Genomic DNA, 71,355 nt, shown 5'->3' on the forward strand with positions numbered 1-71,355 from the left:
GCCACATTTACCTGTTTCCCCCTTTTATTTGGCTATCGCCTGATGAGTCCTAGCCTAGTAATGGACGAAACCGGTAGCGATTCGGGGGCCGTCGCTCGTGCTCCGTTTATTCTGGTCGGGACATGCAGGTAATCCCACCCGGAGTGCGATGGCCAACATTATTGAATTGCAAATTTTATTTGTTCACGTGGTGAACGCCTCTCACTCTGTGCCTCTCTCTCTCTCTCTCTCTCTCTCTCTCTCTCTCTCTCTCTCTGTGTTGACTGTCAAATTGTATATATGTCTCTTGTTAACCCCCTTTCCTCCAACAGCTCCCAGATGACGCTCATGCGTCTCTGCTTTTTAACCCTTCTTCCAGTTTTCCTCCTTATGATGACCTCTACTCTACGGACAGCCGAGATTTGGTATAGTTATTTTCTCTTTCAGGCAGGCCCCTTCTTAGCTTTTCAGATTAGGTTAGCTACTCGGCCAGGTATGACACGCACTCACTCACACACACACACACGCACACGCACACACACACACACACACACCGCTAGTCTCCCTATCTTGACTTTAGTCTCCGCTGCTGCTTGGTAGTCCATTTTGTGGGTATCATCCCTCTTGTCTTGTTTCCTTTTTCTTTTCTCCTCCCCCACCCCACCCCTCTCTCATCCCCCTTCTTCTCTGTAGTATGTCCCGCCCCACCCGTCACAACGGGAATGATTCCCAAACGCTTCGCCACAGATTCTGGACGAGCCTCCCCAGACCCCAGTTCCCCCCTCCCCGTCTGCGCACCCCTGTGCCTGTCACCCCATCACACCCCTGTGCTTCTCCTCCGTGGCTGCTGGCACTCAATAACTCCATCCCACAGCCAACACCTCATGCTTCTTCACACCTGTGATGCTGGCATCATTCACCACTCACCCCCTCCATCCAGTCCCCTCCGCCCTCATGCTTCTTCACACCAGTGATGTTGGCATCATACACCACAAAAAACCCCCCCCATCCAGTCCCCTCCGCCCTCATGCTTCTTCACCTCAGTGACTGCTGGCATCACCCCACCACCCCAACCCCTTCTCCCTTTCCCCTCCTCCTCTTCCCCTCCCCCCCTCCCCCCGCCCACCAGGACGGGACTACCCATCATCATCATCACACGCCCTCTCATCCCTGAGGAGACGTGTACCCCCCGGAACGCCGCCGGAGGCGGCGTTTGGGATTGTGTTTGCCAACGGTCGCTGGGGACCTGGTTGGTTTCTCTCCACGTCTGCTCCTATGGTAATACCCCCCTCATGCTCCTTCACCTCGGTGATTGCTGGCATCACCCAATACAAAACCCCTCATCCTCTCTCCCTCTCTCCTTTTTCCCCTCTCTCTCTCTCCCTCCCCCCCACCCACCAGGACAACAAGCCCCCTCATCCCTGAGGAGAGCGCGCCCCTCATCCCTAAAGAGACGTGTGTCCCCCGGAACGCCGCCTCCGGCGGCGTTTGGGATTGTGTTTGCCAACGGTCGCTGGGGACCTTGTTGGTTTCACTCCACGTCTACTACCTATCCTGTCCTAGGGTAATAACCTCTATTTGTCTCCTTGTTTGTATGGTGTCTGTATTATCTGTAGTCGTATTGTCATTTCATGAGGTGGCACAGTCACTAGGACTGATAGTAGTGTTAGCTTTGATCATTTTACCCTAGCCTTAGTCCTGTTCATTGGCATGCCTGGTTGGATTAGGAGGAGTAATCCATGTTGCCTGACCTTGTTTGCCTCTGTTAATTTCCTTTCCTCCTCTTTTTCTTTCTCTCTCTCTCTCTCCTTCCTCCTTCGTGCCTCTCTGCGCTCTGTGTCAGGCGGCGAGCTACCATGGGGCACCCGGCCTGGGTTCTCCTCGGAGTTCCTGGAGGGGCTTGGCCCCTTGTCTCTATGTGGGTGATCCGTAGGTTCCTGGAAGTGTCCGTGCAATTGACCCCGACCTTTGCTGATCTTCGGATCTTAAATGTCATTGTGAGTGGGAATTTCAAACTTACACCCCTTCCTGCCTAAGCCTACAGGGCCTCGGTTTTCATGCCACGCGGAGATGCCAACGATTTACCCCTCAGGGGCACGTCGGAACCCCTGGTAGATTCGCACCTCCTCCCTCCACCGCGCCCCATACTACTGTGTGACACGACCCGGTTAGGGATTAGGCACGTCCTTTTTATCGGTGCACTGGTCACCCCCATCGGAGACACGTGGTTTGTAGTGTTTAGCCTCCTCCCTTCTCTCTCACACCCGATGGTATTGTGCATGCATTTGTATCAATGGATGTGTGCGTCTGCATGCTTAGGCCCCGAACAATGCCATCGCTCACTCCCCCCGTCCTCCTCCATAGCTCCCTCTTGATTTTTACTATTAACGGCCTCACATAATGACTCACTTTACATCCATCACACATTCTATAGGCCCCCCTGAGCCCCTCTCACCTCACTGCTCTACAGGGTTTCGGAGTGTTGCTGGCCACACAGAAATGGGGACTGACTCAACGAGGGAACGGGCGTTTCAGTGATGCGGGCGCAGTCACGCCCTCACACTCTTTCTGCCCTATCCTCGTGGCTGGATTGGAGACCTAACGGGTGGGCCCACTCGCACTCTACAAGGAACCCAGGTTATATAATCGAGATGATCGCGCCCGGGGGTCGTTACTAGATTACTGACTCTGCACTTACTGGCCTTCACTAGCCTCGGTAACGTTAACTATGGGGGTCCCTCCTGGGACCCGGCCCAGGTCGACACGCGTCTGAGTGACCCTGGTGGTCACCCTTTCCCCTCCCTGGTGCCTTCATTCTCTAGCGTAATTGACCGCACCGTGGCTGACAGATCTATCGGCCTCTCGATATAGCCTGGCTCCCACCTATAACATGCCCAGCTCTCTCACAGGGCTCCCTCACCCCTGGGGGGAGCCCCATGCCTGTTAGGCACTCCTCTCTTGTCCTTCGGTCTCGGCTTCTCACTCCCCTCCACTAGAACAACACTACGCGACTACTAGGGCTCTGTCGCCTCATGGAGCTTCATCCCTGTCCCACGTGTCCACAGTGCATAGTTGAGCGTCCCGCCCAAAACCGGCATTACCAGGGCAGGCCTCCCCTGGTGGTGGGTAACGGGCGTTCGACCGCTCTCTTCTCTGTATCCGATCTCGGGGGGGTCATACTGTGTAAACTTACAGTATGATTAATCCGACAACGTGAACACTGTGTACTCACACCGTGCTTGTTGTTTCTTGTGCACTTAGTCTGATGCTGGGCCTCCTGTGGGGAGAGATAGTACTTCCTATCATGGGTCTCACACCGTCATCGACTGCGTCCGCGCGTCTGGCCTCCTCGTCTGTATTCCTGTCCATGCTAGGAGCTGTCCCTGATGTTCCCCTTGTCGCAAAGCTCCCTCCGGGGAACGGCTTGACGGTGGTCTCCGGGGGTATCGACGAATGGGCTGACCGGAATCACATTGTGGGGGACCTCTCAGGGTGGTGTTGGCGGGTCTATGGAACCAGGTTGGTTCTAGCATCAGAAGGTCTGTCTTTGGTAGCATCCTTGATTTTGTCTCCTCACGGATTAGATAGGTACTTAACCACTAGCTGCTTCCCTCCCACTGCTTCCCCTTCCCCCTTTACCATAGACGGACCCCGGGTCGTGTGGCACGGCGTTCTCCCGCTCTACCACCGGTTGAGACGGGCCGTATGCTTCTCCTGGTGCTGAGCGGCGCTGATTAGGCCTTCTAGCCTTTTCAGAGGGCATGCCATGTCCACAGGTTAGCTACACTAATAGTGATTTTTACTTATCCTTTTTTTCCCCCCCTTAGATTAATATCATTATCTCTACTCTTCTAGTTTTATCAGGACCGGGACTCTCTCTAGTCTGGTTCTGCATAGCCAGTCCTCTGTGTTGTGTTATATCTTGTTTAGCCAGGACCTCCTCTGGTCCCGTATCACATAGTCTATCCTCTGTATTGTATGATGTTTTGTAATAACTTGTCCCAATAGCTCCATTTACCCCTCACATGTCATTCTAGTTGAATCCCCCTGACCCTCACCCTGTTTTTCCCTCTCTACACTACGCCTCCTGCCTTCCTGTGCAGTTCTCGGCGCTGAGAGGAGGTGACATGCTGTGAGACGGCCCTCTAGATCTCCCTCCAGAACACCCGTCTCCCTCCTGCCTCCCCTCTGAGACGCCCCACCCCGCCCTTCCTACACACTCCCCCACAGAGCTGCCGACGAGATGACAAGAGATGGCAGTGCGACCGGATTGACCCGTTACACGCCTCCCTCATCTCCTGTGAAGCCGGCTCCACACCTCACACTGACTTTGATTAATCCACAACAGACACTCCAGTTGCCACGGGACTCTGGGACTACCCCACCCCCCCTCATCACCAATGCACGTCCCTGTGGTTATTATTGTACTAATCACTCCACAATGTGCCTGTAAACCTGCCGCACTATGGCTTTGAATGTCTATTTCAAACTGCACGGATTCCTGGTTTACCCTATTGCACTTGTGGGGTTGTACAATTTCATCGCATTTCCCCACCCCACGATAAACCTGTAAGCCCTCTGTATTATTGCATTGAATGTCTATTTCAATATGCACGGGTCTGTGGTTTAACCCCTACACACTTGTGGTGTTGTATGGTTATCTTATAATTATCACAATTAATACACTTGGTTTAATTGCACTGGTGGTGTCCTACTTTCATTTCCTATACACCCTTACCAAATCCCTCTAACGTAGGCTCACCACTCAACATGGACAACAGTCTGGTTTCTCCCCACAGAGGTAACTCCACCTGTGATGTAATGTCCCCCTGCAGGTTATCAGCTACCTCTGATTTACCTCGCATAGTCCCCCTCACTCACCAGTTTCCCCATTTGAGAACTGGAATCGTTTTATCGCTCACCCTATTCATGGCCACCTGCTGTCCTAACGGTGCTACTGCACGTCCCACTGCCCTGGTAGTTGTTCTAACCTCATATCTACACCTTAGACACATTATTAATACATTACTGATCCTTACTGATTTCTCTCACATTTACTGATCACACGGGTTCTATCCTAATATTCTTTCTTATGTACCCTAAGCCAGTTTGTCCTTTTTTCTCCTCTACTAATAACACTGACATTCTCATTAGATAATTACATGCCCTCACATATTATAATTACGACACACTCCATACCATGTCCAATCATTCAGTACTTGCCTTCACATATCATAACAACTCATCACTCCATGACCCATTTCTCTTCCCCTCTCTTTCTCACATAATTCTTTATTACACATTTCTCATCACTGATCACTGATGGGGTTTCCCTTTTTCCTCTCAAAATCCCTACAATCCCTTCTCTGTTTTTGTGTGTGCCTGTCCTCCCCCTCTCCCTCCCTCCGCTGCTCATTTGGAGCTGCGGGCTTCTCTAGGGAATTCCCTTCCTGTGACGACGCGATCTCTGACGTCACCGCTAAGATCTCCGTTTCTTTCATTTCAACTTTCACTTCTATTTCACTCTAACGGGCCCCCACGCTCCCGATTTTGGTCGGATTCATTTCGTCTTCCCCCTCTAACATGAATCCGTGCCTCCAAAACATTCCTTTCGCGTTCCTTCATGTTAATTCACCGTTAGCCATTTCGCCGTTAGCCCCCTCGCCGCTAGCCGTTTCATTTCCTGGTTTTCGCGTCTCTTCCGGCCCCCTAGCTGTCCATCAAACGGTCTCTTCCGGTCCCCTCCGCTGTAGCTTTCGGCAACGTAACTCCCGCCCCCTCCGACCTGCGATTGGCCCTCTGGGGCCACGCACTTGAACTCGTTCTTTCGTCTATTGCACTCCTGAGCGCAGATACGAAAATTACCGCACCTGAACTCAAACTTAAAAATTGGTAATTATAAATTCTTTCTTTGACATTTCCAAATTTTAATACGTTACTTGAGACTATCTCAAATTTGTCCTAACGTTTTTCCTCTGAAAAAACACACTTTAATCTCGTTTTAACTCCGTTTTCACCGTGTTTCAGCCTTTGTAAAACTTCACCGTCCGCCATCGTCGCACCACCTTCTCCATCGCCTCACGTCCCGTCCTCCCGTCTCCCGTTCGATAATTAATGTAAGTATTTCTCTCCTGCGCTGTAAATTTATAGTTGTCAATTGTTTTATTAAATTTCTAACATAGCTGCGGGTTCTCCTCCTGCGTCCCGTCCATTCCATCTAATTACCTGTCCATTGTCATGCTAATTTCGCCGTTCACTTTGAGCGACGCTAGCCCACCTCCACTAGCCAGACCTTTAAATTCCCGTCCGCCATCTTGATGAGGGCCCCCTTCATTAGTAACAGGAATAGTCTCCTACTGTTCCAATAGTTTCTTATTATAACAAATTACTTTTTCAATTGATAATGCCCACACATAACTCCCTATATATTTTCACCCCCCAAAATAGCTCTTATTTACAATAACGATGATAGGAACAATGGTCTAAAACACTTTAGGGCATGTTGGGGCCTCCCCTTCTATTCCCCTCACAAGTTTAATACACAGTTTTATGGTGCTTCAGTGTGTAACTGGGTTCGTCGTGCATACGTGATCAATGTGTATATTGGCTTACTGCATTGATGGTTTATTACTACACTCCATTCCTCTGCATGATGTATTCAGTGCATTCTGGCTCACTATATTTATCATTTACAACAAGAGTGTTAGGAACAATTGTTTAGAAGGCCTTAGGACACATCTAGCTCCCCCTCCCCTCTATTCCCCTCACACGCTTAATGCTCTTCACTATGATGCTTCAGTGTGTACATGGGTTCATCGTGCATATGCAATAATGACTTTATTGTTGCTCCTTGGGGTCAAGCATCAACGTGTATATGGGCTCATTACATTGATGTCTTGTGACTACCAATTATCCCTCTGCATGATGTATTCAGGTGCATTCTGGCTCACCATAATTATCCATTATTACAACAACGTTGATAGGAACAATGATTCAGATTACTTTAGGATACATTTGCCCCCCCCACCTAACCGTTAACCCCTTCCATTCTCTCGTCTGCGTCCCCTCTCTGCTGGGCTCGAGCTTTTGTACTGCCCTTCCTCTCAACTACTGTCCTGCCTCTCCAATCCTATCCCCATCACCTTACTCCCCTGTAGTGGTTGTTTGTTGATCTAGTGGTCATTAGGGGTGATTAGGTCATTTTGACCTCTAATACACACTCCCTTGACCTGTCAGCGGGCTCCTGAGCATTTCTCTCTGCCTGCTTACTCCCCACAAGATGCGTGTCACAGCACACATACACGCACCCATACAAATGCTTCTTCTCTCCTTCAGAGGGATGTTGGCATACGATGTAGCACCTTGTTTACCTGGTGATGCAACAGGCTGTCTCTTTGGCTGTCTCTCTGACACCTGGCTGTCTGTCCCTTTTCCCTGGGGATGGAGCGGGCTATCTCTCCGCCCACCCAGCGGGGCTCGCATGCGCGCTGCGCGCGCAGGCTCGCCACTGGGCTATCTGTCTTCGGTCAGCCTGGTGATGGATCAGGCTGTCTCTCTGGCTGTCTCTCTGACACCTGGCTGTCTGTCCCTTTTCCCTGGTGATGGAGCGGGCTATCTCTCCGCCCACCCAGCGGGGCTCGCATGCGCGCTGCGCGCGCAGGCTCGCCACTGGGCTATCTGCCCTTCACTCTACCCATCCAGTGGGGCTCGCATGCGCGCTGCGCGCGCAGGCTCGCCATCTGGCTGTCTGTCTGTCTCCCTTCCTATAGAAGTCCAGTCCCTAACTCATCCTAACCACAACCCCTCGCCCTTAATGCCTAAACCTCAACCAGGCCTCCCTCAGCCTGCGCTGACCTTTGACCCCACCCATTCCTTACCTTAACCTTCCCTGGGGCTAGAACATCTGGCCTACGGCCAATCCTAACCTCAACCCTCGTCCCCAATACCTAAACCTCAACCAGGCCTTTTCTTGGACCTCGGTTGACCCCTGACCCTTGACCTCCCTAACCCCAACACCTTAGGCTTCTCCTAAACTCAACCTCTCTCTAACTTATTCTTTAACCCTCTGGTCTAGCCCTACTTCTCCACACACACAACATCACAACACCTCTCACACACGCACACACACCTTTCTATGTGTCTCTCTCCCTCTGAACTTAACGCTACTGTTTTTTCATTCCAGATTACCACGATTCATCCTTCCAGGTATACAATGTGGTCTCCTCCCCCCATCCCTCTCTCTCCTCCTCCCCCCTCTCTCTCTCTCTCTCTCTCTCTCCCTCTCTCCTCCTCATATCTTTTCCCTAGCTTGTTTAATCTCCTTTACCGCTTTTGGTGGACCACTGGAGGCCGCCTGGATGGCAAGGGATGCGCCTTTGAATTTTTTGCATTCTCCTTGTCACCCAGGCCGCTTCTGTTGATCTGTAGTCGTAGGACGGCCACATTTACCTGTTTCCCCCTTTTATTTGGCTATCGCCTGATGAGTCCTAGCCTAGTAATGGACGAAACCGGTAGCGATTCGGGGGCCGTCGCTCGTGCTCCGTTTATTCTGGTCGGGACATGCAGGTAATCCCACCCGGAGTGCGATGGCCAACATTATTGAATTGCAAATTTTATTTGTTCACGTGGTGAACGCCTCTCACTCTGTGCCTCTCTCGCTCTCTCTCGCTCTCTCTCTCTCTCTCTCTCTCTCTCTCTCTCTCTCTCTCTCTCTCTCTCTCTCTCTCTCTCTCTCTCTCTCTCTGTGCTGACTGTCAAATTGTATATGTCTCTTGTTAACCCCTTTTCCTCCAACAGCTCCCAGATGACGCTCATGCGTCTCTGCTTTTTAACCCTTCTTCCAGTTTTCCTCCTTATGATGACCTCTACTCTACGGACAGCCGAGATTTGGTATAGTTATTTTCTCTTTCAGGCAGGCCCCTCCTTAGCCTTTCAGATTAGGTTAGCTACTCGGCCAGGTATGACACGCACTCACTCACACACACACACACGCACACACACACACACACACACACAACGCTAGTCTCCCTATCCTGGCTTCAGTCTCCGCTGCTGCTTGGTAGTCCATTTTGTTGGTATCATCCCTCTTGTCTTGTGTTTCCTTTTTCCTCCCCCACCCATCACTCATCCCCCTTCTTCTCCTTAGTATGTCCCGCCCCACTCGTCACAACGGGAATGACTCCCACACACTTCGCCACAGGTTCTGGGCGAGCCTTCCCAGACCCCAGTTCCCCCCTCCCCGCCTGCGCACCCCTGTGACGCAGTCCACCCCCTTATTCCCCTCTGCCCTCTGGAGAACCTCCCCTGCCCTACCCTTCCCTGCCCCCTCCTCTCCCTCCCCCCTCGCTCCACCCTCCAGGCCAACTATGACCACTTGGCGCTTGGGAATACATCCGCACCCCCTTTACACCCGCCACGACCATCATGGGCGTAAAGACCTGTGGACCCTGACCCCCGTTAGGACCGTGCTGGTCCTAGGGGATTCTAATATCCATCGCCTCCCCCCTGTACTCCGCGAGGATGTGCAGGTTGACTGCTATCCGGGGGCTAAACTCTGCCACGCCCTGGACATCCTCGGTTACATCCAGAACCCCCTCCCCCAGGTGACGCGGGTTATCCTGGCCTTTGGCCTAAATGATAAGTCCACCCCGATACCCATCTCCGCCCGCCAACTTACCGCTCTTCACACGGTAGCCACCACTGTTTTCCCCTCCGCTTCAGTGCGGTTTCCCCTAATTAACTTTGACCCCCGGCTACCTAAACCTGATAGGGACACCCTTATGGGCTTAAACCGATCCCTGTACTCAGCGGTACCCACCATCCCCCTCCTCCCCGCCCATCTCTTTAGTACAGGACAGGACCATGTCCACTGGACCCTCCCCACTGGCCGCTCCTTCTTGGACCACTGGTCGCTGATCTAAACAGCGGACCTGTCACCCCATCACACCCCTGTGCTTCTCCTCCGTGACTGCTGGCACTCAATAACTCCATCCCACAGCCAACTCCTCATGCTTCTTCACACCTGTGATGCTGGCATCATTCACCACTCACTCCCTCCATCCAGTCCCCTCCACCCTCATGCTTCTTCACCTTAGTGATGCTGGCATATGTCTACCATTCTCCATACACACATATATATATATATATATATATGTATATACACTCACACCCCTTCCACCCCGCCATCCAGTCCCCTCCGCCCTCATGCTTCTTCACCTAGTGACTGCTGGCATCACCCCAACCCCAAAGCCCCTTCTCTTTCCCCCTCCCCCTCCTCCTCTCTCCCTCCCCCCTTCCCCCCTCCCCCCGCCCACCAGGACGGGACTACCCATCATCATCATCACACGCCCTCTCATCCCTGAGGAGACGCGTGCCTCTCATCCCTGAGGAGACGTGTACCCCCCGGAACGCCGCCGGAGGCGGCGTTTGGGATTGTGTTTGCCAACGGTCGCTGGGGACCTTGTTGGTTTCACTCCACGTCTGCTCCTATGGACAACAAGCCCCCTCATCCCTGAGGAGAGCGCGCCCCTCATCCCTAAAGAGACGTGTGTCCCCCTGATAACACGCCCTCTCATCCCTGAGGAGACGCGTGCCTCTCATCCCTGAGGAGACGTGTACCCCCCGGAACGCCGCCTCCGGCGGCGTTTGGGATTGTGTTTGCCAACGGTCGCTGGGGACCTGGTTGGTTTCTCTCCACGTCTGCTCCTATGGTAATACCCCCCTCATGCTCCTTCACCTCGGTGATTGCTGGCATCACCCAATACAAAACCCCTCATCCTCTCTCCCTCTCTCCTTTTTCCCCTCTCTCTCTCTCCCTCCCCCCACCCACCAGGACAACAAGCCCCCTCATCCCTGAGGAGAGCGCGCCCCTCATCCCTAAAGAGACGTGTGTCCCCCGGAACGCCGCCTCCGGCGGCGTTTGGGATTGTGTTTGCCAACGGTCGCTGGGGACCTTGTTGGTTTCACTCCACGTCTACTACCTATCCTATCCTAGGGTAATAACCTCTATTTGTCTCCTTGTTTGTATGGTGTCTGTATTATCTGTAGTCGTATTGTCATTTCATGAGGTAGCACAGTCACTAGGACTGATAGTAGTGTTAGCTTTGATCATTTTACCCTAGCCTTAGTCCTGTTCATTGGCATGCCTGGTTGGATTAGGAGGAGTAATCCATGTTGCCTGACCTTGTTTGCCTCTGTTAATTTCCTTTCCTCCTCTTTTTCTTTCTCTCTCTCTCTCCTTCCTCCTTCGTGCCTCTCTGCGCTCTGTGTCAGGCGGCGAGCTGCCATGGGGCACCCGGCCTGGGTTCTCCTCGGAGTTCCTGGAGGGGCTTGGCCCCTTGTCTCTATGTGGGTGATCCGTAGGTTCCTGGAAGTGTCCGTGCAATTGACCCCGACCTTTGCTGATCTTCGGATCTTAAATGTCATTGTGAGTGGGAATTTCAAACTTACACCCCTTCCTGCCTAAGCCTACAGGGCCTCGGTTTTCATGCCACGCGGAGATGCCAACGATTTACCCCTCAGGGGCACGTCGGAACCCCTGGTAGACTCGCACCTCCTCCCTCCACCGCGCCCCATACTACTGTGTGACACGACCCGGTTAGGGATTAGGCACGTCCTTTTTATCAGGTGCACTGGTCACCCCCATCGGAGACACGTGGTTTGTAGTGTTTAGCCTCCTCCCTTCTCTCTCACACCCGATGGTATTGTGCATGCATTTGTATCAATGGATGTGTGCGTCTGCATGCTTAGGCCCCGAACAATGCCATCGCTCACTCACTCCCCCCGTCCTCCTCCATAGCTCCCTCTTGATTTTTACTATTAACGGCCTCACATAATGACCCACTTTACATCCATCACACATTCTATAGGCCCCCCTGAGCCCCTCTCACCTCACTGCTCTACAGGGTTTCGGAGTGTTGCTGGCCACACAGAAATGGGGACTGACTCAACGAGGGAACGGGCGTTTCAGTGATGCGGGCGCAGTCACGCCCTCACACTCTTTCTGCCCTATCCTCGTGGCTGGATTGGAGACCTAACGGGTGGGCCCACTCGCACTCTACAAGGAACCCAGGTTATATAATCGAGATGATCGCGCCCGGGGGTCGTTACTAGATCACTGACTCTGCACTTACTGGCCTTCACTAGTCTCGGTAACGTTAACTATGTGGGTCCCTCCTGGGACCCGGCCCAGGTCGACACGCGTCTGAGTGACCCTGGTGGTCACCCTTTCCCCTCCCTGGTGCCTTCATTCTCTAGCGTAATTGACCGCACCGTGGCCGACAGATCTATCGGCCTCTCGATATAGCCTGGCTCCCACCTATAACATGCCCAGCTCTCTCACAGGGCTCCCTCACCCCTGGGGGGAGCCCCATGCCTGTTAGGCACTCCTCTCTTGTCCTTCGGTCTCGGCTTCTCACTCCCCTCCACTAGAACAACACTACGCGACTACTAGGGCTCTGTCGCCTCATGGAGCTTCATCCCTGTCCCACGTGTCCACAGTGCATAGTTGAGCGTCCCGCCCAAAACCGGCATTACCAGGGCAGGCCTCCCCTGGTGGTGGGTAACGGGCGTTCGACCGCTCTCTTCTCTGTATCCGATCTCGGGGGGGTCATACTGTGTAAACTTACAGTATGATTAATCCGACAACGTGAACACTGTGTACTCACACCGTGCTTGTTGTTTCTTGTGCACTTAGTCTGATGCTGGGCCTCCTGTGGGGAGAGATAGTACTTCCTATCATGGGTCTCACACCGTCATCGACTGCGTCCGCGCGTCTGGCCTCCTCGTCTGTATTCCTGTCCATGCTAGGAGCTGTCCCTGATGTTCCCCTTGTCACAAAGCTCCCTCCGGGGAACGGCTTGACGGTGGTTTCCGGGGGTATCGACGAATGGGCTGACCGGAATCACATTGTGGGGGACCTCTCAGGGTGGTGTTGGCGGGTCTATGGAACCAGGTTGGTTCTAGCATCAGAAGGTCTGTCTTTGGTAGCATCCTTGATTTTGTCTCCTCACGGATTAGATAGGCACTTACCCACTAGCTGCTTCCCTCCCACTGCTTCCCCTTCCCCCTTTACCATAGACGGACCCCGGGTCGTGTGGCACGGCGTTCTCCCGCTCTACCACCGGTTGAGACGGGCCGTATGCTTCTCCTGGTGCTGAGCGGCGCTGATTAGGCCTTCTAGCCTTTTCAGAGGGCATGCCATGTCCACAGGTTAGCTACACTAATAGTGATTTTTGCTTATCCTTTTTTTCCCCCCCTTAGATTAATATCATTATCTCTACTCTTCTAGTTTTATCAGGACCGGGACTCTCTCTAGTCTGGTTCTGCATAGCCAGTCCTCTGTGTTGTGTTATATCTTGTTTAGCCAGGACCTCCTCTGGTCCCGTATCACATAGTCTATCCTCTGTATTGTATGATGTTTTGTAATAACTTGTCCCAATAGCTCCATTTACCCCTCACATGTCATTCTAGTTGAATCCCCCTGACCCTCACCCTGTTTTTCCCTCTCTACACTACGCCTCCTGCCTTCCTGTGCAGTTCTCGGCGCTGAGAGGAGGTGACATGCTGTGAGACGGCCCTCTAGATCTCCCTCCAGAACACCCGTCTCCCTCCTGCCTCCCCTCTGAGACGCCCCACCCCGCCCTTCCTACACACTCCCCCACAGAGCTGCCGACGAGATGACAAGAGATGGCAGTGCGACCGGATTGACCCGTTACACGCCTCCCTCATCTCCTGTGAAGCCGGCTCCACACCTCACACTGACTTTGATTAATCCACAACAGACACTCCAGTTGCCACGGGACTCTGGGACTACCCCACCCCCCCTCATCACCAATGCACGTCCCTGTGGTTATTATTGTACTAATCACTCCACAATGTGCCTGTAAACCTGCCGCACTATGGCTTTGAATGTCTATTTCAACTGCACGGATTCCTGGTTTACCCTATTGCACTTGTGGGGTTGTACAATTTCATCGCATTTCCCCACCCCACGATAAACCTGTAAGCCCTCTGTATTATTGCATTGAATGTCTATTTCAATATGCACGGGTCTGTGGTTTAACCCCTACACACTTGTGGTGTGGCATGGTTATCTTATATTTATCACAATTAATACACTTGGTTTAATTGCACTGGTGGTGTCCTACTTTCATTTCCTATACACCCTTACCAACTCCCTCTAACGTAGGCTCACCACTCAACATGGACAACAGTCTGGTTTCTCCCCACAGAGGTAACTCCACCTGTAATGTAATGTCCCCCTGCAGGTTATCAGCTACCTCTGATTTACCTCGCATAGTCCCCCTCACTCACCAGTTTCCCCATTTGAGAACTGGAATCGTTTTATCGCTCACCCTATTCATGGCCACCTGCTGTCCTAACGGTGCTACTGCACGTCCCACTGCCCTGGTAGTTGTTCTAACCTCATATCTACACCTTAGACACATTATTAATACATTACTGATCCTTACTGATTTCTCTCACATTTACTGATCACACGGGTTCTATCCTAATATTCTTTCTTATGTACCCTAAGCCAGTTTGTCCTTTTTTCTCCTCTACTAATAACACTGACATTCTCATTAGATGATTACATGCCCTCACATATTATAATTACGACACACTCCATGCCATGTCCAATCACTCAGTACTTGCCTTCACATAACACAACAACTCATCACTCCATGACCAATTTCTCTTCCCCTCTCTTTCTCACATAATTCTTTATTACACATTTTTCATCACTGATCACTGATGAGGTCTCCCTTTTTCCTCTCAAAATCCCTACAATCCCTTCTCTGTTTTTGTGTGTGCCTGTCCTCCCCCTCTCCCTCCCTCCGCTGCTCATTTGGAGCTGCGGGCTTCTCTAGGGAATTCCCTTCCTGTGACGACGCGATCTCTGACGTCACCGCTAAGATCTCCGTTTCTTTCATTTCAACTTTCACTTCTATTTCACTCTAACGGGCCCCCACGCTCCCGATTTTGGTCGGATTCATTTCGTCTTCCCCCTCTAACATGAATCCGTGCCTCCAAAACATTCCTTTCGCGTTCCTTCATGTTAATTCACCGTTAGCCATTTCGCCGTTAGCCCCCTCGCCGCTAGCCGTTTCATTTCCTGGTTTTCGCGTCTCTTCCGGCCCCCTAGCTGTCCATCAAACGGTCTCTTCCGGTCCCCTCCGCTGTAGCTTTCGGCAACGTAACTCCCGCCCCCTCCGACCTGCGATTGGCCCTCTGGGGCCACGCACTTGAACTCGTTCTTTCGTCTATTGCACTCCTGAGCGCAGATACGAAAATTACCGCACCTGAACTCAAACTTAAAAATTGGTAATTATAAATTCTTTCTTTGACATTTCCAAATTTTAATACGTTACTTGAGACTATCTCAAATTTGTCCTAACGTTTTTCCTCTGAAAAAACACACTTTAATCTCGTTTTAACTCCGTTTTCACCGTGTTTCAGCCTTTGTAAAACTTCACCGTCCGCCATCGTCGCACCACCTTCTCCATCGCCTCACGTCCCGTCCTCCCGTCTCCCGTTCGATAATTAATGTAAGTATTTCTCTCCTGCGCTGTAAATTTATAGTTGTCAATTGTTTTATTAAATTTCTAACATAGCTGCGGGTTCTCCTCCTGCGTCCCGTCCATTCCATCTAATTACCTGTCCATTGTCATGCTAATTTCGCCGTTCACTTTGAGCGACGCTAGCCCACCTCCACTAGCCAGACCTTTAAATTCCCGTCCGCCATCTTGATGAGGGCCCCCTTCATTAGTAACAGGAATAGTCTCCTACTGTTCCAATAGTTTCTTATTATAACAAATTACTTTTTCAATTGATAATGCCCACACATAACTCCCTATATATTTTCACCCCCCAAAATAGCTCTTATTTACAATAACGATGATAGGAACAATGGTCTAAAACACTTTAGGGCATGTTGGGGCCTCCCCTTCTATTCCCCTCACAAGTTTAATACACAGTTTTATGGTGCTTCAGTGTGTAACTGGGTTCGTCGTGCATACGTGATCAATGTGTATATTGGCTTACTGCATTGATGGTTTATTACTACACTCCATTCCTCTGCATGATGTATTCAGTGCATTCTGGCTCACTATATTTATCATTTACAACAAGAGTGTTAGGAACAATTGTTTAGAAGGCCTTAGGACACATCTAGCTCCCCCTCCCCTCTATTCCCCTCACACGCTTAATGCTCTTCACTATGATGCTTCAGTGTGTACATGGGTTCATCGTGCATATGCAATAATGACTTTATTGTTGCTCCTTGGGGTCAAGCATCAACGTGTATATGGGCTCATTACATTGATGTCTTGTGACTACCAATTATCCCTCTGCATGATGTATTCAGGTGCATTCTGGCTCACCATAATTATCCATTATTACAACAACGTTGATAGGAACAATGATTCAGATTACTTTAGGATACATTTGCCCCCCCCACCTAACCGTTAACCCCTTCCATTCTCTCGTCTGCGTCCCCTCTCTGCTGGGCTCGAGCTTTTGTACTGCCCTTCCTCTCAACTACTGTCCTGCCTCTCCAATCCTATCCCCATCACCTTACTCCCCTGTAGTGGTTGTTTGTTGATCTAGTGGTCATTAGGGGTGATTAGGTCATTTTGACCTCTAATACACACTCCCTTGACCTGTCAGCGGGCTCCTGAGCATTTCTCTCTGCCTGCTTACTCCCCACAAGATGCGTGTCACAGCACACATACACGCACCCATACAAATGCTTCTTCTCTCCTTCAGAGGGATGTTGGCATACGATGTAGCACCTTGTTTACCTGGTGATGCAACAGGCTGTCTCTTTGGCTGTCTCTCTGACACCTGGCTGTCTGTCCCTTTTCCCTGGGGATGGAGCGGGCTATCTCTCCGCCCACCCAGCGGGGCTCGCATGCGCGCTGCGCGCGCAGGCTCGCCACTGGGCTATCTGTCTTCGGTCAGCCTGGTGATGGATCAGGCTGTCTCTCTGGCTGTCTCTCTGACACCTGGCTGTCTGTCCCTTTTCCCTGGTGATGGAGCGGGCTATCTCTCCGCCCACCCAGCGGGGCTCGCATGCGCGCTGCGCGCGCAGGCTCGCCACTGGGCTATCTGCCCTTCACTCTACCCATCCAGTGGGGCTCGCATGCGCGCTGCGCGCGCAGGCTCGCCATCTGGCTGTCTGTCTGTCTCCCTTCCTATAGAAGTCCAGTCCCTAACTCATCCTAACCACAACCCCTCGCCCTTAATGCCTAAACCTCAACCAGGCCTCCCTCAGCCTGCGCTGACCTTTGACCCCACCCATTCCTTACCTTAACCTTCCCTGGGGCTAGAACATCTGGCCTACGGCCAATCCTAACCTCAACCCTCGTCCCCAATACCTAAACCTCAACCAGGCCTTTTCTTGGACCTCGGTTGACCCCTGACCCTTGACCTCCCTAACCCCAACACCTTAGGCTTCTCCTAAACTCAACCTCTCTCTAACTTATTCTTTAACCCTCTGGTCTAGCCCTACTTCTCCACACACACAACATCACAACACCTCTCACACACGCACACACACCTTTCTATGTGTCTCTCTCCCTCTGAACTTAACGCTACTGTTTTTTCATTCCAGATTACCACGATTCATCCTTCCAGGTATACAATGTGGTCTCCTCCCCCCATCCCTCTCTCTCCTCCTCCCCCTCTCTCTCTCTCTCTCTCTCTCTCCCTCTCTCCTCCTCATATCTTTTCCCTAGCTTGTTTAATCTCCTTTACCGCTTTTGGTGGACCACTGGAGGCCGCCTGGATGGCAAGGGATGCGCCTTTGAATTTTTTGCATTCTCCTTGTCACCCAGGCCGCTTCTGTTGATCTGTAGTCGTAGGACGGCCACATTTACCTGTTTCCCCCTTTTATTTGGCTATCGCCTGATGAGTCCTAGCCTAGTAATGGACGAAACCGGTAGCGATTCGGGGGCCGTCGCTCGTGCTCCGTTTATTCTGGTCGGGACATGCAGGTAATCCCACCCGGAGTGCGATGGCCAACATTATTGAATTGCAAATTTTATTTGTTCACGTGGTGAACGCCTCTCACTCTGTGCCTCTCTCGCTCTCTCTCGCTCTCTCTCTCTCTCTCTCTCTCTCTCTCTCTCTCTCTCTCTCTCTCTCTCTCTCTCTCTCTCTCTCTCTCTCTCTGTGCTGACTGTCAAATTGTATATGTCTCTTGTTAACCCCTTTTCCTCCAACAGCTCCCAGATGACGCTCATGCGTCTCTGCTTTTTAACCCTTCTTCCAGTTTTCCTCCTTATGATGACCTCTACTCTACGGACAGCCGAGATTTGGTATAGTTATTTTCTCTTTCAGGCAGGCCCCTCCTTAGCCTTTCAGATTAGGTTAGCTACTCGGCCAGGTATGACACGCACTCACTCACACACACACACACGCACACACACACACACACACACACAACGCTAGTCTCCCTATCCTGGCTTCAGTCTCCGCTGCTGCTTGGTAGTCCATTTTGTTGGTATCATCCCTCTTGTCTTGTGTTTCCTTTTTCCTCCCCCACCCATCACTCATCCCCCTTCTTCTCCTTAGTATGTCCCGCCCCACTCGTCACAACGGGAATGACTCCCACACACTTCGCCACAGGTTCTGGGCGAGCCTTCCCAGACCCCAGTTCCCCCCTCCCCGCCTGCGCACCCCTGTGACGCAGTCCACCCCCTTATTCCCCTCTGCCCTCTGGAGAACCTCCCCTGCCCTACCCTTCCCTGCCCCCTCCTCTCCCTCCCCCCTCGCTCCACCCTCCAGGCCAACTATGACCACTTGGCGCTTGGGAATACATCCGCACCCCCTTTACACCCGCCACGACCATCATGGGCGTAAAGACCTGTGGACCCTGACCCCCGTTAGGACCGTGCTGGTCCTAGGGGATTCTAATATCCATCGCCTCCCCCCTGTACTCCGCGAGGATGTGCAGGTTGACTGCTATCCGGGGGCTAAACTCTGCCACGCCCTGGACATCCTCGGTTACATCCAGAACCCCCTCCCCCAGGTGACGCGGGTTATCCTGGCCTTTGGCCTAAATGATAAGTCCACCCCGATACCCATCTCCGCCCGCCAACTTACCGCTCTTCACACGGTAGCCACCACTGTTTTCCCCTCCGCTTCAGTGCGGTTTCCCCTAATTAACTTTGACCCCCGGCTACCTAAACCTGATAGGGACACCCTTATGGGCTTAAACCGATCCCTGTACTCAGCGGTACCCACCATCCCCCTCCTCCCCGCCCATCTCTTTAGTACAGGACAGGACCATGTCCACTGGACCCTCCCCACTGGCCGCTCCTTCTTGGACCACTGGTCGCTGATCTAAACAGCGGACCTGTCACCCCATCACACCCCTGTGCTTCTCCTCCGTGACTGCTGGCACTCAATAACTCCATCCCACAGCCAACTCCTCATGCTTCTTCACACCTGTGATGCTGGCATCATTCACCACTCACTCCCTCCATCCAGTCCCCTCCACCCTCATGCTTCTTCACCTTAGTGATGCTGGCATATGTCTACCATTCTCCATACACACATATATATATATATATATATATGTATATACACTCACACCCCTTCCACCCCGCCATCCAGTCCCCTCCGCCCTCATGCTTCTTCACCTAGTGACTGCTGGCATCACCCCAACCCCAAAGCCCCTTCTCTTTCCCCCTCCCCCTCCTCCTCTCTCCCTCCCCCCTTCCCCCCTCCCCCCGCCCACCAGGACGGGACTACCCATCATCATCATCACACGCCCTCTCATCCCTGAGGAGACGCGTGCCTCTCATCCCTGAGGAGACGTGTACCCCCCGGAACGCCGCCGGAGGCGGCGTTTGGGATTGTGTTTGCCAACGGTCGCTGGGGACCTTGTTGGTTTCACTCCACGTCTGCTCCTATGGACAACAAGCCCCCTCATCCCTGAGGAGAGCGCGCCCCTCATCCCTAAAGAGACGTGTGTCCCCCTGATAACACGCCCTCTCATCCCTGAGGAGACGCGTGCCTCTCATCCCTGAGGAGACGTGTACCCCCCGGAACGCCGCCTCCGGCGGCGTTTGGGATTGTGTTTGCCAACGGTCGCTGGGGACCTGGTTGGTTTCTCTCCACGTCTGCTCCTATGGTAATACCCCCCTCATGCTCCTTCACCTCGGTGATTGCTGGCATCACCCAATACAAAACCCCTCATCCTCTCTCCCTCTCTCCTTTTTCCCTCTCTCTCTCTCCCTCCCCCCACCCACCAGGACAACAAGCCCCCTCATCCCTGAGGAGAGCGCGCCCCTCATCCCTAAAGAGACGTGTGTCCCCCGGAACGCCGCCTCCGGCGGCGTTTGGGATTGTGTTTGCCAACGGTCGCTGGGGACCTTGTTGGTTTCACTCCACGTCTACTACCTATCCTATCCTAGGGTAATAACCTCTATTTGTCTCCTTGTTTGTATGGTGTCTGTATTATCTGTAGTCGTATTGTCATTTCATGAGGTAGCACAGTCACTAGGACTGATAGTAGTGTTAGCTTTGATCATTTTACCCTAGCCTTAGTCCTGTTCATTGGCATGCCTGGTTGGATTAGGAGGAGTAATCCATGTTGCCTGACCTTGTTTGCCTCTGTTAATTTCCTTTCCTCCTCTTTTTCTTTCTCTCTCTCTCTCTCCTTCCTCCTTCGTGCCTCTCTGCGCTCTGTGTCAGGCGGCGAGCTGCCATGGGGCACCCGGCCTGGGTTCTCCTCGGAGTTCCTGGAGGGGCTTGGCCCCTTGTCTCTATGTGGGTGATCCGTAGGTTCCTGGAAGTGTCCGTGCAATTGACCCCGACCTTTGCTGATCTTCGGATCTTAAATGTCATTGTGAGTGGGAATTTCAAACTTACACCCCTTCCTGCCTAAGCCTACAGGGCCTCGGTTTTCATGCCACGCGGAGATGCCAACGATTTACCCCTCAGGGGCACGTCGGAACCCCTGGTAGACTCGCACCTCCTCCCTCCACCGCGCCCCATACTACTGTGTGACACGACCCGGTTAGGGATTAGGCACGTCCTTTTTATCAGGTGCACTGGTCACCCCCATCGGAGACACGTGGTTTGTAGTGTTTAGCCTCCTCCCTTCTCTCTCACACCCGATGGTATTGTGCATGCATTTGTATCAATGGATGTGTGCGTCTGCATGCTTAGGCCCCGAACAATGCCATCGCTCACTCACTCCCCCCGTCCTCCTCCATAGCTCCCTCTTGATTTTTACTATTAACGGCCTCACATAATGACCCACTTTACATCCATCACACATTCTATAGGCCCCCCTGAGCCCCTCTCACCTCACTGCTCTACAGGGTTTCGGAGTGTTGCTGGCCACACAGAAATGGGGACTGACTCAACGAGGGAACGGGCGTTTCAGTGATGCGGGCGCAGTCACGCCCTCACACTCTTTCTGCCCTATCCTCGTGGCTGGATTGGAGACCTAACGGGTGGGCCCACTCGCACTCTACAAGGAACCCAGGTTATATAATCGAGATGATCGCGCCCGGGGGTCGTTACTAGATCACTGACTCTGCACTTACTGGCCTTCACTAGTCTCGGTAACGTTAACTATGTGGGTCCCTCCTGGGACCCGGCCCAGGTCGACACGCGTCTGAGTGACCCTGGTGGTCACCCTTTCCCCTCCCTGGTGCCTTCATTCTCTAGCGTAATTGACCGCACCGTGGCCGACAGATCTATCGGCCTCTCGATATAGCCTGGCTCCCACCTATAACATGCCCAGCTCTCTCACAGGGCTCCCTCACCCCTGGGGGGAGCCCCATGCCTGTTAGGCACTCCTCTCTTGTCCTTCGGTCTCGGCTTCTCACTCCCCTCCACTAGAACAACACTACGCGACTACTAGGGCTCTGTCGCCTCATGGAGCTTCATCCCTGTCCCACGTGTCCACAGTGCATAGTTGAGCGTCCCGCCCAAAACCGGCATTACCAGGGCAGGCCTCCCCTGGTGGTGGGTAACGGGCGTTCGACCGCTCTCTTCTCTGTATCCGATCTCGGGGGGGTCATACTGTGTAAACTTACAGTATGATTAATCCGACAACGTGAACACTGTGTACTCACACCGTGCTTGTTGTTTCTTGTGCACTTAGTCTGATGCTGGGCCTCCTGTGGGGAGAGATAGTACTTCCTATCATGGGTCTCACACCGTCATCGACTGCGTCCGCGCGTCTGGCCTCCTCGTCTGTATTCCTGTCCATGCTAGGAGCTGTCCCTGATGTTCCCCTTGTCACAAAGCTCCCTCCGGGGAACGGCTTGACGGTGGTTTCCGGGGGTATCGACGAATGGGCTGACCGGAATCACATTGTGGGGGACCTCTCAGGGTGGTGTTGGCGGGTCTATGGAACCAGGTTGGTTCTAGCATCAGAAGGTCTGTCTTTGGTAGCATCCTTGATTTTGTCTCCTCACGGATTAGATAGGCACTTACCCACTAGCTGCTTCCCTCCCACTGCTTCCCCTTCCCCCTTTACCATAGACGGACCCCGGGTCGTGTGGCACGGCGTTCTCCCGCTCTACCACCGGTTGAGACGGGCCGTATGCTTCTCCTGGTGCTGAGCGGCGCTGATTAGGCCTTCTAGCCTTTTCAGAGGGCATGCCATGTCCACAGGTTAGCTACACTAATAGTGATTTTTGCTTATCCTTTTTTTCCCCCCCTTAGATTAATATCATTATCTCTACTCTTCTAGTTTTATCAGGACCGGGACTCTCTCTAGTCTGGTTCTGCATAGCCAGTCCTCTGTGTTGTGTTATATCTTGTTTAGCCAGGACCTCCTCTGGTCCCGTATCACATAGTCTATCCTCTGTATTGTATGATGTTTTGTAATAACTTGTCCCAATAGCTCCATTTACCCCTCACATGTCATTCTAGTTGAATCCCCCTGACCCTCACCCTGTTTTTCCCTCTCTACACTACGCCTCCTGCCTTCCTGTGCAGTTCTCGGCGCTGAGAGGAGGTGACATGCTGTGAGACGGCCCTCTAGATCTCCCTCCAGAACACCCGTCTCCCTCCTGCCTCCCCTCTGAGACGCCCCACCCCGCCCTTCCTACACACTCCCCCACAGAGCTGCCGACGAGATGACAAGAGATGGCAGTGCGACCGGATTGACCCGTTACACGCCTCCCTCATCTCCTGTGAAGCCGGCTCCACACCTCACACTGACTTTGATTAATCCACAACAGACACTCCAGTTGCCACGGGACTCTGGGACTACCCCACCCCCCCTCATCACCAATGCACGTCCCTGTGGTTATTATTGTACTAATCACTCCACAATGTGCCTGTAAACCTGCCGCACTATGGCTTTGAATGTCTATTTCAACTGCACGGATTCCTGGTTTACCCTATTGCACTTGTGGGGTTGTACAATTTCATCGCATTTCCCCACCCCACGATAAACCTGTAAGCCCTCTGTATTATTGCATTGAATGTCTATTTCAATATGCACGGGTCTGTGGTTTAACCCCTACACACTTGTGGTGTGGCATGGTTATCTTATATTTATCACAATTAATACACTTGGTTTAATTGCACTGGTGGTGTCCTACTTTCATTTCCTATACACCCTTACCAACTCCCTCTAACGTAGGCTCACCACTCAACATGGACAACAGTCTGGTTTCTCCCCACAGAGGTAACTCCACCTGTAATGTAATGTCCCCCTGCAGGTTATCAGCTACCTCTGATTTACCTCGCATAGTCCCCCTCACTCACCAGTTTCCCCATTTGAGAACTGGAATCGTTTTATCGCTCACCCTATTCATGGCCACCTGCTGTCCTAACGGTGCTACTGCACGTCCCACTGCCCTGGTAGTTGTTCTAACCTCATATCTACACCTTAGACACATTATTAATACATTACTGATCCTTACTGATTTCTCTCACATTTACTGATCACACGGGTTCTATCCTAATATTCTTTCTTATGTACCCTAAGCCAGTTTGTCCTTTTTTCTCCTCTACTAATAACACTGACATTCTCATTAGATGATTACATGCCCTCACATATTATAATTACGACACACTCCATGCCATGTCCAATCACTCAGTACTTGCCTTCACATAACACAACAACTCATCACTCCATGACCAATTTCTCTTCCCCTCTCTTTCTCACATAATTCTTTATTACACATTTTTCATCACTGATCACTGATGAGGTCTCCCTTTTTCCTCTCAAAATCCCTACAATCCCTTCTCTGTTTTTGTGTGTGCCTGTCCTCCCCCTCTCCCTCCCTCCGCTGCTCATTTGGAGCTGCGGGCTTCTCTAGGGAATTCCCTTCCTGTGACGACGCGATCTCTGACGTCACCGCTAAGATCTCCGTTTCTTTCATTTCAACTTTCACTTCTATTTCACTCTAACGGGCCCCCACGCTCCCGATTTTGGTCGGATTCATTTCGTCTTCCCCCTCTAACATGAATCCGTGCCTCCAAAACATTCCTTTCGCGTTCCTTCATGTTAATTCACCGTTAGCCATTTCGCCGTTAGCCCCCTCGCCGCTAGCCGTTTCATTTCCTGGTTTTCGCGTCTCTTCCGGCCCCCTAGCTGTCCATCAAACGGTCTCTTCCGGTCCCCTCCGCTGTAGCTTTCGGCAACGTAACTCCCGCCCCCTCCGACCTGCGATTGGCCCTCTGGGGCCACGCACTTGAACTCGTTCTTTCGTCTATTGCACTCCTGAGCGCAGATACGAAAATTACCGCACCTGAACTCAAACTTAAAAATTGGTAATTATAAATTCTTTCTTTGACATTTCCAAATTTTAATACGTTACTTGAGACTATCTCAAATTTGTCCTAACGTTTTTCCTCTGAAAAAACACACTTTAATCTCGTTTTAACTCCGTTTTCACCGTGTTTCAGCCTTTGTAAAACTTCACCGTCCGCCATCGTCGCACCACCTTCTCCATCGCCTCACGTCCCGTCCTCCCGTCTCCCGTTCGATAATTAATGTAAGTATTTCTCTCCTGCGCTGTAAATTTATAGTTGTCAATTGTTTTATTAAATTTCTAACATAGCTGCGGGTTCTCCTCCTGCGTCCCGTCCATTCCATCTAATTACCTGTCCATTGTCATGCTAATTTCGCCGTTCACTTTGAGCGACGCTAGCCCACCTCCACTAGCCAGACCTTTAAATTCCCGTCCGCCATCTTGATGAGGGCCCCCTTCATTAGTAACAGGAATAGTCTCCTACTGTTCCAATAGTTTCTTATTATAACAAATTACTTTTTCAATTGATAATGCCCACACATAACTCCCTATATATTTTCACCCCCCAAAATAGCTCTTATTTACAATAACGATGATAGGAACAATGGTCTAAAACACTTTAGGGCATGTTGGGGCCTCCCCTTCTATTCCCCTCACAAGTTTAATACACAGTTTTATGGTGCTTCAGTGTGTAACTGGGTTCGTCGTGCATACGTGATCAATGTGTATATTGGCTTACTGCATTGATGGTTTATTACTACACTCCATTCCTCTGCATGATGTATTCAGTGCATTCTGGCTCACTATATTTATCATTTACAACAAGAGTGTTAGGAACAATTGTTTAGAAGGCCTTAGGACACATCTAGCTCCCCCTCCCCTCTATTCCCCTCACACGCTTAATGCTCTTCACTATGATGCTTCAGTGTGTACATGGGTTCATCGTGCATATGCAATAATGACTTTATTGTTGCTCCTTGGGGTCAAGCATCAACGTGTATATGGGCTCATTACATTGATGTCTTGTGACTACCAATTATCCCTCTGCATGATGTATTCAGGTGCATTCTGGCTCACCATAATTATCCATTATTACAACAACGTTGATAGGAACAATGATTCAGATTACTTTAGGATACATTTGCCCCCCCCACCTAACCGTTAACCCCTTCCATTCTCTCGTCTGCGTCCCCTCTCTGCTGGGCTCGAGCTTTTGTACTGCCCTTCCTCTCAACTACTGTCCTGCCTCTCCAATCCTATCCCCATCACCTTACTCCCCTGTAGTGGTTGTTTGTTGATCTAGTGGTCATTAGGGGTGGTTAGGTCATTTTGACCTCTAATACACACTCCCTTGACCTGTCAGCGGGCTCCTGAGCATTTCTCTCTGCCTGCTTACTCCCCACAAGATGCGTGTCACAGCACACATACACGCACCCATACAAATGCTTCTTCTCTCCTTCAGAGGGATGTTGGCATACGATGTAGCACCTTGTTTACCTGGTGATGCAACAGGCTGTCTCTTTGGCTGTCTCTCTGACACCTGGCTGTCTGTCCCTTTTCCCTGGGGATGGAGCGGGCTATCTCTCCGCCCACCCAGCGGGGCTCGCATGCGCGCTGCGCGCGCAGGCTCGCCACTGGGCTATCTGTCTTCGGTCAGCCTGGTGATGGATCAGGCTGTCTCTCTGGCTGTCTCTCTGACACCTGGCTGTCTGTCCCTTTTCCCTGGTGATGGAGCGGGCTATCTCTCCGCCCACCCAGCGGGGCTCGCATGCGCGCTGCGCGCGCAGGCTCGCCACTGGGCTATCTGCCCTTCACTCTACCCATCCAGTGGGGCTCGCATGCGCGCTGCGCGCGCAGGCTCGCCATCTGGCTGTCTGTCTGTCTCCCTTCCTATAGAAGTCCAGTCCCTAACTCATCCTAACCACAACCCCTCGCCCTTAATGCCTAAACCTCAACCAGGCCTCCCTCAGCCTGCGCTGACCTTTGACCCCACCCATTCCTTACCTTAACCTTCCCTGGGGCTAGAACATCTGGCCTACGGCCAATCCTAACCTCAACCCTCGTCCCCAATACCTAAACCTCAACCAGGCCTTTTCTTGGACCTCGGTTGACCCCTGACCCTTGACCTCCCTAACCCCAACACCTTAGGCTTCTCCTAAACTCAACCTCTCTCTAACTTATTCTTTAACCCTCTGGTCTAGCCCTACTTCTCCACACACACAACATCACAACACCTCTCACACACGCACACACACCTTTCTATGTGTCTCTCTCCCTCTGAACTTAACGCTACTGTTTTTTCATTCCAGATTACCACGATTCATCCTTCCAGGTATACAATGTGGTCTCCTCCCCCCATCCCTCTCTCTCCTCCTCCCCCTCTCTCTCTCTCTCTCTCTCTCTCCCTCTCTCCTCCTCATATCTTTTCCCTAGCTTGTTTAATCTCCTTTACCGCTTTTGGTGGACCACTGGAGGCCGCCTGGATGGCAAGGGATACGCCTTTGAAATTTTTGCATTCTCCTTGTCACCCAGGCCGCTTCTGTTGATCTGTAGTCGTAGGACGGCCACATTTACCTGTTTCCCCCTTTTATTTGGCTATCGCCTGATGAGTCCTAGCCTAGTAATGGACGAAACCGGTAGCGATTCGGGGGCCGTCGCTCGTGCTCCGTTTATTCTGGTCGGGACATGCAGGTAATCCCACCCGGAGTGCGATGGCCAACATTATTGAATTGCAAATTTTATTTGTTCACGTGGTGAACGCCTCTCACTCTGTGCCTCTCTCGCTCTCTCTCGCTCTCTCTCTCTCTCTCTCTCTCTCTCTCTCTCTCTCTCTCTCTCTCTCTCTCTCTCTCTCTCTCTCTCTCTCTCTGTGCTGACTGTCAAATTGTATATGTCTCTTGTTAACCCCTTTTCCTCCAACAGCTCCCAGATGACGCTCATGCGTCTCTGCTTTTTAACCCTTCTTCCAGTTTTCCTCCTTATGATGACCTCTACTCTACGGACAGCCGAGATTTGGTATAGTTATTTTCTCTTTCAGGCAGGCCCCTCCTTAGCCTTTCAGATTAGGTTAGCTACTCGGCCAGGTATGACACGCACTCACTCACACACACACACACGCACACACACACACACACACACACAACGCTAGTCTCCCTATCCTGGCTTCAGTCTCCGCTGCTGCTTGGTAGTCCATTTTGTTGGTATCATCCCTCTTGTCTTGTGTTTCCTTTTTCCTCCCCCACCCATCACTCATCCCCCTTCTTCTCCTTAGTATGTCCCGCCCCACTCGTCACAACGGGAATGACTCCCACACACTTCGCCACAGGTTCTGGGCGAGCCTTCCCAGACCCCAGTTCCCCCCTCCCCGCCTGCGCACCCCTGTGACGCAGTCCACCCCCTTATTCCCCTCTGCCCTCTGGAGAACCTCCCCTGCCCTACCCTTCCCTGCCCCCTCCTCTCCCTCCCCCCTCGCTCCACCCTCCAGGCCAACTATGACCACTTGGCGCTTGGGAATACATCCGCACCCCCTTTACACCCGCCACGACCATCATGGGCGTAAAGACCTGTGGACCCTGACCCCCGTTAGGACCGTGCTGGTCCTAGGGGATTCTAATATCCATCGCCTCCCCCCTGTACTCCGCGAGGATGTGCAGGTTGACTGCTATCCGGGGGCTAAACTCTGCCACGCCCTGGACATCCTCGGTTACATCCAGAACCCCCTCCCCCAGGTGACGCGGGTTATCCTGGCCTTTGGCCTAAATGATAAGTCCACCCCGATACCCATCTCCGCCCGCCAACTTACCGCTCTTCACACGGTAGCCACCACTGTTTTCCCCTCCGCTTCAGTGCGGTTTCCCCTAATTAACTTTGACCCCCGGCTACCTAAACCTGATAGGGACACCCTTATGGGCTTAAACCGATCCCTGTACTCAGCGGTACCCACCATCCCCCTCCTCCCCGCCCATCTCTTTAGTACAGGACAGGACCATGTCCACTGGACCCTCCCCACTGGCCGCTCCTTCTTGGACCACTGGTCGCTGATCTAAACAGCGGACCTGTCACCCCATCACACCCCTGTGCTTCTCCTCCGTGACTGCTGGCACTCAATAACTCCATCCCACAGCCAACTCCTCATGCTTCTTCACACCTGTGATGCTGGCATCATTCACCACTCACTCCCTCCATCCAGTCCCCTCCACCCTCATGCTTCTTCACCTTAGTGATGCTGGCATATGTCTACCATTCTCCATACACACATATATATATATATATATATATGTATATACACTCACACCCCTTCCACCCCGCCATCCAGTCCCCTCCGCCCTCATGCTTCTTCACCTAGTGACTGCTGGCATCACCCCAACCCCAAAGCCCCTTCTCTTTCCCCCTCCCCCTCCTCCTCTCTCCCTCCCCCCTTCCCCCCTCCCCCCGCCCACCAGGACGGGACTACCCATCATCATCATCACACGCCCTCTCATCCCTGAGGAGACGCGTGCCTCTCATCCCTGAGGAGACGTGTACCCCCCGGAACGCCGCCGGAGGCGGCGTTTGGGATTGTGTTTGCCAACGGTCGCTGGGGACCTTGTTGGTTTCACTCCACGTCTGCTCCTATGGACAACAAGCCCCCTCATCCCTGAGGAGAGCGCGCCCCTCATCCCTAAAGAGACGTGTGTCCCCCTGATAACACGCCCTCTCATCCCTGAGGAGACGCGTGCCTCTCATCCCTGAGGAGACGTGTACCCCCCGGAACGCCGCCTCCGGCGGCGTTTGGGATTGTGTTTGCCAACGGTCGCTGGGGACCTGGTTGGTTTCTCTCCACGTCTGCTCCTATGGTAATACCCCCCTCATGCTCCTTCACCTCGGTGATTGCTGGCATCACCCAATACAAAACCCCTCATCCTCTCTCCCTCTCTCCTTTTTCCCTCTCTCTCTCTCCCTCCCCCCACCCACCAGGACAACAAGCCCCCTCATCCCTGAGGAGAGCGCGCCCCTCATCCCTAAAGAGACGTGTGTCCCCCGGAACGCCGCCTCCGGCGGCGTTTGGGATTGTGTTTGCCAACGGTCGCTGGGGACCTTGTTGGTTTCACTCCACGTCTACTACCTATCCTATCCTAGGGTAATAACCTCTATTTGTCTCCTTGTTTGTATGGTGTCTGTATTATCTGTAGTCGTATTGTCATTTCATGAGGTAGCACAGTCACTAGGACTGATAGTAGTGTTAGCTTTGATCATTTTACCCTAGCCTTAGTCCTGTTCATTGGCATGCCTGGTTGGATTAGGAGGAGTAATCCATGTTGCCTGACCTTGTTTGCCTCTGTTAATTTCCTTTCCTCCTCTTTTTCTTTCTCTCTCTCTCTCTCCTTCCTCCTTCGTGCCTCTCTGCGCTCTGTGTCAGGCGGCGAGCTGCCATGGGGCACCCGGCCTGGGTTCTCCTCGGAGTTCCTGGAGGGGCTTGGCCCCTTGTCTCTATGTGGGTGATCCGTAGGTTCCTGGAAGTGTCCGTGCAATTGACCCCGACCTTTGCTGATCTTCGGATCTTAAATGTCATTGTGAGTGGGAATTTCAAACTTACACCCCTTCCTGCCTAAGCCTACAGGGCCTCGGTTTTCATGCCACGCGGAGATGCCAACGATTTACCCCTCAGGGGCACGTCGGAACCCCTGGTAGACTCGCACCTCCTCCCTCCACCGCGCCCCATACTACTGTGTGACACGACCCGGTTAGGGATTAGGCACGTCCTTTTTATCAGGTGCACTGGTCACCCCCATCGGAGACACGTGGTTTGTAGTGTTTAGCCTCCTCCCTTCTCTCTCACACCCGATGGTATTGTGCATGCATTTGTATCAATGGATGTGTGCGTCTGCATGCTTAGGCCCCGAACAATGCCATCGCTCACTCACTCCCCCCGTCCTCCTCCATAGCTCCCTCTTGATTTTTACTATTAACGGCCTCACATAATGACCCACTTTACATCCATCACACATTCTATAGGCCCCCCTGAGCCCCTCTCACCTCACTGCTCTACAGGGTTTCGGAGTGTTGCTGGCCACACAGAAATGGGGACTGACTCAACGAGGGAACGGGCGTTTCAGTGATGCGGGCGCAGTCACGCCCTCACACTCTTTCTGCCCTATCCTCGTGGCTGGATTGGAGACCTAACGGGTGGGCCCACTCGCACTCTACAAGGAACCCAGGTTATATAATCGAGATGATCGCGCCCGGGGGTCGTTACTAGATCACTGACTCTGCACTTACTGGCCTTCACTAGTCTCGGTAACGTTAACTATGTGGGTCCCTCCTGGGACCCGGCCCAGGTCGACACGCGTCTGAGTGACCCTGGTGGTCACCCTTTCCCCTCCCTGGTGCCTTCATTCTCTAGCGTAATTGACCGCACCGTGGCCGACAGATCTATCGGCCTCTCGATATAGCCTGGCTCCCACCTATAACATGCCCAGCTCTCTCACAGGGCTCCCTCACCCCTGGGGGGAGCCCCATGCCTGTTAGGCACTCCTCTCTTGTCCTTCGGTCTCGGCTTCTCACTCCCCTCCACTAGAACAACACTACGCGACTACTAGGGCTCTGTCGCCTCATGGAGCTTCATCCCTGTCCCACGTGTCCACAGTGCATAGTTGAGCGTCCCGCCCAAAACCGGCATTACCAGGGCAGGCCTCCCCTGGTGGTGGGTAACGGGCGTTCGACCGCTCTCTTCTCTGTATCCGATCTCGGGGGGGTCATACTGTGTAAACTTACAGTATGATTAATCCGACAACGTGAACACTGTGTACTCACACCGTGCTTGTTGTTTCTTGTGCACTTAGTCTGATGCTGGGCCTCCTGTGGGGAGAGATAGTACTTCCTATCATGGGTCTCACACCGTCATCGACTGCGTCCGCGCGTCTGGCCTCCTCGTCTGTATTCCTGTCCATGCTAGGAGCTGTCCCTGATGTTCCCCTTGTCACAAAGCTCCCTCCGGGGAACGGCTTGACGGTGGTTTCCGGGGGTATCGACGAATGGGCTGACCGGAATCACATTGTGGGGGACCTCTCAGGGTGGTGTTGGCGGGTCTATGGAACCAGGTTGGTTCTAGCATCAGAAGGTCTGTCTTTGGTAGCATCCTTGATTTTGTCTCCTCACGGATTAGATAGGCACTTACCCACTAGCTGCTTCCCTCCCACTGCTTCCCCTTCCCCCTTTACCATAGACGGACCCCGGGTCGTGTGGCACGGCGTTCTCCCGCTCTACCACCGGTTGAGACGGGCCGTATGCTTCTCCTGGTGCTGAGCGGCGCTGATTAGGCCTTCTAGCCTTTTCAGAGGGCATGCCATGTCCACAGGTTAGCTACACTAATAGTGATTTTTGCTTATCCTTTTTTTCCCCCCCTTAGATTAATATCATTATCTCTACTCTTCTAGTTTTATCAGGACCGGGACTCTCTCTAGTCTGGTTCTGCATAGCCAGTCCTCTGTGTTGTGTTATATCTTGTTTAGCCAGGACCTCCTCTGGTCCCGTATCACATAGTCTATCCTCTGTATTGTATGATGTTTTGTAATAACTTGTCCCAATAGCTCCATTTACCCCTCACATGTCATTCTAGTTGAATCCCCCTGACCCTCACCCTGTTTTTCCCTCTCTACACTACGCCTCCTGCCTTCCTGTGCAGTTCTCGGCGCTGAGAGGAGGTGACATGCTGTGAGACGGCCCTCTAGATCTCCCTCCAGAACACCCGTCTCCCTCCTGCCTCCCCTCTGAGACGCCCCACCCCGCCCTTCCTACACACTCCCCCACAGAGCTGCCGACGAGATGACAAGAGATGGCAGTGCGACCGGATTGACCCGTTACACGCCTCCCTCATCTCCTGTGAAGCCGGCTCCACACCTCACACTGACTTTGATTAATCCACAACAGACACTCCAGTTGCCACGGGACTCTGGGACTACCCCACCCCCCCTCATCACCAATGCACGTCCCTGTGGTTATTATTGTACTAATCACTCCACAATGTGCCTGTAAACCTGCCGCACTATGGCTTTGAATGTCTATTTCAACTGCACGGATTCCTGGTTTACCCTATTGCACTTGTGGGGTTGTACAATTTCATCGCATTTCCCCACCCCACGATAAACCTGTAAGCCCTCTGTATTATTGCATTGAATGTCTATTTCAATATGCACGGGTCTGTGGTTTAACCCCTACACACTTGTGGTGTGGCATGGTTATCTTATATTTATCACAATTAATACACTTGGTTTAATTGCACTGGTGGTGTCCTACTTTCATTTCCTATACACCCTTACCAACTCCCTCTAACGTAGGCTCACCACTCAACATGGACAACAGTCTGGTTTCTCCCCACAGAGGTAACTCCACCTGTAATGTAATGTCCCCCTGCAGGTTATCAGCTACCTCTGATTTACCTCGCATAGTCCCCCTCACTCACCAGTTTCCCCATTTGAGAACTGGAATCGTTTTATCGCTCACCCTATTCATGGCCACCTGCTGTCCTAACGGTGCTACTGCACGTCCCACTGCCCTGGTAGTTGTTCTAACCTCATATCTACACCTTAGACACATTATTAATACATTACTGATCCTTACTGATTTCTCTCACATTTACTGATCACACGGGTTCTATCCTAATATTCTTTCTTATGTACCCTAAGCCAGTTTGTCCTTTTTTCTCCTCTACTAATAACACTGACATTCTCATTAGATGATTACATGCCCTCACATATTATAATTACGACACACTCCATGCCATGTCCAATCACTCAGTACTTGCCTTCACATAACACAACAACTCATCACTCCATGACCAATTTCTCTTCCCCTCTCTTTCTCACATAATTCTTTATTACACATTTTTCATCACTGATCACTGATGAGGTCTCCCTTTTTCCTCTCAAAATCCCTACAATCCCTTCTCTGTTTTTGTGTGTGCCTGTCCTCCCCCTCTCCCTCCCTCCGCTGCTCATTTGGAGCTGCGGGCTTCTCTAGGGAATTCCCTTCCTGTGACGACGCGATCTCTGACGTCACCGCTAAGATCTCCGTTTCTTTCATTTCAACTTTCACTTCTATTTCACTCTAACGGGCCCCCACGCTCCCGATTTTGGTCGGATTCATTTCGTCTTCCCCCTCTAACATGAATCCGTGCCTCCAAAACATTCCTTTCGCGTTCCTTCATGTTAATTCACCGTTAGCCATTTCGCCGTTAGCCCCCTCGCCGCTAGCCGTTTCATTTCCTGGTTTTCGCGTCTCTTCCGGCCCCCTAGCTGTCCATCAAACGGTCTCTTCCGGTCCCCTCCGCTGTAGCTTTCGGCAACGTAACTCCCGCCCCCTCCGACCTGCGATTGGCCCTCTGGGGCCACGCACTTGAACTCGTTCTTTCGTCTATTGCACTCCTGAGCGCAGATACGAAAATTACCGCACCTGAACTCAAACTTAAAAATTGGTAATTATAAATTCTTTCTTTGACATTTCCAAATTTTAATACGTTACTTGAGACTATCTCAAATTTGTCCTAACGTTTTTCCTCTGAAAAAACACACTTTAATCTCGTTTTAACTCCGTTTTCACCGTGTTTCAGCCTTTGTAAAACTTCACCGTCCGCCATCGTCGCACCACCTTCTCCATCGCCTCACGTCCCGTCCTCCCGTCTCCCGTTCGATAATTAATGTAAGTATTTCTCTCCTGCGCTGTAAATTTATAGTTGTCAATTGTTTTATTAAATTTCTAACATAGCTGCGGGTTCTCCTCCTGCGTCCCGTCCATTCCATCTAATTACCTGTCCATTGTCATGCTAATTTCGCCGTTCACTTTGAGCGACGCTAGCCCACCTCCACTAGCCAGACCTTTAAATTCCCGTCCGCCATCTTGATGAGGGCCCCCTTCATTAGTAACAGGAATAGTCTCCTACTGTTCCAATAGTTTCTTATTATAACAAATTACTTTTTCAATTGATAATGCCCACACATAACTCCCTATATATTTTCACCCCCCAAAATAGCTCTTATTTACAATAACGATGATAGGAACAATGGTCTAAAACACTTTAGGGCATGTTGGGGCCTCCCCTTCTATTCCCCTCACAAGTTTAATACACAGTTTTATGGTGCTTCAGTGTGTAACTGGGTTCGTCGTGCATACGTGATCAATGTGTATATTGGCTTACTGCATTGATGGTTTATTACTACACTCCATTCCTCTGCATGATGTATTCAGTGCATTCTGGCTCACTATATTTATCATTTACAACAAGAGTGTTAGGAACAATTGTTTAGAAGGCCTTAGGACACATCTAGCTCCCCCTCCCCTCTATTCCCCTCACACGCTTAATGCTCTTCACTATGATGCTTCAGTGTGTACATGGGTTCATCGTGCATATGCAATAATGACTTTATTGTTGCTCCTTGGGGTCAAGCATCAACGTGTATATGGGCTCATTACATTGATGTCTTGTGACTACCAATTATCCCTCTGCATGATGTATTCAGGTGCATTCTGGCTCACCATAATTATCCATTATTACAACAACGTTGATAGGAACAATGATTCAGATTACTTTAGGATACATTTGCCCCCCCCACCTAACCGTTAACCCCTTCCATTCTCTCGTCTGCGTCCCCTCTCTGCTGGGCTCGAGCTTTTGTACTGCCCTTCCTCTCAACTACTGTCCTGCCTCTCCAATCCTATCCCCATCACCTTACTCCCCTGTAGTGGTTGTTTGTTGATCTAGTGGTCATTAGGGGTGATTAGGTCATTTTGACCTCTAATACACACTCCCTTGACCTGTCAGCGGGCTCCTGAGCATTTCTCTCTGCCTGCTTACTCCCCACAAGATGCGTGTCACAGCACACATACACGCACCCATACAAATGCTTCTTCTCTCCTTCAGAGGGATGTTGGCATACGATGTAGCACCTTGTTTACCTGGTGATGCAACAGGCTGTCTCTTTGGCTGTCTCTCTGACACCTGGCTGTCTGTCCCTTTTCCCTGGGGATGGAGCGGGCTATCTCTCCGCCCACCCAGCGGGGCTCGCATGCGCGCTGCGCGCGCAGGCTCGCCACTGGGCTATCTGTCTTCGGTCAGCCTGGTGATGGATCAGGCTGTCTCTCTGGCTGTCTCTCTGACACCTGGCTGTCTGTCCCTTTTCCCTGGTGATGGAGCGGGCTATCTCTCCGCCCACCCAGCGGGGCTCGCATGCGCGCTGCGCGCGCAGGCTCGCCACTGGGCTATCTGCCCTTCACTCTACCCATCCAGTGGGGCTCGCATGCGCGCTGCGCGCGCAGGCTCGCCATCTGGCTGTCTGTCTGTCTCCCTTCCTATAGAAGTCCAGTCCCTAACTCATCCTAACCACAACCCCTCGCCCTTAATGCCTAAACCTCAACCAGGCCTCCCTCAGCCTGCGCTGACCTTTGACCCCACCCATTCCTTACCTTAACCTTCCCTGGGGCTAGAACATCTGGCCTACGGCCAATCCTAACCTCAACCCTCGTCCCCAATACCTAAACCTCAACCAGGCCTTTTCTTGGACCTCGGTTGACCCCTGACCCTTGACCTCCCTAACCCCAACACCTTAGGCTTCTCCTAAACTCAACCTCTCTCTAACTTATTCTTTAACCCTCTGGTCTAGCCCTACTTCTCCACACACACAACATCACAACACCTCTCACACACGCACACACACCTTTCTATGTGTCTCTCTCCCTCTGAACTTAACGCTACTGTTTTTTCATTCCAGATTACCACGATTCATCCTTCCAGGTATACAATGTGGTCTCCTCCCCCCATCCCTCTCTCTCCTCCTCCCCCTCTCTCTCTCTCTCTCTCTCTCTCCCTCTCTCCTCCTCATATCTTTTCCCTAGCTTGTTTAATCTCCTTTACCGCTTTTGGTGGACCACTGGAGGCCGCCTGGATGGCAAGGGATGCGCCTTTGAATTTTTTGCATTCTCCTTGTCACCCAGGCCGCTTCTGTTGATCTGTAGTCGTAGGACGGCCACATTTACCTGTTTCCCCCTTTTATTTGGCTATCGCCTGATGAGTCCTAGCCTAGTAATGGACGAAACCGGTAGCGATTCGGGGGCCGTCGCTCGTGCTCCGTTTATTCTGGTCGGGACATGCAGGTAATCCCACCCGGAGTGCGATGGCCAACATTATTGAATTGCAAATTTTATTTGTTCACGTGGTGAACGCCTCTCACTCTGTGCCTCTCTCGCTCTCTCTCGCTCTCTCTCTCTCTCTCTCTCTCTCTCTCTCTCTCTCTCTCTCTCTCTCTCTCTCTCTCTCTCTCTCTCTCTCTCTGTGCTGACTGTCAAATTGTATATGTCTCTTGTTAACCCCTTTTCCTCCAACAGCTCCCAGATGACGCTCATGCGTCTCTGCTTTTTAACCCTTCTTCCAGTTTTCCTCCTTATGATGACCTCTACTCTACGGACAGCCGAGATTTGGTATAGTTATTTTCTCTTTCAGGCAGGCCCCTCCTTAGCCTTTCAGATTAGGTTAGCTACTCGGCCAGGTATGACACGCACTCACTCACACACACACACACGCACACACACACACACACACACACAACGCTAGTCTCCCTATCCTGGCTTCAGTCTCCGCTGCTGCTTGGTAGTCCATTTTGTTGGTATCATCCCTCTTGTCTTGTGTTTCCTTTTTCCTCCCCCACCCATCACTCATCCCCCTTCTTCTCCTTAGTATGTCCCGCCCCACTCGTCACAACGGGAATGACTCCCACACACTTCGCCACAGGTTCTGGGCGAGCCTTCCCAGACCCCAGTTCCCCCCTCCCCGCCTGCGCACCCCTGTGACGCAGTCCACCCCCTTATTCCCCTCTGCCCTCTGGAGAACCTCCCCTGCCCTACCCTTCCCTGCCCCCTCCTCTCCCTCCCCCCTCGCTCCACCCTCCAGGCCAACTATGACCACTTGGCGCTTGGGAATACATCCGCACCCCCTTTACACCCGCCACGACCATCATGGGCGTAAAGACCTGTGGACCCTGACCCCCGTTAGGACCGTGCTGGTCCTAGGGGATTCTAATATCCATCGCCTCCCCCCTGTACTCCGCGAGGATGTGCAGGTTGACTGCTATCCGGGGGCTAAACTCTGCCACGCCCTGGACATCCTCGGTTACATCCAGAACCCCCTCCCCCAGGTGACGCGGGTTATCCTGGCCTTTGGCCTAAATGATAAGTCCACCCCGATACCCATCTCCGCCCGCCAACTTACCGCTCTTCACACGGTAGCCACCACTGTTTTCCCCTCCGCTTCAGTGCGGTTTCCCCTAATTAACTTTGACCCCCGGCTACCTAAACCTGATAGGGACACCCTTATGGGCTTAAACCGATCCCTGTACTCAGCGGTACCCACCATCCCCCTCCTCCCCGCCCATCTCTTTAGTACAGGACAGGACCATGTCCACTGGACCCTCCCCACTGGCCGCTCCTTCTTGGACCACTGGTCGCTGATCTAAACAGCGGACCTGTCACCCCATCACACCCCTGTGCTTCTCCTCCGTGACTGCTGGCACTCAATAACTCCATCCCACAGCCAACTCCTCATGCTTCTTCACACCTGTGATGCTGGCATCATTCACCACTCACTCCCTCCATCCAGTCCCCTCCACCCTCATGCTTCTTCACCTTAGTGATGCTGGCATATGTCTACCATTCTCCATACACACATATATATATATATATATATATGTATATACACTCACACCCCTTCCACCCCGCCATCCAGTCCCCTCCGCCCTCATGCTTCTTCACCTAGTGACTGCTGGCATCACCCCAACCCCAAAGCCCCTTCTCTTTCCCCCTCCCCCTCCTCCTCTCTCCCTCCCCCCTTCCCCCCTCCCCCCGCCCACCAGGACGGGACTACCCATCATCATCATCACACGCCCTCTCATCCCTGAGGAGACGCGTGCCTCTCATCCCTGAGGAGACGTGTACCCCCCGGAACGCCGCCGGAGGCGGCGTTTGGGATTGTGTTTGCCAACGGTCGCTGGGGACCTTGTTGGTTTCACTCCACGTCTGCTCCTATGGACAACAAGCCCCCTCATCCCTGAGGAGAGCGCGCCCCTCATCCCTAAAGAGACGTGTGTCCCCCTGATAACACGCCCTCTCATCCCTGAGGAGACGCGTGCCTCTCATCCCTGAGGAGACGTGTACCCCCCGGAACGCCGCCTCCGGCGGCGTTTGGGATTGTGTTTGCCAACGGTCGCTGGGGACCTGGTTGGTTTCTCTCCACGTCTGCTCCTATGGTAATACCCCCCTCATGCTCCTTCACCTCGGTGATTGCTGGCATCACCCAATACAAAACCCCTCATCCTCTCTCCCTCTCTCCTTTTTCCCCTCTCTCTCTCTCCCTCCCCCCACCCACCAGGACAACAAGCCCCCTCATCCCTGAGGAGAGCGCGCCCCTCATCCCTAAAGAGACGTGTGTCCCCCGGAACGCCGCCTCCGGCGGCGTTTGGGATTGTGTTTGCCAACGGTCGCTGGGGACCTTGTTGGTTTCACTCCACGTCTACTACCTATCCTATCCTAGGGTAATAACCTCTATTTGTCTCCTTGTTTGTATGGTGTCTGTATTATCTGTAGTCGTATTGTCATTTCATGAGGTAGCACAGTCACTAGGACTGATGGTAGTGTTAGCTTTGATCATTTTACCCTAGCCTTAGTCCTGTTCATTGGCATGCCTGGTTGGATTAGGAGGAGTAATCCATGTTGCCTGACCTTGTTTGCCTCTGTTAATTTCCTTTCCTCCTCTTTTTCTTTCTCTCTCTCTCTCTCCTTCCTCCTTCGTGCCTCTCTGCGCTCTGTGTCAGGCGGCGAGCTGCCATGGGGCACCCGGCCTGGGTTCTCCTCGGAGTTCCTGGAGGGGCTTGGCCCCTTGTCTCTATGTGGGTGATCCGTAGGTTCCTGGAAGTGTCCGTGCAATTGACCCCGACCTTTGCTGATCTTCGGATCTTAAATGTCATTGTGAGTGGGAATTTCAAACTTACACCCCTAACCCTAACCCTAACCCTAACCCTAACCCTAACCCTAACCCTAACCCTAACCCTAACCCTAACCCTAACCCTAACCCTAACCCCAAATCCTTACCCCAACCCTCCCTTCCCTACATTTAACCCTCCCCCCTCCCCAAACCCCATGGTGGAGGACAGGGGACTTAACCCCTCCCTGATCCCTTATCCTAAACCCAACCCCTCCTTTTCCATACCTCACCCCAACCCTCCCTCCTCCCCCCTCCCCCTTCCCCTTGACCCTACTTACCGTCACGCTCTCAGCCAGTCACAGCCGGGGGTCCCTCCCCGGGAGGAGCCGGTGGTCCATCCAACCTGTTGGAGGAAAATACAAGAATGGCAGTTAGATGTAGTGAAACCCATAGTGGTAGTGGGGGACAACAATCTCTCGGCTATCCCTACTTTTAAGGATGATCTTATCCAGGTTGACAGTTTTCCAGGGGCAAACTGCCATCATTTAAGAGGGGTACTGGAGAAGTTGACACCAAACTCTAATACAGAGCACGTCATCCTGTCAGTGGGGATGGTTAACTGTCTCGATAGACAAAAAACCACGACCACCGTGAAGCAACTGCAGCAGCTTGGGAAAACCTGCCAAAAACAATTTCCCAAAGCCGTTATTTACGTGCCATTCATTAATTTCTCAGACAGATTGGCCAAAGACCAGCAAAAATTATTTGACGCTTTTAACTTTTATGTTGATAATAAATCTCCTTTTCAAACATTACCTGAGATGGATAGACTCCAATTCCAGGTAACAGGACGGGATCCAGTTCTCTGGACCTCCGAAACCGCAGACAAAATGCTAAAATTATGGATTAGTGACTTATTAATATAAACATTTAAAGGTTGTATACCCCCTGCTGTCTTCCGGTTGGGAGGTGAGGGATTCCTGGGGAAAGAGACAAAAAGTGATTACACAATACCAGGAATCAGAAAAAGAGTGTATATATGCACATACCTTCTTACCTTCGATACTTACCTGTGATGACCAGTGGGGGGCAGAAGAGTTCCTGTAGGATTAAAAAAGCAAAAAAAAGATCAACACAGATCAAAAGTATGGGGTATTTTACTATTTACTTACCTGAAATACTTACCTACTAGGATACCTACCTTGATGGGAATATTTTAATCCTCCTCTTCACCTTCTTTTATGGGGACAAAAAAATCATTAAATAAAAACACAGGAACTTGTGCCAGTGCAACTCCAGTCCAACATTGGGCTGAGACCTGTCTCCAAACCTAACCCAGCCAGAGCCTTGTACAGTGTTTTATTTTTTGATAAATATTTTTAATTCCCCCCTATTTTTATCTTTTGAGGTTTTAAGATAGGAATTAAGGTATTGGTAACTTTTTACTAAGAAAGTGTTGGGCCAATTAAGCCTTAATTGAACACAAGAGGGTGTGAGAGGGGTATGGCAGATTGGCCAATGAGGAACCACAGGAAGTGGCCAAGCCCCCTCCCCTCTTCCACTACTTAATTTCCTGTCTGCCTCACCCAACTCAGTTCTCCTCTGAGGAAGCCTTGAGAAGGTGAAACGTTAGGAGCTCCTTCTTTTATTCTTTTACTCTCTTACTCTTTTATTCTTTTATGGGGGGCAAAAACTTTTAGAGTGCATTTTAAACTATGGTTTTATTCAGAGTGGTTTTAGTCCATCTTTGAATCCTTTTTTAGTCCTTTGTTTTAAACAAACAGTTGCATATATTTGCACCCAGCACTTGGCACTTTAGCAGGGGAAAGAACCCTGTTCGGTTTAGTTCCCTCTTTGTGTGGGGTGAGTGTGTGTGTGTGTGGGTGTGTGGTGCACTTACCTTATTCCTGGTTTGGAACCTTTTGTTCAAAAGCACAGTGTGCAGTTCTACAGGGACTTTCCAAGGAAGGGGCCATCTTCACCTTGCACAGGTGCCATTGGGGCAAAGAAAGACAACCCTTTTTAGTAAGGGCTCTTTTTAGAAAGGCTTTTCTAAAGGCCATAATTTTCTATATGCAATAAAAGGACTGAATATGAGAACACCATAGACAATAGATGCACTTTATTTTATGTCTAAACAATTTTATTGAGACATTTTAGAAGTACTTTTAGCAGTTTTAGCGGTTTTACTTTTTATAAGGAGTATGGAAGTGGGACCGACACAAACAGGAAACGGGAGAAACCAACCCAAAAGCCTGAATGTCCCACTGGCCAAAATTTATTTTAAACTTCTCCAAGCTCTGCATCATACAGAGATCCTGGATGACTCTATTGCTAAGGGATCCTGTCCAAGAGGGATGCAGAGGCAGGTTAATAAATTAACAACTTTTATTAAACCTGCGTCCCCCTCACTTGATACCACCAGTAAGGTGAAAAACAACACCAACAAATGGTTAGAGGGGAACTTGGAAATTTTAAAGTGTCATTATGATAATATGCTGGTCTTTTTACTGGGTGACCTACCTGGGATGGATGAGGAGGCTCTTCGAGTGGCGGTGGGCTGGGGAAGGTTGAGATACAAACGCAAATTCACAACAACATCAGTGAAAACATTGCGGGAATTACTCACCTCTCCAGGAGAAAATCCATCTTCTCCAGCCCTCCGGCCGATGGGTCCGGAGGACTTCCCACCATTGCCTGCATCCTTGGATAGGGGGGTCCTAACTCTAACAGAGGAAGATCCCGACACCAGTGTGGTCACCCAGGGGGATGGATACTTACCTTGGGTAGGGATGAGGGAAACTTCAGAGGTCTCTGGAACATCTCCTGTGGGGAAAACAAACAACAACAAATGGTCACATGGGTTAAACACAACTGGAACTACCTTACCTACCTTTGAGGAGGCCCTGAACAACACATCTGGGGCCTTTGAAATGGTGAGGGAGAGGGTCCAAGTTGCCCCCAGTAGTGGCATTGAGGTGGCAATTAGCCTGGCTATTGCCAGCCCACCCCCAACAGCGGAGACCATTCTCTCTCCCAAGGTGCTGTTGACTCGGTTGAGTGACACAGAGGTGGGCCTAAGGGGTCCTAATCCCACCCTGACCCCAAATCCTTACCCCAACCCTCCCTTCCCTACATTTAACCCTCCCCCTCCCCAAACCCCATGGTGGAGGACAGGGGACTTAACCCCTCCCTGATCCCTTATCCTAAACCCAACCCCTCCTTTTCCATACCTCACCCCAACCCTCCCTCCTCCCCCTCCCCCTTCCCCTTGACCCTACTTACCGTCACGCTCTCAGCCAGTCACAGCCGGGGGTCCCTCCCCGGGAGGAGCCGGTGGTCCATCCAACCTGTTGGAGGAAAATACAAGAATGGCAGTTAGATGTAGTGAAACCCATAGTGGTAGTGGGGGACAACAATCTCTCGGCTATCCCTACTTTTAAGGATGATCTTATCCAGGTTGACAGTTTTCCAGGGGCAAACTGCCATCATTTAAGAGGGGTACTGGAGAAGTTGACACCAAACTCTAATACAGAGCACGTCATCCTGTCAGTGGGGATGGTTAACTGTCTCGATAGACAAAAAACCACGACCACCGTGAAGCAACTGCAGCAGCTTGGGAAAACCTGCCAAAAACAATTTCCCAAAGCCGTTATTTACGTGCCATTCATTAATTTCTCAGACAGATTGGCCAAAGACCAGCAAAAATTATTTGACGCTTTTAACTTTTATGTTGATAATAAATCTCCTTTTCAAACATTACCTGAGATGGATAGACTCCAATTCCAGGTAACAGGACGGGATCCAGTTCTCTGGACCTCCGAAACCGCAGACAAAATGCTAAAATTATGGATTAGTGACTTATTAATATAAACATTTAAAGGTTGTATACCCCCTGCTGTCTTCCGGTTGGGAGGTGAGGGATTCCTGGGGAAAGAGACAAAAAGTGATTACACAATACCAGGAATCAGAAAAAGAGTGTATATATGCACATACCTTCTTACCTTCGATACTTACCTGTGATGACCAGTGGGGGGCAGAAGAGTTCCTGTAGGATTAAAAAAGCAAAAAAAAAGATCAACACAGATCAAAAGTATGGGGTATTTTACTATTTACTTACCTGAAATACTTACCTACTAGGATACCTACCTTGATGGGAATATTTTAATCCTCCTCTTCACCTTCTTTTATGGGGACAAAAAAATCATTAAATAAAAACACAGGAACTTGTGCCAGTGCAACTCCAGTCCAACATTGGGCTGAGACCTGTCTCCAAACCTAACCCAGCCAGAGCCTTGTACAGTGTTTTATTTTTTGATAAATATTTTTAATTCCCCCCTATTTTTATCTTTTGAGGTTTTAAGATAGGAATTAAGGTATTGGTAACTTTTTACTAAGAAAGTGTTGGGCCAATTAAGCCTTAATTGAACACAAGAGGGTGTGAGAGGGGTATGGCAGATTGGCCAATGAGGAACCACAGGAAGTGGCCAAGCCCCCTCCCCTCTTCCACTACTTAATTTCCTGTCTGCCTCACCCAACTCAGTTCTCCTCTGAGGAAGCCTTGAGAAGGTGAAACGTTAGGAGCTCCTTCTTTTATTCTTTTACTCTCTTACTCTTTTATTCTTTTATGGGGGGCAAAAACTTTTAGAGTGCATTTTAAACTATGGTTTTATTCAGAGTGGTTTTAGTCCATCTTTGAATCCTTTTTTAGTCCTTTGTTTTAAACAAACAGTTGCATATATTTGCACCCAGCACTTGGCACTTTAGCAGGGGAAAGAACCCTGTTCGGTTTAGTTCCCTCTTTGTGTGGGGTGAGTGTGTGTGTGTGTGGGTGTGTGGTGCACTTACCTTATTCCTGGTTTGGAACCTTTTGTTCAAAAGCACAGTGTGCAGTTCTACAGGGACTTTCCAAGGAAGGGGCCATCTTCACCTTGCACAGGTGCCATTGGGGCAAAGAAAGACAACCCTTTTTAGTAAGGGCTCTTTTTAGAAAGGCTTTTCTAAAGGCCATAATTTTCTATATGCAATAAAAGGACTGAATATGAGAACACCATAGACAATAGATGCACTTTATTTTATGTCTAAACAATTTTATTGAGACATTTTAGAAGTACTTTTAGCAGTTTTAGCGGTTTTACTTTTTATAAGGAGTATGGAAGTGGGACCGACACAAACAGGAAACGGGAGAAACCAACCCAAAAGCCTGAATGTCCCACTGGCCAAAATTTATTTTAAACTTCTCCAAGCTCTGCATCATACAGAGATCCTGGATGACTCTATTGCTAAGGGATCCTGTCCAAGAGGGATGCAGAGGCAGGTTAATAAATTAACAACTTTTATTAAACCTGCGTCCCCCTCACTTGATACCACCAGTAAGGTGAAAAACAACACCAACAAATGGTTAGAGGGGAACTTGGAAATTTTAAAGTGTCATTATGATAATATGCTGGTCTTTTTACTGGGTGACCTACCTGGGATGGATGAGGAGGCTCTTCGAGTGGCGGTGGGCTGGGGAAGGTTGAGATACAAACGCAAATTCACAACAACATCAGTGAAAACATTGCGGGAATTACTCACCTCTCCAGGAGAAAATCCATCTTCTCCAGCCCTCCGGCCGATGGGTCCGGAGGACTTCCCACCATTGCCTGCATCCTTGGATAGGGGGGTCCTAACTCTAACAGAGGAAGATCCCGACACCAGTGTGGTCACCCAGGGGGATGGATACTTACCTTGGGTAGGGATGAGGGAAACTTCAGAGGTCTCTGGAACATCTCCTGTGGGGAAAACAAACAACAACAAATGGTCACATGGGTTAAACACAACTGGAACTACCTTACCTACCTTTGAGGAGGCCCTGAACAACACATCTGGGGCCTTTGAAATGGTGAGGGAGAGGGTCCAAGTTGCCCCCAGTAGTGGCATTGAGGTGGCAATTAGCCTGGCTATTGCCAGCCCACCCCCAACAGCGGAGACCATTCTCTCTCCCAAGGTGCTGTTGACTCGGTTGAGTGACACAGAGGTGGGCCTAAGGGGTCCTAATCCCACCCTGACCCCAAATCCTTACCCCAACCCTCCCTTCCCTACATTTAACCCTCCCCCCTCCCCAAACCCCATGGTGGAGGACAGGGGACTTAACCCCTCCCTGATCCCTTATCCTAAACCCAACCCCTCCTTTTCCATACCTCACCCCAACCCTCCCTCCTCCCCCCTCCCCCTTCCCCTTGACCCTACTTACCGTCACGCTCTCAGCCAGTCACAGCCGGGGGTCCCTCCCCGGGAGGAGCCGGTGGTCCATCCAACCTGTTGGAGGAAAATACAAGAATGGCAGTTAGATGTAGTGAAACCCATAGTGGTAGTGGGGGACAACAATCTCTCGGCTATCCCTACTTTTAAGGATGATCTTATCCAGGTTGACAGTTTTCCAGGGGCAAACTGCCATCATTTAAGAGGGGTACTGGAGAAGTTGACACCAAACTCTAATACAGAGCACGTCATCCTGTCAGTGGGGATGGTTAACTGTCTCGATAGACAAAAAACCACGACCACCGTGAAGCAACTGCAGCAGCTTGGGAAAACCTGCCAAAAACAATTTCCCAAAGCCGTTATTTACGTGCCATTCATTAATTTCTCAGACAGATTGGCCAAAGACCAGCAAAAATTATTTGACGCTTTTAACTTTTATGTTGATAATAAATCTCCTTTTCAAACATTACCTGAGATGGATAGACTCCAATTCCAGGTAACAGGACGGGATCCAGTTCTCTGGACCTCCGAAACCGCAGACAAAATGCTAAAATTATGGATTAGTGACTTATTAATATAAACATTTAAAGGTTGTATACCCCCTGCTGTCTTCCGGTTGGGAGGTGAGGGATTCCTGGGGAAAGAGACAAAAAGTGATTACACAATACCAGGAATCAGAAAAAGAGTGTATATATGCACATACCTTCTTACCTTCGATACTTACCTGTGATGACCAGTGGGGGGCAGAAGAGTTCCTGTAGGATTAAAAAAGCAAAAAAAAGATCAACACAGATCAAAAGTATGGGGTATTTTACTATTTACTTACCTGAAATACTTACCTACTAGGATACCTACCTTGATGGGAATATTTTAATCCTCCTCTTCACCTTCTTTTATGGGGACAAAAAAATCATTAAATAAAAACACAGGAACTTGTGCCAGTGCAACTCCAGTCCAACATTGGGCTGAGACCTGTCTCCAAACCTAACCCAGCCAGAGCCTTGTACAGTGTTTTATTTTTTGATAAATATTTTTAATTCCCCCCTATTTTTATCTTTTGAGGTTTTAAGATAGGAATTAAGGTATTGGTAACTTTTTACTAAGAAAGTGTTGGGCCAATTAAGCCTTAATTGAACACAAGAGGGTGTGAGAGGGGTATGGCAGATTGGCCAATGAGGAACCACAGGAAGTGGCCAAGCCCCCTCCCCTCTTCCACTACTTAATTTCCTGTCTGCCTCACCCAACTCAGTTCTCCTCTGAGGAAGCCTTGAGAAGGTGAAACGTTAGGAGCTCCTTCTTTTATTCTTTTACTCTCTTACTCTTTTATTCTTTTATGGGGGGCAAAAACTTTTAGAGTGCATTTTAAACTATGGTTTTATTCAGAGTGGTTTTAGTCCATCTTTGAATCCTTTTTTAGTCCTTTGTTTTAAACAAACAGTTGCATATATTTGCACCCAGCACTTGGCACTTTAGCAGGGGAAAGAACCCTGTTCGGTTTAGTTCCCTCTTTGTGTGGGGTGAGTGTGTGTGTGTGTGGGTGTGTGGTGCACTTACCTTATTCCTGGTTTGGAACCTTTTGTTCAAAAGCACAGTGTGCAGTTCTACAGGGACTTTCCAAGGAAGGGGCCATCTTCACCTTGCACAGGTGCCATTGGGGCAAAGAAAGACAACCCTTTTTAGTAAGGGCTCTTTTTAGAAAGGCTTTTCTAAAGGCCATAATTTTCTATATGCAATAAAAGGACTGAATATGAGAACACCATAGACAATAGATGCACTTTATTTTATGTCTAAACAATTTTATTGAGACATTTTAGAAGTACTTTTAGCAGTTTTAGCGGTTTTACTTTTTATAAGGAGTATGGAAGTGGGACCGACACAAACAGGAAACGGGAGAAACCAACCCAAAAGCCTGAATGTCCCACTGGCCAAAATTTATTTTAAACTTCTCCAAGCTCTGCATCATACAGAGATCCTGGATGACTCTATTGCTAAGGGATCCTGTCCAAGAGGGATGCAGAGGCAGGTTAATAAATTAACAACTTTTATTAAACCTGCGTCCCCCTCACTTGATACCACCAGTAAGGTGAAAAACAACACCAACAAATGGTTAGAGGGGAACTTGGAAATTTTAAAGTGTCATTATGATAATATGCTGGTCTTTTTACTGGGTGACCTACCTGGGATGGATGAGGAGGCTCTTCGAGTGGCGGTGGGCTGGGGAAGGTTGAGATACAAACGCAAATTCACAACAACATCAGTGAAAACATTGCGGGAATTACTCACCTCTCCAGGAGAAAATCCATCTTCTCCAGCCCTCCGGCCGATGGGTCCGGAGGACTTCCCACCATTGCCTGCATCCTTGGATAGGGGGGTCCTAACTCTAACAGAGGAAGATCCCGACACCAGTGTGGTCACCCAGGGGGATGGATACTTACCTTGGGTAGGGATGAGGGAAACTTCAGAGGTCTCTGGAACATCTCCTGTGGGGAAAACAAACAACAACAAATGGTCACATGGGTTAAACACAACTGGAACTACCTTACCTACCTTTGAGGAGGCCCTGAACAACACATCTGGGGCCTTTGAAATGGTGAGGGAGAGGGTCCAAGTTGCCCCCAGTAGTGGCATTGAGGTGGCAATTAGCCTGGCTATTGCCAGCCCACCCCCAACAGCGGAGACCATTCTCTCTCCCAAGGTGCTGTTGACTCGGTTGAGTGACACAGAGGTGGGCCTAAGGGGTCCTAATCCCACCCTGACCCCAAATCCTTACCCCAACCCTCCCTTCCCTACATTTAACCCTCCCCCCTCCCCAAACCCCATGGTGGAGGACAGGGGACTTAACCCCTCCCTGATCCCTTATCCTAAACCCAACCCCTCCTTTTCCATACCTCACCCCAACCCTCCCTCCTCCCCCCTCCCCCTTCCCCTTGACCCTACTTACCGTCACGCTCTCAGCCAGTCACAGCCGGGGGTCCCTCCCCGGGAGGAGCCGGTGGTCCATCCAACCTGTTGGAGGAAAATACAAGAATGGCAGTTAGATGTAGTGAAACCCATAGTGGTAGTGGGGGACAACAATCTCTCGGCTATCCCTACTTTTAAGGATGATCTTATCCAGGTTGACAGTTTTCCAGGGGCAAACTGCCATCATTTAAGAGGGGTACTGGAGAAGTTGACACCAAACTCTAATACAGAGCACGTCATCCTGTCAGTGGGGATGGTTAACTGTCTCGATAGACAAAAAACCACGACCACCGTGAAGCAACTGCAGCAGCTTGGGAAAACCTGCCAAAAACAATTTCCCAAAGCCGTTATTTACGTGCCATTCATTAATTTCTCAGACAGATTGGCCAAAGACCAGCAAAAATTATTTGACGCTTTTAACTTTTATGTTGATAATAAATCTCCTTTTCAAACATTACCTGAGATGGATAGACTCCAATTCCAGGTAACAGGACGGGATCCAGTTCTCTGGACCTCCGAAACCGCAGACAAAATGCTAAAATTATGGATTAGTGACTTATTAATATAAACATTTAAAGGTTGTATACCCCCTGCTGTCTTCCGGTTGGGAGGTGAGGGATTCCTGGGGAAAGAGACAAAAAGTGATTACACAATACCAGGAATCAGAAAAAGAGTGTATATATGCACATACCTTCTTACCTTCGATACTTACCTGTGATGACCAGTGGGGGGCAGAAGAGTTCCTGTAGGATTAAAAAAGCAAAAAAAAGATCAACACAGATCAAAAGTATGGGGTATTTTACTATTTACTTACCTGAAATACTTACCTACTAGGATACCTACCTTGATGGGAATATTTTAATCCTCCTCTTCACCTTCTTTTATGGGGACAAAAAAATCATTAAATAAAAACACAGGAACTTGTGCCAGTGCAACTCCAGTCCAACATTGGGCTGAGACCTGTCTCCAAACCTAACCCAGCCAGAGCCTTGTACAGTGTTTTATTTTTTGATAAATATTTTTAATTCCCCCCTATTTTTATCTTTTGAGGTTTTAAGATAGGAATTAAGGTATTGGTAACTTTTTACTAAGAAAGTGTTGGGCCAATTAAGCCTTAATTGAACACAAGAGGGTGTGAGAGGGGTATGGCAGATTGGCCAATGAGGAACCACAGGAAGTGGCCAAGCCCCCTCCCCTCTTCCACTACTTAATTTCCTGTCTGCCTCACCCAACTCAGTTCTCCTCTGAGGAAGCCTTGAGAAGGTGAAACGTTAGGAGCTCCTTCTTTTATTCTTTTACTCTCTTACTCTTTTATTCTTTTATGGGGGGCAAAAACTTTTAGAGTGCATTTTAAACTATGGTTTTATTCAGAGTGGTTTTAGTCCATCTTTGAATCCTTTTTTAGTCCTTTGTTTTAAACAAACAGTTGCATATATTTGCACCCAGCACTTGGCACTTTAGCAGGGGAAAGAACCCTGTTCGGTTTAGTTCCCTCTTTGTGTGGGGTGAGTGTGTGTGTGTGTGGGTGTGTGGTGCACTTACCTTATTCCTGGTTTGGAACCTTTTGTTCAAAAGCACAGTGTGCAGTTCTACAGGGACTTTCCAAGGAAGGGGCCATCTTCACCTTGCACAGGTGCCATTGGGGCAAAGAAAGACAACCCTTTTTAGTAAGGGCTCTTTTTAGAAAGGCTTTTCTAAAGGCCATAATTTTCTATATGCAATAAAAGGACTGAATATGAGAACACCATAGACAATAGATGCACTTTATTTTATGTCTAAACAATTTTATTGAGACATTTTAGAAGTACTTTTAGCAGTTTTAGCGGTTTTACTTTTTATAAGGAGTATGGAAGTGGGACCGACACAAACAGGAAACGGGAGAAACCAACCCAAAAGCCTGAATGTCCCACTGGCCAAAATTTATTTTAAACTTCTCCAAGCTCTGCATCATACAGAGATCCTGGATGACTCTATTGCTAAGGGATCCTGTCCAAGAGGGATGCAGAGGCAGGTTAATAAATTAACAACTTTTATTAAACCTGCGTCCCCCTCACTTGATACCACCAGTAAGGTGAAAAACAACACCAACAAATGGTTAGAGGGGAACTTGGAAATTTTAAAGTGTCATTATGATAATATGCTGGTCTTTTTACTGGGTGACCTACCTGGGATGGATGAGGAGGCTCTTCGAGTGGCGGTGGGCTGGGGAAGGTTGAGATACAAACGCAAATTCACAACAACATCAGTGAAAACATTGCGGGAATTACTCACCTCTCCAGGAGAAAATCCATCTTCTCCAGCCCTCCGGCCGATGGGTCCGGAGGACTTCCCACCATTGCCTGCATCCTTGGATAGGGGGGTCCTAACTCTAACAGAGGAAGATCCCGACACCAGTGTGGTCACCCAGGGGGATGGATACTTACCTTGGGTAGGGATGAGGGAAACTTCAGAGGTCTCTGGAACATCTCCTGTGGGGAAAACAAACAACAACAAATGGTCACATGGGTTAAACACAACTGGAACTACCTTACCTACCTTTGAGGAGGCCCTGAACAACACATCTGGGGCCTTTGAAATGGTGAGGGAGAGGGTCCAAGTTGCCCCCAGTAGTGGCATTGAGGTGGCAATTAGCCTGGCTATTGCCAGCCCACCCCCAACAGCGGAGACCATTCTCTCTCCCAAGGTGCTGTTGACTCGGTTGAGTGACACAGAGGTGGGCCTAAGGGGTCCTAATCCCACCCTGACCCCAAATCCTTACCCCAACCCTCCCTTCCCTACATTTAACCCTCCCCCCTCCCCAAACCCCATGGTGGAGGACAGGGGACTTAACCCCTCCCTGATCCCTTATCCTAAACCCAACCCCTCCTTTTCCATACCTCACCCCAACCCTCCCTCCTCCCCCCTCCCCCTTCCCCTTGACCCTACTTACCGTCACGCTCTCAGCCAGTCACAGCCGGGGGTCCCTCCCCGGGAGGAGCCGGTGGTCCATCCAACCTGTTGGAGGAAAATACAAGAATGGCAGTTAGATGTAGTGAAACCCATAGTGGTAGTGGGGGACAACAATCTCTCGGCTATCCCTACTTTTAAGGATGATCTTATCCAGGTTGACAGTTTTCCAGGGGCAAACTGCCATCATTTAAGAGGGGTACTGGAGAAGTTGACACCAAACTCTAATACAGAGCACGTCATCCTGTCAGTGGGGATGGTTAACTGTCTCGATAGACAAAAAACCACGACCACCGTGAAGCAACTGCAGCAGCTTGGGAAAACCTGCCAAAAACAATTTCCCAAAGCCGTTATTTACGTGCCATTCATTAATTTCTCAGACAGATTGGCCAAAGACCAGCAAAAATTATTTGACGCTTTTAACTTTTATGTTGATAATAAATCTCCTTTTCAAACATTACCTGAGATGGATAGACTCCAATTCCAGGTAACAGGACGGGATCCAGTTCTCTGGACCTCCGAAACCGCAGACAAAATGCTAAAATTATGGATTAGTGACTTATTAATATAAACATTTAAAGGTTGTATACCCCCTGCTGTCTTCCGGTTGGGAGGTGAGGGATTCCTGGGGAAAGAGACAAAAAGTGATTACACAATACCAGGAATCAGAAAAAGAGTGTATATATGCACATACCTTCTTACCTTCGATACTTACCTGTGATGACCAGTGGGGGGCAGAAGAGTTCCTGTAGGATTAAAAAAGCAAAAAAAAAGATCAACACAGATCAAAAGTATGGGGTATTTTACTATTTACTTACCTGAAATACTTACCTACTAGGATACCTACCTTGATGGGAATATTTTAATCCTCCTCTTCACCTTCTTTTATGGGGACAAAAAAATCATTAAATAAAAACACAGGAACTTGTGCCAGTGCAACTCCAGTCCAACATTGGGCTGAGACCTGTCTCCAAACCTAACCCAGCCAGAGCCTTGTACAGTGTTTTATTTTTTGATAAATATTTTTAATTCCCCCCTATTTTTATCTTTTGAGGTTTTAAGATAGGAATTAAGGTATTGGTAACTTTTTACTAAGAAAGTGTTGGGCCAATTAAGCCTTAATTGAACACAAGAGGGTGTGAGAGGGGTATGGCAGATTGGCCAATGAGGAACCACAGGAAGTGGCCAAGCCCCCTCCCCTCTTCCACTACTTAATTTCCTGTCTGCCTCACCCAACTCAGTTCTCCTCTGAGGAAGCCTTGAGAAGGTGAAACGTTAGGAGCTCCTTCTTTTATTCTTTTACTCTCTTACTCTTTTATTCTTTTATGGGGGGCAAAAACTTTTAGAGTGCATTTTAAACTATGGTTTTATTCAGAGTGGTTTTAGTCCATCTTTGAATCCTTTTTTAGTCCTTTGTTTTAAACAAACAGTTGCATATATTTGCACCCAGCACTTGGCACTTTAGCAGGGGAAAGAACCCTGTTCGGTTTAGTTCCCTCTTTGTGTGGGGTGAGTGTGTGTGTGTGTGGGTGTGTGGTGCACTTACCTTATTCCTGGTTTGGAACCTTTTGTTCAAAAGCACAGTGTGCAGTTCTACAGGGACTTTCCAAGGAAGGGGCCATCTTCACCTTGCACAGGTGCCATTGGGGCAAAGAAAGACAACCCTTTTTAGTAAGGGCTCTTTTTAGAAAGGCTTTTCTAAAGGCCATAATTTTCTATATGCAATAAAAGGACTGAATATGAGAACACCATAGACAATAGATGCACTTTATTTTATGTCTAAACAATTTTATTGAGACATTTTAGAAGTACTTTTAGCAGTTTTAGCGGTTTTACTTTTTATAAGGAGTATGGAAGTGGGACCGACACAAACAGGAAACGGGAGAAACCAACCCAAAAGCCTGAATGTCCCACTGGCCAAAATTTATTTTAAACTTCTCCAAGCTCTGCATCATACAGAGATCCTGGATGACTCTATTGCTAAGGGATCCTGTCCAAGAGGGATGCAGAGGCAGGTTAATAAATTAACAACTTTTATTAAACCTGCGTCCCCCTCACTTGATACCACCAGTAAGGTGAAAAACAACACCAACAAATGGTTAGAGGGGAACTTGGAAATTTTAAAGTGTCATTATGATAATATGCTGGTCTTTTTACTGGGTGACCTACCTGGGATGGATGAGGAGGCTCTTCGAGTGGCGGTGGGCTGGGGAAGGTTGAGATACAAACGCAAATTCACAACAACATCAGTGAAAACATTGCGGGAATTACTCACCTCTCCAGGAGAAAATCCATCTTCTCCAGCCCTCCGGCCGATGGGTCCGGAGGACTTCCCACCATTGCCTGCATCCTTGGATAGGGGGGTCCTAACTCTAACAGAGGAAGATCCCGACACCAGTGTGGTCACCCAGGGGGATGGATACTTACCTTGGGTAGGGATGAGGGAAACTTCAGAGGTCTCTGGAACATCTCCTGTGGGGAAAACAAACAACAACAAATGGTCACATGGGTTAAACACAACTGGAACTACCTTACCTACCTTTGAGGAGGCCCTGAACAACACATCTGGGGCCTTTGAAATGGTGAGGGAGAGGGTCCAAGTTGCCCCCAGTAGTGGCATTGAGGTGGCAATTAGCCTGGCTATTGCCAGCCCACCCCCAACAGCGGAGACCATTCTCTCTCCCAAGGTGCTGTTGACTCGGTTGAGTGACACAGAGGTGGGCCTAAGGGGTCCTAATCCCACCCTGACCCCAAATCCTTACCCCAACCCTCCCTTCCCTACATTTAACCCTCCCCCCTCCCCAAACCCCATGGTGGAGGACAGGGGACTTAACCCCTCCCTGATCCCTTATCCTAAACCCAACCCCTCCTTTTCCATACCTCACCCCAACCCTCCCTCCTCCCCCCTCCCCCTTCCCCTTGACCCTACTTACCGTCACGCTCTCAGCCAGTCACAGCCGGGGGTCCCTCCCCGGGAGGAGCCGGTGGTCCATCCAACCTGTTGGAGGAAAATACAAGAATGGCAGTTAGATGTAGTGAAACCCATAGTGGTAGTGGGGGACAACAATCTCTCGGCTATCCCTACTTTTAAGGATGATCTTATCCAGGTTGACAGTTTTCCAGGGGCAAACTGCCATCATTTAAGAGGGGTACTGGAGAAGTTGACACCAAACTCTAATACAGAGCACGTCATCCTGTCAGTGGGGATGGTTAACTGTCTCGATAGACAAAAAACCACGACCACCGTGAAGCAACTGCAGCAGCTTGGGAAAACCTGCCAAAAACAATTTCCCAAAGCCGTTATTTACGTGCCATTCATTAATTTCTCAGACAGATTGGCCAAAGACCAGCAAAAATTATTTGACGCTTTTAACTTTTATGTTGATAATAAATCTCCTTTTCAAACATTACCTGAGATGGATAGACTCCAATTCCAGGTAACAGGACGGGATCCAGTTCTCTGGACCTCCGAAACCGCAGACAAAATGCTAAAATTATGGATTAGTGACTTATTAATATAAACATTTAAAGGTTGTATACCCCCTGCTGTCTTCCGGTTGGGAGGTGAGGGATTCCTGGGGAAAGAGACAAAAAGTGATTACACAATACCAGGAATCAGAAAAAGAGTGTATATATGCACATACCTTCTTACCTTCGATACTTACCTGTGATGACCAGTGGGGGGCAGAAGAGTTCCTGTAGGATTAAAAAAGCAAAAAAAAGATCAACACAGATCAAAAGTATGGGGTATTTTACTATTTACTTACCTGAAATACTTACCTACTAGGATACCTACCTTGATGGGAATATTTTAATCCTCCTCTTCACCTTCTTTTATGGGGACAAAAAAATCATTAAATAAAAACACAGGAACTTGTGCCAGTGCAACTCCAGTCCAACATTGGGCTGAGACCTGTCTCCAAACCTAACCCAGCCAGAGCCTTGTACAGTGTTTTATTTTTTGATAAATATTTTTAATTCCCCCCTATTTTTATCTTTTGAGGTTTTAAGATAGGAATTAAGGTATTGGTAACTTTTTACTAAGAAAGTGTTGGGCCAATTAAGCCTTAATTGAACACAAGAGGGTGTGAGAGGGGTATGGCAGATTGGCCAATGAGGAACCACAGGAAGTGGCCAAGCCCCCTCCCCTCTTCCACTACTTAATTTCCTGTCTGCCTCACCCAACTCAGTTCTCCTCTGAGGAAGCCTTGAGAAGGTGAAACGTTAGGAGCTCCTTCTTTTATTCTTTTACTCTCTTACTCTTTTATTCTTTTATGGGGGGCAAAAACTTTTAGAGTGCATTTTAAACTATGGTTTTATTCAGAGTGGTTTTAGTCCATCTTTGAATCCTTTTTTAGTCCTTTGTTTTAAACAAACAGTTGCATATATTTGCACCCAGCACTTGGCACTTTAGCAGGGGAAAGAACCCTGTTCGGTTTAGTTCCCTCTTTGTGTGGGGTGAGTGTGTGTGTGTGTGGGTGTGTGGTGCACTTACCTTATTCCTGGTTTGGAACCTTTTGTTCAAAAGCACAGTGTGCAGTTCTACAGGGACTTTCCAAGGAAGGGGCCATCTTCACCTTGCACAGGTGCCATTGGGGCAAAGAAAGACAACCCTTTTTAGTAAGGGCTCTTTTTAGAAAGGCTTTTCTAAAGGCCATAATTTTCTATATGCAATAAAAGGACTGAATATGAGAACACCATAGACAATAGATGCACTTTATTTTATGTCTAAACAATTTTATTGAGACATTTTAGAAGTACTTTTAGCAGTTTTAGCGGTTTTACTTTTTATAAGGAGTATGGAAGTGGGACCGACACAAACAGGAAACGGGAGAAACCAACCCAAAAGCCTGAATGTCCCACTGGCCAAAATTTATTTTAAACTTCTCCAAGCTCTGCATCATACAGAGATCCTGGATGACTCTATTGCTAAGGGATCCTGTCCAAGAGGGATGCAGAGGCAGGTTAATAAATTAACAACTTTTATTAAACCTGCGTCCCCCTCACTTGATACCACCAGTAAGGTGAAAAACAACACCAACAAATGGTTAGAGGGGAACTTGGAAATTTTAAAGTGTCATTATGATAATATGCTGGTCTTTTTACTGGGTGACCTACCTGGGATGGATGAGGAGGCTCTTCGAGTGGCGGTGGGCTGGGGAAGGTTGAGATACAAACGCAAATTCACAACAACATCAGTGAAAACATTGCGGGAATTACTCACCTCTCCAGGAGAAAATCCATCTTCTCCAGCCCTCCGGCCGATGGGTCCGGAGGACTTCCCACCATTGCCTGCATCCTTGGATAGGGGGGTCCTAACTCTAACAGAGGAAGATCCCGACACCAGTGTGGTCACCCAGGGGGATGGATACTTACCTTGGGTAGGGATGAGGGAAACTTCAGAGGTCTCTGGAACATCTCCTGTGGGGAAAACAAACAACAACAAATGGTCACATGGGTTAAACACAACTGGAACTACCTTACCTACCTTTGAGGAGGCCCTGAACAACACATCTGGGGCCTTTGAAATGGTGAGGGAGAGGGTCCAAGTTGCCCCCAGTAGTGGCATTGAGGTGGCAATTAGCCTGGCTATTGCCAGCCCACCCCCAACAGCGGAGACCATTCTCTCTCCCAAGGTGCTGTTGACTCGGTTGAGTGACACAGAGGTGGGCCTAAGGGGTCCTAATCCCACCCTGACCCCAAATCCTTACCCCAACCCTCCCTTCCCTACATTTAACCCTCCCCCCTCCCCAAACCCCATGGTGGAGGACAGGGGACTTAACCCCTCCCTGATCCCTTATCCTAAACCCAACCCCTCCTTTTCCATACCTCACCCCAACCCTCCCTCCTCCCCCCTCCCCCTTCCCCTTGACCCTACTTACCGTCACGCTCTCAGCCAGTCACAGCCGGGGGTCCCTCCCCGGGAGGAGCCGGTGGTCCATCCAACCTGTTGGAGGAAAATACAAGAATGGCAGTTAGATGTAGTGAAACCCATAGTGGTAGTGGGGGACAACAATCTCTCGGCTATCCCTACTTTTAAGGATGATCTTATCCAGGTTGACAGTTTTCCAGGGGCAAACTGCCATCATTTAAGAGGGGTACTGGAGAAGTTGACACCAAACTCTAATACAGAGCACGTCATCCTGTCAGTGGGGATGGTTAACTGTCTCGATAGACAAAAAACCACGACCACCGTGAAGCAACTGCAGCAGCTTGGGAAAACCTGCCAAAAACAATTTCCCAAAGCCGTTATTTACGTGCCATTCATTAATTTCTCAGACAGATTGGCCAAAGACCAGCAAAAATTATTTGACGCTTTTAACTTTTATGTTGATAATAAATCTCCTTTTCAAACATTACCTGAGATGGATAGACTCCAATTCCAGGTAACAGGACGGGATCCAGTTCTCTGGACCTCCGAAACCGCAGACAAAATGCTAAAATTATGGATTAGTGACTTATTAATATAAACATTTAAAGGTTGTATACCCCCTGCTGTCTTCCGGTTGGGAGGTGAGGGATTCCTGGGGAAAGAGACAAAAAGTGATTACACAATACCAGGAATCAGAAAAAGAGTGTATATATGCACATACCTTCTTACCTTCGATACTTACCTGTGATGACCAGTGGGGGGCAGAAGAGTTCCTGTAGGATTAAAAAAGCAAAAAAAGATCAACACAGATCAAAAGTATGGGGTATTTTACTATTTACTTACCTGAAATACTTACCTACTAGGATACCTACCTTGATGGGAATATTTTAATCCTCCTCTTCACCTTCTTTTATGGGGACAAAAAAATCATTAAATAAAAACACAGGAACTTGTGCCAGTGCAACTCCAGTCCAACATTGGGCTGAGACCTGTCTCCAAACCTAACCCTAACCCTAACCCTAACCCTAACCCTAACCCTAACCCTAACCCTAACCCTAACCCTAACCCTAACCCTAACCCTAACCCTAACCCTAACCCTTTTCTCTTGGATGAGTCCTCTTGCACAGTTTATTGTGCTTCCTTCTGGGTAACAATTCTACCCCAACATTTTCCGTTGGAGCAAGCAGTGGGCAGGATCCAAGGTAAGAACTGCACATATTTGCGATTTACTTTAGCTTAGCCTTCATATTAGCATTAGCTTTACCTTAAAATTTAAAACAATTTTTTTTAGCATTAGCTTAGCAAAAAAATTAAAATAAAAAAATTGTTAGCATTAGCTTAGCATAAAATTTTAAAAAATTTAATAAAAAAAAAAAAAAAAAAAAAAAAAAAAAAAAAAAAAAAAATTTCAAAAAATTTTTTTTGCTCTAAAATGATCCCAAAACATCCCAAATCACCACAAAAAATCATCTTACTCAAAAATAAGTCTTCCTTAGGCAAATTTCTATTCCCTTCCACTCCAAACACCCAGTCACCCCCACACTATCCTTCTTTCCAACGGCCTCTACCCAATAACATCTTTAATTTCCAAAAATATAACAATTTTAAAAGAGATCACCCTTAGTCCAAGAGTTATTCTATTCCACTCCAATACCCAATCACCCTCACTCCCTCCCCACACCACTCTTATTTCAACAGCCCCCACTCAATCCTTGTAAATTATCCCCAGTTCAGATCTCCAGCTTTGAATGTTCACTTGGGTACTCGGACTATGGACTTTTTCTCGATAGACTGGACTTACTAGGACTCTCAGGACCTACTATACTCACCAATTGGATTGGAATCACACACTGGGGATTTGATCAACCCTGGTGGGCCTGCCTAGGGGAGGGTGTCTAGTGTTTCGAAGGCCGAAACGCCCAATGATCCTAGGTATACTACTGATGATGTGGTTCCTCAATTTAGAATCCGTCTAGCATAATTATCTTTCCCCGGATGGGACGTCCACCTGACTAACAACTCAGACTGAGACATGACGGTTGATTTATCCTAAATTTTAGACAACAATGACTCAACCCCTATCATCCTTCCTATTTTAACCGCCCTTATCAACCTTCCCCCACTACAACCTACCTATTGGAAATGTATGAATTCCATAACCCCCAGTCTTAAAGTCCCCGGACACCGTTTATCACTTAACCCCGGAGGGGTAGTGATTCTCAGACTGACACTATTCTTCCACCATCTGGATGAAGTAAAATATCCTAAGCCTCTTACCAGAACCCCTTTAAAACATTAATACTAACACTAACCACATCCAGGTATCTATACCAAAACCAACTCGGATCCTATACCTGAACCCAATCCTCAGATTATTACCTCAACTTAACCATGAACCCCGTACCTAAACCCAACGTTCTTGGAACCTCGTACCTAAACCCAACCATCTGGTCATTTCGGACCTGACAAATGGATTCTTGCATAACCTTATCCCGACCCTTAACCCTAACCTCAACCAACCTCAACCTATACCTAAACCCAACCTTCTGATCCATGTCCAATCCCCCCCAAAAACCCAACCATGAAGATTTATACCTAAGTCCCACTCCCCCAAATGACTTCCAAACCCAAACCAAACCAACCCCCCCCCCCCCCCCCACCACCCCCACCACCCCCCTCCCCTAGCCACCCCTTCCACCCTCTCCTCCCATCCTGAGAACCTCCCCTTGGATGTTGGGTAGAGACTGACTAAAGCCCTGTGGGCAACATTGTTCCTCGCCCTGTGGGTGTCGACTTTGTATAGTCATATATATCCCCCCTCATCCCTCTCACTCCCCACCAACCTTCCCTGCCACCTCCCACCCCTTCATACCCTCTCCTCCCATCCTGGAAACTCCCCCCTTGGATGGTAGGAAGAGGCTGACTAAAGCCCTGTGGGCAACAGTGTTCCTCGCCCCGTGGGTGTCGACTCTGTACGGTCATACATTTACACATCCATATCCCCACATTTCCCTTTCGCTCCCCGACACCCCCTTTCCCCGCCACCCCTCTCCCCCCTCCCCCCACCAGCCCCTCCCGAACGGACCTAAGATTCCCCATCCATGTCTCAGTACTTTTGTCCAAAATGTAGGAGAAAGGTCTTCGGACAGCAGTATGTCACCCCTGTGGGATGCTAATACTGTATACTCCTATTACTCAGATCTTTAAGCCAACGTACTAGTGTTTGCAACTCAATCCTTTAGACTTCTAGACTCTTTATTCCATTTAAGGGGTTGGAGTGAGTGGGGTTTCAGGTGCGCGTGCCTCAATGGGGTCTCACCTGCACTGTGGTCCCGTCGGGGTCCCACAGGGTGTTTCCTCGTCATTATTGCCACACCTAACCCTAACCCTAACCCTAACCCTAACCCTAACCCTAACCATAACCCGGGGTCATTTGGACGCTCTAAACACCCAGGCATGCGTCACACGTCCACGGCGTCCAACTCATATAATTCACCGGGGCTGGAAGCTTAAAGGGACCAGACACACCGGTGTGGTGCTGGTACCGACATGGCTGCTGGGCTCAGCCGTTTTATGTATCTTTTCCCCCGAAAGTAGATTGGGAAAAGTCAGACGCCACCAGGGTGTGAACCCCGGTCTCCCGTTCCATATTTACGTCTGCCATGGCGGTTATTCACACATCCAAGGCTCAGTTGAGGGTAAGACCCAATCAGGGATCAATTGGAAGTGTTCTTTACCGGGGCTGGAAGCTTAAAGGGACCAGACACACCGGTGTGGTGCTGGTACCGACATGGCTGCTGGGCTCAGCCGTTTTATGTATCTTTTCCCCCGAAAGTAGATTGGGAAAAGTCAGACGCCACCAGGGTGTGAACCCCGGTCTCCCGTTCCATATTTACGTCTGCCATGGCGGTTATTCACACATCCAAGGCTCAGTTGAGGGTAAGACCCAATCAGGGATCAATTGGAAGTGTTCTTCACCGGGGCTGGAAGCTTAAAGGGACCAGACACACCGGTGTGGTGCTGGTACCGACATGGCTGCTGGGCTCAGCCGTTTTATGTATCTTTTCCCCCGAAAGTAGATTGGGAAAAGTCAGACGCCACCAGGGTGTGAACCCCGGTCTCCTGTTCCATATTTACGTCTGCCATGGCGGTCATTCACACATCCACGGCTCAGTTGAGGGTAAGACCCAATCAGGGATCAATTGGAAGTGTTCTTCACCGGGGCTGGAAGCTTAAAGGGACCAGACACACCGGTGTGGTGCTGGTACCGACATGGCTGCTGGGCTCAGCCGTTTTATGTATCTTTTCCCCCGAAAGTAGATTGGGAAAAGTCAGACGCCACCAGGGTGTGAACCCCGGTCTCCCGTTCCATATTTACGTCTGCCATGGCGGTCATTCACACATCCACGGCTCAGTTGAGGGTAAGACCCAATCTGGGTCCGGGATAACTTCCCGGTTCTGGATCACGCTCGACCCCTGGTAAACCTTTGATTATGGAAACCGAGGTGGAGTAAGACGCCTTACGTCCCCGACAAAAGCTTGGATCAAGGGGTAACTTTCAATAGATCACAGCGTGTGAGCTGCTCTGCTACGTACGAAACCCTCACCCAGAATCAGGTCGATTGATACGAGTGATTTAGCAACATGTTCCCCGCGAACATGCTGTGCTCATCAGGAGCGGGGCAATCATCATCCGGCCGCACCCCAACCCTGTCACGGATGGCCCTTCGCACTGACCGAAGCCGGTTATTCAGATAGTCAAGTTCGGCGTTCGATTCATCCCGCAACGCCAGTTCTGCTACGGACCTCCACCAGAGTTTCCTCTGACTTTGCCCTGCCCAGGCATAGTTTACCATCTTTCGGGTCATATCGCACGCGCTCACGCTCCACCTCCCCGACGGTGCGGCCGAGACAGGCCGGTGGTGCGCCCAGCCCCGCAGGACCAGGATCCCACCTTAGCCGGCACGCGCCAGCCCTCACTTTCATTGCGCCGCGGGGTTTCCACTGGGTGTCACCCTCTGACTCGCGCGTGCGTTAAACTCAGGTCCGTGTTTCAAGACGGGTCGGATGGGTTGCCGACATCGCCGCTGACCCCACCCGTTTACCTCTCAACGGTTTCACGCCCTCTTGAACTCTCTCTTCAAAGTTAGTTTCATCTCTCCCTTACGGTACTTGTCGACTATCGCTCTGGATGCCCCCCACCACAATAGCATGCACCACAATACCTCGGGGGGCAATCTCAGTTCATCGTTCAACAGAGGGAGAAGAGGGAAACTAGACATTCGGTTTTAGAGGGCGGCCCGCCCGAGGAGCGAGCAACACCCCATACCTTACCCCTCACGACGGTGTACTCGGTCAGGTAGCTTTGCGAGGCGAGTGGCTGCACCCTTGCAGGAATACATGACCCACCGGATGGTTTCGGCCTTGGCTGACGTCAGCCTAGGCGTCCCTCCACCGAACAGACCGAACCCCCACCTCACTCGCTCTCCTGCCGTCCTCCGCAAGTGGCTTGGCCCTAATGTCAGCTCCTCCCACAACCGGCATGTCCAGCCTTCGTCCCATGCTCGCAGAGAGCCGACCAAGCCGGTAGAGTGCCTTCCATTGGTTCCGTACTACCATACTGGACGACCTCCCCGTTGACTAAGCCGCGCCTCATTAAGCAGGCACTGGTGCTCGACCGACCCATCGGAGATTTTTTCCACCACTCCCCCTTAAGTGTTCTGAGCTCCCCCACCACAGCTCCATGCACCACGATACCGGGGGAGTCTCAGTTCAGCGTTCAAAATTTCAGCAAATAACCCCCGACGGATATCACCCAGGCCACCCCAGCATACCCTCCCCCCGCTCCAGCACGCAGCGCACGGAGGTCTGTGCTGTCAGGGAAAAGACGGCCGAGGCAAACCCAGATGACACCGCCAGGAGCCATCACCAAAACACCCAGCCGGAGGCACCACTGCTAGAACTAGCACTGGCCCTCCTGGGTGAACGCTCACCCCTACTGGAAGACACATATCTTGCCATAACGCCCGTACAAGTACTTAGACTTGCATGGCTTAATCTTTGAGACAAGCATATACTGCTGGCAGGATCAACCAGGTAGCCTTTCTTCCAGTGCTCCGCGCGGAGCACCCAATGGGGAGGCCCCCCCGGGACCCCAAGACATACCCTCTCGTCAGCGGACACCCCCGCCACAGCTCCCCGTCCGGAGACGGAGGTCTGCGCAGTCAGAGGCCCGCGGCGGTCGGGACGGTCGAGGGGGACCCAGGAGACGCCGCCAGCAAGGACAGGCTGTTGGGGGGACGACAACCGGTAACCGACAGGGTAGGTTTCGCGAAACATCGTGTCTCTGACGCCGGCGCGTAGCGGGGTGAACAGCGCTCAGGGTGTGAGCCAGGCGTGCCACTCCCCGCACCAGAGCGCCATCATAGGACCCCTAGGACAGACGGTACAACTTGGCCTCGCACCGAACACTTCTCCCGGGAGCTATGGGGCTCGCGACGTGCGGCCCCGCGCTCGGCTGCCCGGGACATGGGACTGACCCCCTTGGAGCTGGAGGAACCGTCCACCCATCAAGGGTGGGGGACCTCCGATCGTGGTTGTCGAGGACACCAATAGGTCAGATGGATGACGATGGTCTGTGTGTACGCGGGCGCGTGGCTCCGACCGGGGCTTCCAAACGGTGAACACAAAACAGGTCCGAAAAAGCGCCCCTCACCGGCCATTCACCGGTGCGCGGGGGCCCCCCTGGAAGTGCCTGAGTCGGGGGTATGGTCCTGGCCCTGACCGGAGCTTCAAAACGGTGGAAAAAAAATTTGACCCAAAGAGGCGCCCCCCACCGGCCGCTCGCGGGTGCCCGGGTCGGGGGTATGGGCCTGGAACGGACCGGTGCTTCAAAACAGTGAAAAAAAAAAAAAATTCGAAAAAGAGCGCCCCCACCGGCCGTTCTCCGGTGCGCGGGGTCCCCCCTGGAAGTGCCTGAGTTGAGGGTATGGTCCTGGCCCTGACCGGAGCTTCAAAACAGTGAAAACAATTTTTTGCCCAAAAAGGCGCCCCCTATCGGCCGCTCGCGGGTGCCAGGGGTCGGGGGTAAGGCCCTGGAGCCATCCTGAGACTTCGAAAAAAAAAAAAAAAAAATGACCTCCAGGGGTCTCACCCACCTTGGGGTACCCGCCCACAGTGCTTCATTCGCGGGTAGCGGCCCAGGGACGACCGCTCGGTTCGTGAGAACCGTGTGCTCGCGCACATCCGTGATAGTCAAGTGAAAGGGGAGATCCCCATGAGCGTGGTCACCAAAGCGTGGCACTGGGCTTCAGGAAGGGCCCTATGGAGGCTCCGTGTAACCTCCATTGACTTGCAAGTCTTTCACAAGTCGGTTTCTAATATCACGCCGGTAGCTGTCTGGTGGACTGGGGGCCGCGACAATGGAAAGTTTGTAAGCTGGAAGCTGGGAGACTGCCTCGGAGGCTGGAAAAGTGACACACACGGGTAACTCCGGTGCCGTTCAACGGATTTCGACGAAAATAGGCTCGTTGGAAAGCCAACGTCGGGGACACGACGACTAACTGTGCGCCCCGTTGCGCACGCGCGCGTGCGCGACATGGGAAGCGAAACAAAACTTCAAACAGAGCTACAGGCTCGTGCGTGCGAAAAAGGCCGAGACACGAAGACGTGCCCGCGTGCGCCTCGCCCCAACTCGAATAACAAAGTCGTCCCGGGCCGGATCCGAGCTACGGGACGGAAACGGGAGCCGAGTCAAAATTTCAAACGGAGCCCGCGTCGCGGAAATGGTCAAAATGAAAAAAATTACTGTTTGAGCACGTGCTCCCTACTCTAACTAAAATAACAAAACAATCCCCGTTGAAATACGTTGAGCACAAAAAAAATTAGAAGCGAGTGAAAATTTCAAACAGAGCTAGAGAAATGGGGATCCTATTTTTGGGGAAAAACAACGTTGTCAGCGCTTCCCCCGCGTCTAACTTGAATAATAAAACTGTCCCCAGCGAAATCCCACGTTCGGGCGAAAAACTGTCAATTTAACACTTCCCCAAAATCCAAAAAGTCAAACATACTTTCACCCAATGCAAACTTGAAATGAATTGGGGATGGTTAAAATGCAACTCCACTTTGCGGGCACTCAGAGCCTCGAGGGTGGGCTCATTGGATAGGTATGGACCGGGGGATGAAGGATGGAGAGAGTGCAGCGGGCGCGCACGCGCACGGGAGACGCTGCGAAGGAAACAAAATTTCAAACGGAGCTACCGAAATGGAAACGCAATTTCCGGGGAGGAAAACCACTCATCCCGCTGACCCTTACTGTAACTTGAATAACAAAACAGTCCCCGTTGAAATACGTTGAACGGAACGGAAACGGGAAGCGAGTGAAAATTTCAAACAGAGCTACCGAAATGGAGACACGTTTTTCGGGGAGGAAAAACACTGTCCCCGCTGCCCCAGACTCCCACTTGAATAACAAAACTGTCCCCGTCCAAATCAGACGTTCGGGCGATTTACTGTGAATTTTCAAAACACCACTCCCCAACTTTGAAGAGACTGCTTTCAAAGTTAGGAAAAGGCTCTTTGTGCAGAGGTAACTCCACTTTTCGGGCACCCAGCGCCTCGAGGGTGGGCTTGTTGGATAGGTACGGGCCGCGGGACGACAATAAGCGAAGGTCCGGCGGACGTGCACGCGCGTGCGAGACGCTGCGAGCGGAACAAAATTTCAAATCGACCTGCCGAAAAAAATGTCACTTTTTCGGGAAACAAAAACACTCTCCCCGCTGCCCCAGAGTCCAACTTGAATAACAAAACAGTCCCCGTTGAAATCCCATGTTCGGGCGATTTACTGTGAATTTTACAAACTATCCACATTCAATAAGTCAAACACACTCCCGCTCCCCGGGGGGACCCCCCCTTCCCCGGGGGACCCACCCTCCGGGGGGACCCCCCCTCCGGTACCCGAGCACCGGGGGGCCCTGTACACCCACTATTAAGCCCACCCCCTGTGTTAAAACCCATTAAACGCAACTTTAAGAACTCTGTGCCCCTGGTCATCCTTGTGGAATTTTGTGCCTCTGGTCATCCTCCCATAGACTTCCATTCAAGTTGGACTTAGGTTTTGGCGCGTTGGCTTCTCATGCATCTGGTCATCCTCCCATTGACTCCCATTCAAAAGTCATGCCTCTGGTCATCCTCCCATAGACTTCCATTCAAGTTGGACTTAGTTTTTGGAGCTTTCACTGCTCGTGCCTCTGGTCATCCTCCCATAGACTCCCATTCAAGTTGGACTTAGGTTTTGGCGCGTTGGCTTCTCATGCATCTGGTCATCCTCCCATTGACTCCCATTCAAGTTGGACTTAGTTTTTGGAGCTTTCACTGCTCGTGCCTCTGGTCATCCTCCCATTGACTCCCATTCAAGTTGGACTTAGTTTTTGGAGCTTTCACTGCTCGTGCCTCTGGTCATCCTCCCATAGACTCCCATTCAAGTTGGACTTAGGTTTTGGCACGTTGGCTTCTCATGCATCTGGTCATCCTCCCATTGACTCCCATTCAAGTTGGACTTAGTTTTTGGAGCTTTCACTGCTCGTGCCTCTGGTCATCCTCCCATTGACTCCCATTCAAGTTGGACTTAGTTTTTGGAGCTTTCACTGCTCGTGCCTCTGGTCATCCTCCCATAGACTCCCATTCAAGTTGGACTTAGGTTTTGGCGCGTTGGCTTCTCATGCATCTGGTCATCCTCCCATTGACTCCCATTCAAGTTGGACTTAGTTTTTGGAGCTTTCACTGCTCGTGCCTCTGGTCATCCTCCCATAGACTCCCATTCAAGTTGGACTTAGGTTTTGGCGCGTTGGCTTCTCATGCCTCTGGTCTTCCTCCCATTGACTCCCATTCAAGTTGGACTTAGTTTTTGGAGCTTTCACTGCTAGTGCCTCTGGTCCTCCTCCCATTGACTCCCATTCAAGTTTAACTTAGGTTCTAGAGCACTTTAACAACCCCTGGTCTTACATTTAACAGACCTTTTTATCCAGAGCAACTTACAGTAGGTACGGGGACACTCCCCCCAAGGCAAGTAGGACACAACGTGACACAACTTCATGTGCACCAGCCAGGACTTGAACTGGCGACCTTCAGATTACAAGACCCATACGCTACCAACTCAACCACCTGGGTCTTCCGCCCTTTGACTCCCATTCAAGTTGGACTTAGGTTTTGGAGGGTTGGACTTAGGTTTTGGAGGGTGCAGGGGGCATGGAAAAACACTGTTCACCGTCATGGAAAAACACTGTCTAGCCGGACAATTTGCCTTGATAGAGGGCAGCTGGCCCCAATGCTCTCCAGGCATTATGGAAGATTCAAGGAAGAAGGTGGTTAGGATATGCTTGCTATGCTCGGGGAAACCTTATGCCCGACTAGATAGGCATCTTACAAAGGTTCACAAATTGCAAGTTGGCACCCGCGATTACGACAATGCTTACAGAGGACTGACATCCGAGGACGCCGTCGAGGACGATCAGCACCACCAGCCGGGGTGCTCAGATACCACCAACGCTGTACCTACCGGTCCGGAGAGCCACCACAACATGTCCAGTTCCAGCTCCAGTGGCAGCTCCAGCTCGACCGACGATGATACGGACACTGGGGACATTGTGAGCGCTTACCATGCGTACCTTGTGATCCCTCAGGCATCGAGGAAACAGATGGAAAACCTTAAAAGCACCATCAATCGAATTAAAGACTTTATGGTTCAAATTAAGAACTTTGAAGAACCAGGGGCGGTTCAGAGTTGGTTCAGCGCCCTGTCAACCCGAGGTCTGAAGGCGAGCACCCTCAAATCGTACCTCTGTGATGTCTCTGCGTTTGTGAAATGGCTCAAAGAGTATAGGCCGCCCGGCCTTTCCGTTCGAAAAGAGTCCTCCGCCCTGTGCTCATGAAACTTTCCAAGCTTTCAAGAGATAACCGTGTCAACCTTCGAAGACAACGGTTGACCCTCACTCGTTCTCAGCAGACGGGCTTGCTGACGAGTGCAGAGATATGCGCCATTGGCACCGATTTGGATAGGTGCGTACCCGAACTACTGTTGGCCTTGGAGACGGCCGTGACCCATCGAAGCGCTAACAGGGCTGCAGCTGCTATCATTCTGCATGTAACCATATTCAACGGTGCCAGGCGCGGGGTGTTTTTGGAAATGACCCGCGACAACTTCACCTCCGCTGAGCGCCTGGAAGATATGTTCCTTGTGTCAGTGCCTGAGCACAAGACAGCCCAATATCATGGACCTGCTGTTTTAGCTCTCACGGAGGAAGAGCATGGTTGGCTCTCTCGCTTTGTACAGGCATCAACTAAGCTTCCCGGTTACCCTCGGAACACCGACCAGAGACTGTTCTTTTCGCGCAGCGGCTCGGCCATGGTCGGATTATCCAGGGACGTCCAGAGGTTGATGCATAGCTTGGGTCACCAAAGCGTCACTCTCCATCACTTACGCCATTCCATAAGTACATTGAATTGGACTCACATGTGCGGGTCGGACCGAAATTTGATAGCCAACCATATGTGCCATTCTGCGGTTACCGAAGAGAGGTTTTATGTCCGTATAGGGACACCTCTTGGCCACGTTCAGGCCCGCAAAAACATTACGTCTTTGCTGTATGCTCAAAATGTTTGAATAAAAGAGCCATTTGATTGCAACTTTTTCTCGTGTTTACATGTTTTCTGAGGCCAAGCATACACCTCTCATATCGGCCACTCATCTTCCTTAGAGGGCCGTGCGCCCTAGCCATAAAAAAGCAGGTGACAACAGGCACAATTGTAAAAAGGAACATTATCAGGAGCAGAGGAAGGAATCAAAGAGTTGTTGGAAAGGCAGTGGATGGACACTAAGTAGGAGAACTAAGGGTTTAGGGACGGAAGAATTTCAATTTCATAAGGCGGACATGTCATAAAGATGACTCACCGACGAGGATGAGATTCGAACTCACGCGTGCAGAACACAATGGATTAGCAGTCCATCGCCTTAACCACTCGGCCACCTCGTTGTTTACAGCACCGGGCCCACGGCAGTGAAAGATCCTTCCATTTCACAAAAAAAGGAAAAAAGCAGGTGACAACAGGCACAATTGTAAAAAGGAACATTATCAGGAGCAGAGGAAGGAATCAAAGAGTTGTTGGAAAGGCAGTGGATGGACACTAAGTAGGAGAACTAAGGGTTTAGGGACGGAAGAATTTCAATTTCATAAGGCGGACATGTCATAAAGATGACTCACCGACGAGGATGAGATTCGAACTCACGCGTGCAGAGCACAATGGATTAGCAGTCCATCGCCTTAACCACTCGGCCACCTCGTCATACACAGCACTAGGCCCACGGCACTCTAGGCCCACGGCAGTGAAAGATCCTTCCATTTCACAAAAAAAGGAAAAAAGCAGGTGACAACAGGCACAATTGTGAAAAGGAACATTATCAGGAGCTGAAGAAGGATTCAAAGAGTTGTTGGAAAGGCAGTGGATGGACACTAAGTAGGAGAACTAAGGGTTCAGGGACGGAAGAATTTCAATTTCATAAGGCGGACATGTCATAAAGATGACTCACCAACGAGGATGAGATACGAACTCATGCGTGCAGAGCACAATGGATTAGCAGTCCATCGCCTTAACCACTCGGCCACTTCTTCATTTACAGCACTGGGCCCACGGCAGTGGAAGATCCTTCCATTTCACAAAAAAAGCAAAAAAGCAGGTGACAACAGGCACAATTGTGAAAAGGAACATTATCAGGAGCTGAAGAAGGATTCAAAGAGTTGTTGGAAAGGCAGTGGGGGAGGCGGACACTAAAAAGGAGCAGTAACAGTTCAGGGACAAAAGAATTTCAATTTCATAAGGCCGACATGTCATAAAGATGACTCGCCAACGAGATTGGAACTCACAAATGCAGAGCACAATGGATTAGCAGTCCATCGCCTTAACCACTCGGCCACCTCGTCGTTTACAGCACTGGGCCCACGGCAGTGAAAGATCCTTCCATTTCACAAAAAAAGGAAAAAAGCAGGTGACAACAGGCACAATTGTAAAAAGGAACATTATCAGGAGCAGAGGAAGGAATCAAAGAGTTGTTGGAAAGGCAGTGGATGGACACTAAGTAGGAGAACTAAGGGTTTAGGGACGGAAGAATTTCAATTTCATAAGGCGGACATGTCATAAAGATGACTCACCGACGAGGATGAGATTCGAACTCACGCGTGCAGAGCACAATGGATTAGCAGTCCATCGCCTTAACCACTCGGCCACCTCGTCATACACAGCACTAGGCCCACGGCACTCTAGGCCCACGGCAGTGAAAGATCCTTCCATTTCACAAAAAAAGGAAAAAAGCAGGTGACAACAGGCACAATTGTGAAAAGGAACATTATCAGGAGCTGAAGAAGGATTCAAAGAGTTGTTGGAAAGGCAGTGGATGGACACTAAGTAGGAGAACTAAGGGTTTAGGGACGGAAGAATTTCAATTTCATAAGGCGGACATGTCATAAAGATGACTCACCGACGAGGATGAGATTCGAACTCACGCGTGCAGAACACAATGGATTAGCAGTCCATCGCCTTAACCACTCGGCCACCTCGTTGTTTACAGCACCGGGCCCACGGCAGTAAAAGATCCTTCCATTTCACAAAAAAAGGAAAAAAGCAGG

General features: G+C 50.1%; 5 long non-coding RNA genes and 4 other non-coding genes across 12 annotated transcripts; 5 read left to right on the plus strand and 4 right to left on the minus strand.

The window, feature by feature from the left end:
* The first annotated feature begins 1,119 nt into the window (after positions 1-1,119).
* On the plus strand, positions 1,120-5,367 carry LOC146227380 (uncharacterized). 3 transcript variants are annotated; one of them, XR_014742186.1, is made up of 4 exons: positions 1,120-1,257; positions 1,381-1,543; positions 1,823-3,755; positions 4,083-5,367. It is a non-coding gene; the product is annotated as an uncharacterized LOC146227380 (long non-coding RNA). The 3 variants fall into 3 exon arrangements; XR_014742187.1 differs by having other exon boundaries at positions 1,823-1,976; positions 3,241-5,367; XR_014742185.1 differs by having other exon boundaries at positions 1,823-5,367.
* A 5,181-nt stretch (positions 5,368-10,548) lies between these two features.
* LOC146227381 (uncharacterized) lies at positions 10,549-13,854 on the plus strand. 2 transcript variants are annotated; one of them, XR_014742282.1, is made up of 5 exons: positions 10,550-10,688; positions 10,811-10,973; positions 11,251-11,404; positions 12,674-13,188; positions 13,516-13,854. It is a non-coding gene; the product is annotated as an uncharacterized LOC146227381 (long non-coding RNA). The 2 variants fall into 2 exon arrangements; XR_014742281.1 differs by having other exon boundaries at positions 10,549-10,688; positions 11,251-13,188.
* Positions 13,855-19,979: 6,125 nt separating this feature from the next.
* On the plus strand, positions 19,980-23,286 carry LOC146227382 (uncharacterized). The gene is made up of 4 exons (XR_014742280.1): positions 19,980-20,119; positions 20,241-20,403; positions 20,683-22,620; positions 22,948-23,286. It is a non-coding gene; the product is annotated as an uncharacterized LOC146227382 (long non-coding RNA).
* Positions 23,287-29,411: 6,125 nt separating this feature from the next.
* On the plus strand, positions 29,412-32,718 carry LOC146227383 (uncharacterized). The gene is made up of 4 exons (XR_014742279.1): positions 29,412-29,551; positions 29,673-29,835; positions 30,115-32,052; positions 32,380-32,718. It is a non-coding gene; the product is annotated as an uncharacterized LOC146227383 (long non-coding RNA).
* A 6,164-nt stretch (positions 32,719-38,882) lies between these two features.
* On the plus strand, positions 38,883-39,723 carry LOC146227384 (uncharacterized). The gene is made up of 3 exons (XR_014742219.1): positions 38,883-38,983; positions 39,106-39,268; positions 39,548-39,723. It is a non-coding gene; the product is annotated as an uncharacterized LOC146227384 (long non-coding RNA).
* Positions 39,724-69,626: 29,903 nt separating this feature from the next.
* trnas-gcu (transfer RNA serine (anticodon GCU)) lies at positions 69,627-69,708 on the minus strand. The gene has a single exon. It is a non-coding gene; the product is annotated as a tRNA-Ser (tRNA).
* A 228-nt stretch (positions 69,709-69,936) lies between these two features.
* Positions 69,937-70,018, minus strand: trnas-gcu (transfer RNA serine (anticodon GCU)). Its single transcript has one exon. It is a non-coding gene; the product is annotated as a tRNA-Ser (tRNA).
* Positions 70,019-70,881: 863 nt separating this feature from the next.
* Positions 70,882-70,963, minus strand: trnas-gcu (transfer RNA serine (anticodon GCU)). Its single transcript has one exon. It is a non-coding gene; the product is annotated as a tRNA-Ser (tRNA).
* Positions 70,964-71,207: 244 nt separating this feature from the next.
* On the minus strand, positions 71,208-71,289 carry trnas-gcu (transfer RNA serine (anticodon GCU)). The gene has a single exon. It is a non-coding gene; the product is annotated as a tRNA-Ser (tRNA).
* Between the last annotated feature and the right edge of the window lie 66 nt (positions 71,290-71,355).

The sequence above is a fragment of the Hypomesus nipponensis genome, chromosome 24 (genome assembly GCF_054491055.1).
Source record: "Hypomesus nipponensis isolate SF chromosome 24, ASM5449105v1, whole genome shotgun sequence".
NCBI lineage: Eukaryota > Metazoa > Chordata > Actinopteri > Osmeriformes > Osmeridae > Hypomesus > Hypomesus nipponensis.